Below are 54092 nucleotides of genomic sequence, written 5' to 3'. Positions count from 1 at the left end.
GAAATGGGGAAGGAAACCTGAAAGGCTGCTTATGCTATTTACACGATTGCGGGTTTGGTTGAAGCTTCATGGTTGCAAGGAGTGTTTTTTGCACAAGTGGCCGAGTTGGTAACCTTGACACAAGCCTGTAGCAACTCTGACAAAATGCAAGTCACCATCTTCACCGACAGTCAGTATGAATTTGACGCTGTACATGACTTTGGGCAATTATGGTTCATGACCTCGTCTGGTTCCCCTTTCCATAAAGGAGAGAGTGTGAGGAATCTTTTGCTGTCACTACAATTGCCTGCCCAAATTGCTGTTGTGAAGTGTGCTGCTCGTGGGCAGGGCAATGATTTTGTTACAGTCGGCAACCGCTATGCTACGGATGAGACTGCCCGCTATCGTGCTCAAACTTCTTACACCTTCAATGGAGATCCAATGGGAGAGAACACTGATGTCACAGATTGAGGACTGTTGTTATCCACTGTAGACACCTGGGAGGAAGTTAAAGCCCTACAGGATGAAGTGCCATAAGCCAAGAAATAAGGGTGGATTAGGGCAGGTTGTACTACGAGACAGGAAGACGAGGCTGTGGATATACACTGATGGAAGACCTGTGTTACCAGATAGTCTGCTGCCTCCTAAGGCGTGTTATTTTCATGTTCCTGCTCGTGTAGGGAGGGATGCCATGATGTGTCTCTTTCGTCAAACATGGTTTAACCTAAGGTTTAAGCCAGTTGCTGAAACTTTGTGTCATTGATGTATGGTCTGCAACAACGGAGAGCAGGAAAAAGGACTCCAGTCACAATGAGTCATGTAGGAAGATCGGGAGGTCCTTTTATTTGAATGCAGCCTAACTTCATCGAAATGCCTATGTGTTATGGATTGAGATGTGTTCTTGTGATTGTTTGCATCCTTTTACAATGGGTGGAAATCTATCCTACAAGACAAAATGATAGCCTAACTGTAGAAATCTATCCCAAAAGACGAAATGATAGCCTAACTGTAGAAAATTGTTGCAAAGGGAGCTGATACAGCGTTTTGGATTTCCAACTTATTTGTGGTCAAGCTGAGAAACTCATTTAAATATTGAGGACTTGAAGATATTATGTGCAGTGTTACAGATTGATCAGAAGCTCCATTGTGCTTATCGTCCTGAGGCTTCTGGAATTGCCACCCCGTGCACAAGCTCTTTAAGTAGTACCTTAGTGTAATCTACTGCCACATGTTGGTACATCGTTTTATAAAAAGTTTCATTGTGCTACATACAGCATTCTCTAATTCATAGGTTGAGATTATATTGTCTTCATTCATTTGACACCTAAACACTTCTTAAGAAACCATGTGCGTTTATTTTAACAGGACTGATTATTTGCAGAGCTCTTCTGATATTAAGTTGCATATGTCGGGCTAGAAGACTAAATGATTGGCTTTTTCTTTGTGGAATTTGAGTAAGCGTATAACAACATGAAAAGTCTATTTCTATGTATGGCACTACTTTAGCCCTGCCATACCTAGCTATAAAGTAATGGTGTTCTGTTCCATTGAGAAGGATACAGCATTGACAGGATGAGTGGAGGACGTACTGGGGGAGAACGAACGGAAGGAATACTCCTATGGGGATCAGAAGAAAGGGTGGGGTCAGGGGTTTGGCAGAGAGGGGTGAGAAAGAGATGGAGTTGTATGCTAGACATGGGTTGGTCTTTGGAAGAATCAGCGCAGGGAAGTTTATCTTGTAAGCACTGTTCCCAATAAGGTGCGTGTATGTGCATACGCATATCTCTATTACCTGTAGCGCGCAGTGCTGTGTGTGGAGCGCGCACACACACAGCACATCCAGCGAGAGCGATCGCGCCTCGATAAACGGGTGTTTCCTGGCAGAGCAGCGGAAAAGACTGATGTCAATAGAAGGCGAGGGAGCGGCAGGTAAGTCTTGGGCACTTGGCTTCTTCTTTTATATGTACAGCCCGGCTGCGGTGCCTACTGTGTGCTTTTGTTTAAGTATTCATGTTAATTGCAGCGCCATCAGGAGCTGCAATTAACATGAATACTTTAAAAAAAGCACACAATCTGCCCACAACTGCGCTTATGTATCAAAAGAAATTCAGCAAGTTTTCAAACACGGCTTGTAAAGCTCACGCCGTTTATGTAGACTTGCTGAATTTCTCTTCTTAATAGAGCTGGGCAACAGGGTGATTGTGTGACTTTGTTAAAGTTTTCAGGTTAATTGTAGCTCCAAACAGGTGCTGCGATTAACCTGAAATCTTTAAAAGAGGCTCACAATCACCCGCAGCCCAGCTCTGTTAAGAAAAAAAATGCAGCAACTCTACAAATACGGCGTGAAAAGCACACGTCGTGTTTGTAGACTTGCTGAATGTCTCTTCTTTATAGAGCGCATGGTGTGATTTACACTTTTCTGTGCTTGACATAGTGTGCCACCGACTTGTATTTTCCTGTTTCTGTCTTTGCATCCAGATATATGATACAACAAGTAACATCATACCCAGGACTTTAAGTGGGATGAAAAAACTGGGGGGGTCTCGCAAAAGGGGTGGCCAGTGTAATCAAGGGCTTGGCTTAAAGACACAGAAGCTAAAAATCTGTACTTAGCATAGTGTACCGACCGACTGTATTTTGCTGTTTCTGTCACTGCATCCAGATATATGATACAAGTAGTAAAATCATACCTACAAGTTAGGACTATAGGCTTTGTCAATTGTTGTTAGTTGCATAAGATAAATAAGCAGCAACTATGGCTCGCATAAAATATTGAAAAAACTTCCATTTAAAGCCCTGGTGACACCACGACAATGTTGCTGCTCCTGAGTTTCACAAAGATAAGGGAAATCCAGAGAGAAAATGACTCTCTTTAAAGGATTTCCCTTACCCTACAAGGCTCACCTGGCATGACGTCATGCCCTAACTTCTCTACTAGTGAGAAGTGAGCAGTTTGAGCACGCGCACATCGATGTGCCTACTGTCACTGCAGTCTGGGAAAAAATGGACTGCCTGTGCCAGGGCACAAAAGAGAGCCCAATAGAGAACCGCTTCGAGGCCCCCTTTAAAAAACTGCCGGTACTCAGCACTGGTAAGACCCGGCCCACTTAAGCCCTGATCATACCTACTATTGACTTTGTAAGTAGTTGCTAGTTGCATAAGATAAATACGCAGCAACAGTGGCTTGTATAAATTAAATCCATCTGAATTTGAAAACAGCGAAACTCTCCAGCCATCTTTCTCGTTGGGATGAGGCTGCCAATGACACACTTGCTTGAGTGTCTGTTATGGTCACGCTGCTAGTACAGTCTTAACAACCCCTTCAGACAAAATGTGCCATTTTAACAAGAAGCAGTTTGACTGTTAATGAGATTGCCTTTTTTTGTACTTGCATATATTATGGTGAAAGGGGGTGATCTACTGTACAAAACTCAGCTCTGAAGTTCATCTGGTTAAGCAGACTGTCTTGTGATAGGAGCTTGCCATACATCTAGTAGTGCAGCTTCTGTACTGTGGTTGGGACAGAAAAGTGAACAATGGGAATTCAAAAGTTGGCTTGCTTCTAAATATTGTTCAAATTGTAGGGTGATTGTTCTTTCCAGGTTTAATGGGGTCAGAGGAAGGAAGAAAGGGGAAATGTTTGTGGTATTTCTCTTTTTTTTTATGTAGGTGCTCATTATGGCAAGTCTGAAGAATAGACTAGATAAATCTTGACCCAGTGAGACACTGATGATGGTAACAGTAGTCTTGAGCAGTGGAGGAGCAGAGTCTTTTTTAGGGTCTTAATTATTGTTCTATTATTATTTTGAGAAACTGACATCTAGAAAGAGTGTGTTTTTTATGCATGATGAGCTGTGACCTGAGCATTCTACGGGACTAGGTGATGTACCAGTGCACTGATGGTGAAGGTTTTCACAGATCTCTTGTCAGCGTTGTAATGTTGGTCTAAGTGTGTATTTTTTTCAAGGATTTGAAAGTTGCATAGCAGTTCAGTGATCACTTTTCTCACCTATAAAAGCTTTGAAGCGTACTGCCCACTCTAAGTCATCCAGTTTCACTTCATCTGAAAGTTTTCTTGTTAATTGCAGCTCCAGGCGGGCGCTGTGATTAACCTGAAAACTTTAACAAAGGTACACAATCACCTTGCAGCTGCGCTGTATTAAGAAAAGAAATGCAGCAACTCTACAACAAACATGGCGTGTAGACTTGCTGTATTTCTCTTCTTAATAGAGCTGGGCTGTGGGGTGACTGTGTGACTTTTTAAACTTTTATGTGCTTGGCATAGTGTGCACCCGACTTGTATTTTCCTGTTTCTGTCATTGCGTTCAGATATATGATACATCAAGTAACATCGTACCTACAACAAGTCGGACTATTGGCATTGCCAGAGGTTGTTAGTTGCATAAGATAAATAAACAGCAACTATGGCTTGTATATAATATTGAAAAAGCTTCCACTTAAAGCCCTGGTGACACCACGACAATGTTGCTGCCCCTGAGTTCCAAAAAGAAAAGGGAAGCAAGTGTTAGTGAAGAGAATACTCCCGACAAATGGATCAGTCATTTACACACTTGCACCTGCCATTTGCTCAGACCTGCATCTTGGCAAGATTAAATATCTTGGCAAGGCCTAACCAGCCTTTCACCCTTCTTAGTTCGTTCAGGTGAGCACAGTTACATAGAGCAAGCGTTTAGAAATGACAAGATGGCGAAAAAGGCTCCTTATAGAACTCCCAACGTCAATATGCAGAGACGCTACTTCTGAAACATTGCCATACCACACTCGCTGTCTTCTCTGACATATCTTTTGTCCTTTTTTCTTCCACTCCCCAGTGGCTCTCGCCGTCTCCTTCTCTTCTTTTTCTTCTTCCTCATATCAGTCCCGTTCCACGTTTACCCACTTTCCCCTTCTCTCCCATCCCATTCTTATCTCCATTTCCCTCTCGCTGCCTGTTCTTTGCTTTCACTCTTGCCGGTTTTCCATTCTCCGTTCTCCCTCCCAGATCTCCAAAGCCTCTGGCTGCCTTTCTCTTTCTGTTCACTCTCTTACAAATTTCTCTATTACTCCATTATTGTCATGGCATGTGTATCCAAGTTGCAAATCTGCCTCAAGCCCCTTAACATGGGTTGTATGTGTGGAAATGCACCACCTTTTCAGTTTTTTAAGCAAAAGTTTGGAGTGATATTTGGGGCTGCGCACAAGCACGGTCTGGTTCCTGGCGCACATAGCAGAGGGAACATTGCTTGTAAGGAATAGTTGATTCAAGACAACAAGCTTTGGCAAAACGAACATGTCTCGCCTTTGGGACCTATTGACTTTGCCAATTCTTTTTAGTCATGGTGTACAGCATGGCTAGAAGACGAAAGTAGAAAAAGGCGCCATGATGCAGCTGTGGTGTCACTTTGTATGAGCACCCACTACACAAGCACAAGCCTTCAAAATGACGCAAGTGTTTTTTTCCATTTACCAATTTGGATCAGTAAATTGAAAAAAAAGAAGTATCACCAAAAAGCGGGTGAGGTGGCACCACAGAGGACTGGGGTGGTGAGAAGCAACATGGATGGCACAGGTGGTGGGAAGCAACAAAGAGCACGGGGATCGGGAGGAGAAGCAGGGCCGGCGCTAGGCATGGGCAGTGTGGGCAGCTGCCCAGGGCCCTGTAGTTAGCCCTTCAACGTGGGGCCCCGCACCAATGCGACAGAGCCAGACCATGGCATGAAAGGTGCCACCTTACAGGTGCGCCACCTTAGGAGGCCCCCTCCCTTGGCCTCACTGCTATGGAATAGCAAGGGGAACCCGAGGGAAGGGGAGCCTAGTTGAAAAATCAGGTTTGTCCGGCAATTAGGCCTCCAACCCCCACCCGCACAAAGGCACAGCGGGATGGCTATTGCGCTGCTGTTTAGCTCCCTGGCAGTTGGAGATAAGCAACCCTCACACCTTCAGCCCTTAATGAGCTGTTAAGAGGTGCTTGTATGTGGTGGAGAGGAAGGGGCTGCAGCTTCAGAAGCAAGGGCATCTATTCAGATGCAGACAGCCCTGAATGGGTCAAGTCTACTATGCAAATTAGAGGGGCCTTGCACATTCCCCTTCTGCTCAGGGCCCCAAAAATCCTAGAACCGGCCCTGAGTAGAAGCAATGGGTCAGAAGGAAGGCACAGTTAGTGGGAACCTAAACAGCGGGCAGGGAGGAGAAGCAATGGGTGAGAAAAATGGAGGAAGCAGGTGGAGGAAGCAACACGGAGGGTGGTGTAGGGAGGCAGGCCCGGTTCTAGCAGGTGGGCCGGGTGGGCCAGGCCCACCCAAACATGAGCCTGGCCCACCCAAACAGGAGCCTTGGCCCTCGCAGTGAGGGCTTGAAGTCAGGCGCGCAAAGCACACGTCGTGAGGGTCAGCCCGGGCCGAGACAGCTTCCCGGACACAGACAGTTTTAGAGATTATCGCAGCTGCACTGGAGTACTTCACAGGTCGTTAAAAGACCATTTACATGTTAACGAGGCTTTGTTTATTTTTTCACCCCTTCATCTCCACATTGCAAAGGCGACAATGTTCTGCTGCGTGGATATTTATTTTTCTATGCAGCGCAGGAGAAAATAAGTCTGTTTATTCCTATTCACCTTTCCTGACCCCTGCAGCTGCTTATCACATCAGGCTGTGACACAAAGTTTGACTAATGGAGTAGGTAAGAGAATGTGTTACTATTTGTTTTTCTTTTTAAAACATTGATGACCAGAATACCTTTTGTCTCTAAATTCAGTCCCTGTAGTAATATGGTCAACAAAATCATTAAACGCAATTGGCCAGTACTCAGACGATTGGATGACTTCAAGCAACTTCCCCTCTTTTCCTATCAACGTGGCAAGAACCTGGCTACACATCTAGTCCATGCCATTACATGGCCAACCAACATCAGAGAAAAGAACACCATTTCTGCTTCCTGGGGCCTACCCCTACCATTGGACATTATAATTGCTAGAATTGCTCAGTCTGTAACTTAACACAAAACACAAAGGAGTTTAAAACCGGCAATAAAATTTACACTCTAAAAACCCTTACCAACTGCAGATCACAAAACGTTATCTATGCCATCAGATGTCCCTGTGACCTTCTATACATCTGCCAAACCACCAAAATGATCAAACAGAGAATCATTCAGCACAAAAGCAAAATTCATTGCAAAGTCTTGACTGCTCCTTTGGTAACCCACGAAACTGACATCTCCTGGCAAGTTGTAGACCAGGGATACTCATAGTACGGCCCGCGGGCCACCAGCAGCCCGGCAAGCCTTCCATGGCGGCCCGCGGACCTTGCAGACATCGTAAGCACCGCCGGTTGCAGCAGCGTGGAGCTATGGGGGCCGGGCCGGGTGATTCTTTTAAAAGCCATTCACTTGTTAATAAGGCTTTGTTGTATTTCACCTCTTCTTAGCGCCCTTGCATCTCCCCTCTGAATGAGTGGAGATGCAGGGGCGCTAAGAAGAGATGAAATACAACAATGCCTCATTAACAAGTGAATGGTCTTTAAAAGACCTGTGAAGTACTTGGGTGCGGCGGCTGTGTGCGTTCCAGGGAAGCTGACTCAGCGCGGGGTGAGGTGACGGACAGGGGGCGGGGGGTGAATGGTAAAAGACTTTTGTCCTATTTCAGCTCGTCATGGATGGAAGTTGCTAATAATCGTAAACCTAAGACTTATTTGTTAAAATGGCAAAAGGCTCTGTAGCCTTATTTTAATCCCAGCCTTATTTTAAGCTTCTACACATCGAATTATGTTTTTCATGACATGTTTAATTTTCTTTTCAAAGGAAAAACAAGGTGTTCATTGAGAAAAGTGAATGCTAGAATTGCTACATGTTGCGCAGGTTGAAAAATTGAGTATAAATAGAGTGTTACCTATAGAGCAGGACAGACTGTTTCGTTAATTAGATAAAAGAGATATAAGGCTGATGTTGTGTACACATTAAATATATTGCACGTACAGTATCACAAGTCTCGTTACTGTTTAATTCAGGTAGTCCGTGATCTTTAGATATTTTCCATCTCTGTTGCCTCGATAACAAACCCATCATCGTAAGGTAGACACAAATGGCTCACCGCTGTCATCTCGCGGCGACTCCTCTTTTTCAAACAAGGTGTTGCAACTCCCTCCGTGATTTGTGGCTGCACTTTGAACCCTGAAGGTTACCTACTGAGGGCAAACAAGCCCTCGCTGAACAAATGGATAATGCTATGGGAGCTCCAAGGACTCCTTCATCTTTACAGGCCGATGTCCAAGGGGTTCCTTCATATTCTTTTGGAAATTCATAAGAAAACAAATAGAAAAGTAGAGACAGAGAGGGAGGTAGACAAACGCAGTGAGTGAGGCAGAGGGAGAGAGAGAGAGATAGAGGAAGAGAGAGAGGGAGAGGGAGGGAGACAGGGAGAGGGAGAGTGATAGAGGGAGGGAGGGAGGGAGACAGAGCTAGATAGATAGATAGATAGATAGATAGATAGATAGATAGATAGATAGATAGATAGATAGATAGATAGATAGATAGATAGATAGATAGATAGATAGATAGATAGATAGATAGATAGATAGATAGATAGATAGATAGATAGATAGATAGATAGATAGATAGATAGATAGATAGATAGATAGATAGATAGATAGAGATGTGTGAATGCCGGGTCTGGTGGCTCAGTGGACGAAGGCGTCTGCTGCAGGGGCCTGTGTTCAACCTCATGGTCACAGTTTTTTTTTTGCTCTAGCCCCGCCCCTCCCCCACTGACCTTGCCCCCACCGGTGCGGCCCTCGGCCACAAACCACACTGTAAATTTGGCCCCCGAGAGAAAGTTTGTGAGTACCCCTGTTGTAGACCAACCCTTACTCCCCATCAGAGGCGGAGATATCAAAACACTACTCAACAAAAGTTAATGTAAATGGATGACTATCTGTAACTCTGTCAACTCTGGTTTAAATACCATCGATGAATGGAATACTACCATCCTGCTGTAAAAGTTCCTCTGAGACCGCCATTCCCTATTACTGTGTGATATCGCAGGTCCCCCATCATGCTATTGAGATCTGTAGTTTCACAAACCCTTCGCATTTCAGTGGCCCCTCCCTTTACTATACCTTCCCGCCACTTTAATTTGTTACTTATTCTGCATATATGCACTTCGCATACATATCACATTCTGCAGACACTTGCTTTCTGTTGTACCCCTTCGCATGTCTAAAACTTGCATTTATGAATTCTTGATGCATGGATTGCATGCTCCCAGGATACATATCACTGAATGTACAATACTGTTCTTGCACCAATTCATGTGTTGTTTCTCTTGTTATTATCATTGTGCATATTCTTGCCTTCCAATTGGAATTAATGTATTCATGCTGTACGGCCTGTATTGTCACGCATACCAACTGCTGCTCCATTCCTTCTCCTATACAATTGTCAATTAATGTATTCATGTTGCACGGTTTGCATATGTGCCGATATTCTTACGCATACCAATTGTTGCTCTGTTTCTTCTCCTATATAAATGTCATTCATTACCATTGGTTATTTATATCACTATTTCAGCATTACCCTACCCTCCCTTCCCCTTTTCCTTGTCCCGCCTCCGGTCCCTGCCCCCTGAGACACTACTGCTGCCACTCCACGCTTCGTCCTAACGTCAGCTATTTCGTATATGCGCGCTCACATGATCACGTGACCGTCTTCGAGTTCTTTTATCTCACTTCCTGGTTGTTACTTACGGCACACCGCACTCGACCGCGGCAGAGACAGGCAGATTCAGACGCCTCTCGTCTAAGACTGATACTCTATTAACTAGGTAAGCCTACCCCTACGTGACCTTGACCCCCCTTCCACTCCCCCCCGTGGCTCAGTTGGACCCAGTACTCCTTTCCTCCCCCACCCCTTTTTTCCCCACAGACCCTTATCCGTTCACTCAGGTTTCCCTTCCGATGCTGTCCCGGACGCGGCTCCTGTTTTCGAATCATTGCCAATAGACTCAGGTACTTTACACACGTTGGCGCTTGTCCTCATTCTCGTTCTCCCTCACGGTTACTTACGCCATTGCCCTTTTCTACAGATGGATAAACAATTTGTCCATTGGATACGCCGATACACAGAACTAGACAGGCTTTCCCTCCTTCCCAGGGATATGCGAATTCTGTCCCTCGATACGCCGATACATACCCTCACACGGCCTTCCTGCATTCCCAGGTAATCGCGATTTCTGCCGCATACCGCGCCTGCTTCCACCCCCTATTCTGCCTCATAGATCACCCTGCCATTCTCCTTCTCCTTGATGCACCTCTTGCCACGTCCTAAACATGCCTTCTCACTTTACCATTGCTGTATCATAAGGCTCCTTCTTCCCAGCGCCCTACCCCACAGTTGCTTCCCATCCCTTACCCTTCCTTTCTCCTTCTTTTACAGCACCGCCTCTATCATGTCAACCCGGTCCTGATGATGATCCCAAGTAACTGGATCGAAACGCCGTCGACCTGTCAGCGCAATTGATGGCGCGTTCTTCATTTGGTTCTCTGAATAACTGTCTATTAATTACCAAAAATTGCGGACTTTTGACCAGAACCTTTGATTTCACTGTACATTTTTTCACTTCACTTCATTTTGCGCCGTTCCTAGCTGATTTCACATTGTCACTTGTGTCGCCACACCGTTGTGTCACGTACACACTTGAGCACCAAGTACAATTCGGGTTGTTTCACGCAAATTTGTTTTGCTTGCAGTGCTGTTACAACTGTAATTTGTCCCCCTTTTAATTTCCATTCCCTTTTTTTTACCTTACCCTTGTCGTTACTGTTTGTTAAATATATGATGCCTATGTACATATTTTTCAAAGAAAACCTACTGAGAGTCTCCCCTTCTTTCTTGTAATGTTTTGCACATGCATTCCTAACTGTCTTCTTTAAATGATACCAGTTGAGATATTGTTGCTGTTTTCATATACTTACCCTATTCTCAACGTGGTTTATGGGTTCTTGCTCCTGTTGTTTGATACAACACCAGTATGGATGACATGTCATTCATACACCTTGTAATCCTCAGTGGCTTATGTGACATTCCCTGCAGACTGATTTACATACTTGTATGATTCATTGTCTCTGTATAATGTGTATGCGGTGTAAAGTACTGACACACACTACACTGATATGAGTAGCGCTGTACAACATATGAAATGCATATGAGAGAGGGGCTACGTAAAGATGAGGGGCACTGTTGGAGGGTGGCAGTGAGGGAATCCGAGGAAGAGGTCATGGGGTGGAGGGGGGAGCTAGGGAGAGATGAGGGGCACTGCTGGAGGGTGGCAGTGAGGGAGTCTGAGGAGGAGGTCATGAGGGGGATGAGCTACAGAGAGATGAGGGGCACTTGTGGCGTGTGGCAGTGAGGGAATCCGAGGAGGAGGTCAATAGGGGGGGCCATGGAGGGATGAGGGGCACTGTGGAAGGTGGTAGTAAAGGTTAGTTACGGAGAGAGAGGTTATTGGTGCAGTGCTAAAAAAGACTTTCGCATCAGCGCTGAAGCCGGCCCTGTCATGGCCTTTTTGTTTTTGTTTATTTAATTAGCAGTCGGGTCATAAGGGCTACTATAGAACATACTTTAAAGTGAGTGCTAATTATATTTACCGCTATATTCAATGTTTTAAGTTTGAAGGTGAATTTACTAATGTTTTTACCGGGAAAAATGAAAGTGGAGCCCGATGGTGCCTGATATGGGACTTGTGGAGATGTGGGGTCTAGTGGTTGTATGGGCGGAGCAGGATGGGCGGAGATAGGGGAGGACGAGGAGCGACAGGAAGGGGCGGAGTAGGAGGTCAGGTCGGCAGTAGAGGGAATGACATGCTGGTGTAAGGAATGAAATAAAGAACGAGAGTATAGAACCCTCTGTGTCTGTCGTCATTGAGAGTGAAGACACGACAGCTGGCGACGAGAGTGGGATGGAGCTGGATGCTCTCCCGAAACACCAGCACGCCGAATAAGCTGATGAGAGGCTGGTAGCAAGGAACCAGCAAAAGCGCCGTCTCCCGCGACAGCGTGTGAAGAGCCTGAGCGAGCGAGAGGACCGCCGCCGTGGCAAGCCGCTGAGGGAGTGAGCGCCCTGTAGTGAGGAGGACCGCCGCCGTGACAGGCAAGAAGAAAAGTGAAAGCGCCGGCGCGCGTGTTCCCCAGATTGATCGGAGCAGCGAACGTGAGGGCTGCCCGCCTGCCTATGAAGCCGTGAGTGAAAGAAATAACAGTAAATGAAACTGACTGTGAGAGGATCCGTTCAAGCAGCGCGCTGCCTCTGGAATGAATGACTCGAGAGCCCGGCAACACGTGGGACGTCTGCACACGCTCCCCAACCGGCGGCCATCTTAAAGTCAGGCGGACTCTCAGACGCTCCATGTAAAAAGGCCCGGGCGGCCATTTTGAAGTCAGGCAACAGTGAAATATCATCAAGCACAGGCAAATACAATAGAAAAAAAAAAAAAAAAAAAAACGTGGGGATCTCCCTAAATACTGAGCAAGACTCCACGAGGGACCCCCTGGACCTACTCTGCGCTGCCGCTGCACGCATCACGCGCACACCGCGATGTCGAATCGTGGGTCCCCAGCCCAGTCTCCAGCGCGCCAAGATGTGAAACCAATCATCATGGGGATGACGCACCTGCGCCCCCCAGAACCCCTAGCGCTCGTGGTCGGGAGCAGCATGGGCCCTCGCTGGGAAGAGTGGATTGAAGACTTCGAGGACTACATTAAGGGCTCGAAGGTGACAGGGGACGAAGATCAACTGATCGCACTTCGGAACCTCGTGGGCAAGGATGTCAGCAAGATGATAAAGGAACTCCCCGCCGCGGACGCGGGAACGTACGCGAATGTGCGCGCCGCCCTGGATCGGAAGTTTGTGCACAAGAAGAATGTAGATTATGAACGCTACGTATTCCAAAGAGCGCGACAAGAAAAGGATGAAGTCATGGGCTCATACATAACAAGGTTGCGGCGCCTGGCGCGCCACTGTGAATTCGATGAGTTCTCAACGGATGACGCCATTCGCCTACGGGTGATCGACGGCTGCCAGTCGGAGACGCTACGCAGGAAGTTGTTAAAAAAGAGCCACACGCTGGATGAAATTGAAGAGATCACGAGACTCCATGATCAGACCGAAGAGCAAGCCAAGACAATGGAGGCAGGACGCGTGGACCGCAAGGAGGTAGTCTGTCAAGTACGCACCGACCGCCCTCGCCGGTGGTCGAGAGAGCGGGAACGACAAGCTCGGCCGCCATCAAGACACCACCGTCACCCCGGTCATCGACGACCTGACTCGGGGAAGAGAAGCAGGCGCCAGGATCAAGGAAAAAAGGCGCCATTGAGAAGATGCTACCGATGCGGGTACGACTTCCCTCATATCGGAGCGTGCCCGGCCCTGGGACAGAAGTGCCACAAGTGTGGTCGCAACAACCATTTTGAGACCATGTGCGGCGACTATCGCCGGGAGAAGGACAAAGCCTCCACGAGGTCACCAAGAGGTGAGACACGCCGCCACCACGCGCGGGCGGTACGCGACCGCCGGAAGTCCTCCTCCAAATCCTCCCAGTCGAGCAGGGAGTCACGGTCGTCAAGATGGTCTAGAAGATCACCGTCAAGAGACTCCGAATCACCTTCGAGTGAACACGAATACTCTGTAGAGTATGCAAACATGATTGCCGATCCCGATCAGCTCAAAAAATACCCTCGGCTGGACATTTGCGTTGGCACGCATCCCACAAAGTTCGTGATGGACAGCGGGGCATCCCTCAACTACATCCCAGTGACTGAGTATCAGAAAATGAACCCTCGGCCTCGGCTCGATCCCGCACATGTGCGTGTCTACACCTGGATGTCCAGGAAGCCGCTCCCATGCCTGGGGAAGTTTTCGACGACGCTAAGGCACCGGACAACATCCATTCCGGCCGTGATTCACGTCATCGAGGGACCGGAAGCCGACTGTCTCCTCAGTCTGCCAACCGCTGAACGGCTGAAACTGGTGGAAATCCTGTACCGCGTTACTGGTGAAAATGACACCGTGCACAAGTTCCCAAAACTGTTTTCTGGACTCGGGAAAATGAACAGAGGTCAGATCCGCCTCCACATAAATGACAAGGTCCGCCCGGTCGCCCAACACCCGCGGAAGGTCCCGTTCCACCTTCAGCAAGCGGTGGAGGATGAGCTACAAGACCTGCTGGACGCTGGCATCATCGAACGGACGGAGGGCGCCACACCATGGGTATCTCCCGTCGTGATCGTCCCAAAGAAAGGCTCACCCGGGAAAGTGCGACTCTGTGTGGACATGAGAATGCCCAACACCGCCATTGAGAGAGAACGCCATCCCGGACCTCACCTAAGTGACATGATTGCCGCCCTCAATGGGGCGAGGGTGTTTTCCAAACTGGACTTAAACAAAGGCTATCATCAACTGGAACTGCACGAGAGCTCCCGCTATATCACAACGTTTGCAACGCACCTCGGGTTGTTCAGGTACAAGAGACTGAATTTCGGCATTTCATCAGCCGCTGAAATATTCCAAGAAGCTATCCGGCAAACGATACATCACATCCCAAATACGCTGAACTACAGCGATGACATTCTAGTCTATGGGGCGACGCTCCAGGCCCACGACACGGCTCTAGACAGGGTTTGCCATGCTCTCCTGGAGGCTAACCTCACGCTCAACAAGGAGAAATGCGAGTTCCATCAGTCGCAACTGAAATTCTTTGGCCACATCTTTTCAGGAGCCGGAATGCAACCAGACCCTGCCAAAGTGAGTACTCTGAACAGCACCAAGAGTCCACTTGACGTCAGTGACGTGCGATCCTTCCTCGGCATGGCGAGTTACTGCTCGAGGTATATCAAGGACTATGCCACAATAAGTCACCCACTTCGCACGCTCACCAAGCAAGGACAGGCTTTTGAGTGGACTCCCGAATGCGAGCATGCCTTTCAGGCCATCAAGAGTGCGGTAGGCTCGGTGGAAAGCCTGGCCTATTTCAGCCCAGATCGCAAGACTGAAATCACAGTGGACGCAAGCCCCGTCGGGCTAGGAGCCATCCTGGCTCAATATGACCAGGACACAGACCACCGCCACATTGTGGCACACGCCAGCCGGAGCCTTTCCGACACGGAGAAAGCCTATTCCCAGCCGGAAAAGGAGAGCCTTGCGGTGGTGTGGGCGTGTGAGCACTTCCATGTGTTCATCTACGGGAAGCATTTCACCATGGTAACAGACCACCAAGCCCTCGTCACCATCTATGGCAACCCCCGGTCCAAGATGCCACCCCGCATCGAGAGGTGGGGACTCCGTCTGCAAGAATACACATTCACGATCGTGCACAAGCCAGGGAAAGCTGCTAACCCGGCTGACTATATGTCGCGCCACCCAGAAGACTCTCAGCGAGACACGCCGTCCATGGCAGACGAGTATGTCCATTTTGTGGTGGACCAAGCGCGGCCACCGGCGGTCCCCCTGGAGGCCATCCTGGAAGCCACCCAGCAGGACACCATGCTGCAGCAGGTAATCCAAAGGGTCCGAACGAACAGATGGCGGCACGAAGAGGGGGAGGACGGAAAAGGTGACACCACAAGGCGTCAGGAGTGGCAAGCATTCCGGAATGTGTGCGAAGAACTATCCGTCACACCTGATGGCCTACTGCTGCGAGACGTTCGAATTGTGATACCCCAACAACTGAGACAGGGAGTCGTCAACCTGGCACACGAAAGTCATCGAGGAGTAGTCACGACGAAAAGAGCGCTTCGTGAACGTGTCTGGTTCCCCTTCCTAGACAAGATGGTAGAGCACACCCTAAAAGACTGCCTGCAGTGCCAAGTGGTAAGGCAAGGAGACCCACCCGCTCCACTCCAGATGACACCCCTGCCACCAGGAGTATGGCAAGAGCTGGCCATGGACTTCTACGGCCCCATGTCATCGGGCAAGTACGTGCTAGTTATAATAGATGAGTACTCCAGGTTTCCCATCGCCCGGTTTGTCCCATCCACCAACGCAGCTGCCACGCTCACCATCCTGGATGAAGTATTTGCAGCCTGGGGTCTACCTGCGGAGGTGAAAACAGACAATGGGCCTCCGTTCAATGGCCGGGAGTTCAGTGATTTCCTGACGCTCATGAATGTGCGACACCGACGGATCACACCCCTATGGCCGCAGGCCAACGGCACAGCGGAGAGGTTCATGGCCACCTTAAAAAGGACATTCCAACAGGCTGCTCTGGACAAAAGAGACCCGCAGGCGGCCCTCAATGATGTGCTCCGAGCCTACCGGACGACGCCGCATGCCACCACGGGCAAATGCCCTGCTACACTCATGCTGGGGCGCCCGGTCAGGACCCGGATACCCACCTGGGAGGGAGCGCTGCGACCCATTTCTCCCAACCGTACTCATCGAGAGGTCGAAGCCACTGACAAAGCTCACAAGGACACCATGAAAGCATACGCCGATGGGAGACGGCGGGCTCGCTCTCTCTCGTTCCACGAAGGGGACTGCGTGATCGTCAAACAAGAACAGTCCAAGAAGACAGACAGCAAGTTCAGAGCGGAACCTCTGACGGTCATTCGTCAGAAAGGCACCATGCTGACAGCAGAGTCAGACACCAGGCGGGTAACCCGGAATGTGTCTCACTTTCAGAAGTGCAGCCCGGCTCTGCAAGAGCCTCTAGAGTCGCAACACACAACTTCGCAAACTCTGCAGCCTGCGACACAGAGCAAGGGTGACAGTCCAGTGGGGCAGCCACCCAGAACAGAATCTAACACAGTGCCTGAAGGCCGAACACTCCGTCCACGACACACGATCTGCCAGCCCAAGCGGCTGATTGAGGAGTTGTAACTTTAGTGACCCCGGTCATTGCTAACAAAGGGGGAGATGTGGAGATGTGGGGTCTAGTGGTTGTATGGGCGGAGCAGGATGGGCGGAGATAGGGGAGGACGAGGAGCGACAGGAAGGGGCGGAGTAGGAGGTCAGGTCGGCAGTAGAGGGAATGACATGCTGGTGTAAGGAATGAAATAAAGAACGAGAGTATAGAACCCTCTGTGTCTGTCGTCATTGAGAGTGAAGACACGACAGGACTGGGGCCCAAGGTCAGCTGTGAGATAAGGTGCACTGGAGAGGAGTAGTGGATAATCAAGCCTGTAAGGGAGTGTGTTGCAGAGTCCGGGGTCAGGTGGGGGTAGTAATGAAGAGGGATTCTCCCTGAAGACTCGCACAGAGGGAGCCCGAGTAGTGTCACTTGCCTGATACTCCCACCTCAGAAGCCTCCTCTTCCCATCAAAGGAACATTACATGGAAAAAACACTTTTTGAGAGTGATAATATTTAGAAAGAGATTTGGAAAAGAGTGCGTTTTACTGGGCCTTGTAAGACTAGAAGAGATAAAGGAGGGCCCTGAAGCAGGCCTGCCTAGACATATATGCGACAAATCGAGCCCGCAGTGGCCCACCCAAATGCACCCTTGGCCCACCCAAATAAAAATTCCTGGAGCCGGGCCTGTAGGGAGGAGAAGCAACAGAGGAGGAGGTAATGTGTGGGGGAAACAACATGTTGGGTGCGTTGGAGAAGCAATAGGGGGAGAAGAAGAGGGAGCAAGAAGGGCAGCAACACAGAGGGTGTGGAAGAGAAGCAACAGGCAGGAGAGCAACATGGAGCTGGTGGGGAAAAGCATACAGATGAGAAAACAATAGGGAGAAGTACATGAGGGCAAGTGCAAGACTGTTACTGAGAACTGCAGTCACGCACAGTCTGTTGTCTCCAGTTAGTGCCCTTCCATTTCTGGTATGTAGCAGCAGTTAGTTTCTCGTTGCCCAAATGTGTGTAATTTTTTATATCTATATCTTAGCTTAATCTTCTTTGCTTGATTTTGCTGGCGAGTAAGTGTAACTTGTAGTCTTTGAAATGACACTCATAATTACTCGCATATTAAGAAACTGTCACAAATAGCACTCTGAAACCTTGGCAGCTATGTGAATCATCCGTTACTTGAAATGTTTCATAATCAATGTATGGTCACCTACGATTCTTACAGCTTTTCAGCTGCATCACCTGCAATTTTTTTACTAACACCAATGGGCGCGTTCAGGCTCTCAGCCAATCAAAGCGTGCGCTGCTCGAGGACACATTTGTTATCCGTGAGTTCTCATTTTGTGGGCTCGTGACGTTTCGATCCTTTTTCTACGAATATTTGGGCTTCTATCTTTACTACACTTTTTGCTGCTGGCTCCACCCAGGAAATGACACCGGTGTTGTTGCTTAGTGTTTTGGGGCGGCTGGTCCGTCGTGCGGCACTATGGCTGCTGCCTGTGTTTCTACTGCCAAAAGGACATCTAAGAGTGGAAGCCCGCGGGTTCGGGCCGATTTCTCGTGCGAGCATTGGGAGATCGTGAAGCCGTCAGTTACCGACTTGACACGAGAGGGGCGAAGCAACATCCTCTGCACCGTGCAGGGTTGCGGGAAAGTGCTTTCTAACCCGCCGGCTCTCAATATGCATCTCGTTAAGAGTCACGGTGTTCAGGTTTGCTGTCTCCGTCTAATTACTAGTTTGTGTGTATCGTCTCAATGTTCTCCAGTTCTGCCTCCCTCTTACTACATCTTTCTAGTTCACCTTCTGTGTCATGACCCAGCCGGGCCGTGTTATCCACCGTGCTACACGCGTCCCCTCAACCCTTCATTATGACTCGGAAGTGCACACCTGCGCCAGTTCTGCATTAGCGAACTGCCGGCCCTCGTTTCTCTAGTGTCCCCGTGAGCGACCTTCTTCAACTGTTTTATAGCCCTTAACGATCTCTTCTCTCTTCATTACTGTGAATCTTCGTCTATTAACGGTTTAAAATTTTAAATGGCTGAAAATGTACATACCAGATTAAAACCGGATTGTCACATTCTTTAAACACGGTTAGATTAAGTGATTTGACCAAGGTCACAGGGTGCTAAACTAAGGTCTGGACACGAACGCGATGAACTCTAAAATCGTCACCTCTGGCTGTTTGGCCAGATCACTTCCCCTCTTCACTCCATGTCCACTTCGTTCTCTTTCACTGGCCCATGTCTAGATTCTCAACACTTATTCTTGTCCACGTTTCCTTTTCTTCTACCTTAACCATACTATCCCAATGATGCCTCCGTTTTGTTAACACTGTTTTTTCTGACCTCCCCACCATGCCCCCTTTTGCCTTCCTTCATAATAGCTTTACTACACCCATTTACCAATATACACACCCCTTACATCAGTCATTTCCTCTCATTTGTTTCACACGAAATACAAACTTTTTTGCCCCAGTGGATTTAATGATAAACGAGTTTGTAATATTGTATCGTGTTAAAGATGCAGTAGCATGGCGGTCATATTAATGCTTTGATATCGGCACGTTTTATTAAGTATCTATGGTGAGGCTTGTATGTAATTTGAAGATAGCAGGATGTTTACATCTTCTGAGGATATTGAATATGCATATTGAAGACAAAAGTCCTGTATTTTTAAAACTGCTTGGAAACGTGCGGTTCTCTTTGTCATAGCTACACTTTGTATAAGAGTTACCTAGTGGAAGTGCAGCTTAAATTTAAAATAGATCTGTAATATCGGTTCCGAGTAGCTTTTGATGCAAAATTAAAAATGTTAAGAAAATATCTAAAACATACACATTTTAAGAATAAAATAGTTAATCCGGTTAAGGCAGTTATACGTTTACACTCATCGCTTCACTCGTTCTAAATACAGAAAGCAAAATTGTTTATCGCAGCTACAGGCAATTTAAATTCTCTATATAATGCTTTTACTTTAAATCAATTAACTCTTTAGCCAAAATACGGAAAACCCGTGTTATCACTCAAATATATTTTCACTTAAATACAATTCCTGTGCTAATTGTGTTTTTGTGTGTGACCGGCTTAAGTGTTACAACCTTCAGGCACAAAATGTTAGTCCTGTCCCCTCCAAGCAATGTAATAAACCCTTCTCAATTCAGACCTTCTATTTGCAAGTATTACTTACAACGTAAGTTTTGTGTAAGAATATCGCAGGATTCGCCTCTTATTCCGCAAATCGTATTATGATTCACACATACTTTGATTTGCATTGAATTTGCAATTCGGTAATTGTAGCAGCATGAACTACGAGAGCCTTCTGAGATCCGAGTTTATGTAGGTAAACTCATATCTCTGCAGGTGCAGTTTCTTGTAAGAGCTAACCACACATAGGATTCGTAAATTAATTGTCCAGTTGGAACTTCTGTTTTCTAGTCCAGTAATTCATCTTATCTGTAGTTAAACCATAATATTATTGAGCTTTTTATTTTAAGATTGATTATGAATGTTATAGTGCCACACCGAGACCTACCCTTGTTAAACAACAAATTCACGGCCTTCCCTCCTGTAGAAAACCCCTGTGTATATCACAATGTACCATCCAATCCACCACCATACTACAGCTTTTAAGTTAAGAATCCGATAATTAGTCCCCTGCTAGAATGATGTGGATCCTTTCCCCTAAAGTATTGGACAAATAATAGGCATAGGCTCAAAAGCAGGTCCAGCGTTCAGACTGGGTGCCTGTGCAAAATGCCAAATATTCCAACAAGGTCTTACAGGTTGTCAGATTTCTTATGTACTTCCTGAATATTTGCTGTCAGCCTTTCCATGGGCAATATATTTCACAGTCTGATATGCCAGTAAGCAAGAGAACGTGCCTCTTTTCTTCCACTGAGCACGGTAGTCAGTTTTGCACACCCAGGGATCGTCAGATTATTTCTCTGTCTACCTGTTTGAGGCCAATAGTTGCAATCTCAGAAGCACCACTCATTGATCTTTGGACAGGGGGCGTACTGCCATCTGCCCTGTTGCCCTTAGTGCTTTCCTCCAGAACTTGCAGAGTCTGAGACAACCTTTATGAGATAAGCAATATATTGATTTCTGATTGCATTTTCTCCTGCAATTGTGGGCAGTGAGGGAAGTGAGCGGGTGATAGGACTTCGAATGATATAATGTAACATAGCAATGGTGTAATACCAGTCGCAGAGCATCTTATAATGAACCTCTTCATTCTTCACACAAAAGAGCTCTACTGTGTATCAAGCCATAGTGTCGAACAATGTTCTCTCAATAAGTGTCCTCTCTCTAATGACTGACTCACTTATTGCCAGATGCATCTTTCAATTTTGAAGTTGGACATAATGTAGATGTTCAGATTTGGCTAGTCTTTTTTGCAGAGACCAAAGGACTTGATTGTGCCATTTTTGAACATATCAGAAATCACCCTACCTCCACCTTATCGCCATTTGTCACAGTACATATTGAAATGTGTGGTAAAGTCCACCAACAACTGCTTTCTCCATATTAGGATATATTGGTTTCTTTTGGTGTTAGACCACTCAGTTGCCACCTTCGGACTCCATAATACAGGTAAAAGTGTGGTAAAGCTAAACATACACATGACTTTTTGAACTGCGGTAGGTATAGCGGCTCGCTGGGGTGCATATCTTTCCATAGAAAACAATACACATAATTATATAGCAGTGATAAACCCAGAGGCTTAATAAGTTTATCAATTTAACAGAGTCTATTCTACCCATACAAGAAGTAACGTTTGAAAACAATCTCTTATGGTCAGTATGAATCTGAGAGCAGGGGCGAGTAATTTGCCTTAAAAAGGTCTGATAAATTTGGTGTGATTTTTTTGCCCTGAGGTATTTAATTTAGTGCAGGGTCCACTAAAATGAGGAACACAACTCCAGTCATCTCACCTCCGCCTCTAGTGTGAGATTCAATACCTGGCTTCGTAATATTGATTTTATATCTGGCTACTTATTGAAAAAGCTGGAGCGCCTACTCGCTACAGGAAGGCAATTACCTGGTTCATCTAGTGTCAATAAGATTTATGCAAATAAGACCAGTTTATGCAGTTCATTCCAAAGGATGTACACTACATGCTTCTTGAGCATCTAATGCCATAGACAAATGGATTATTACAAAGGGCGAAAAACACTGAAGACAACAAGCAGTCCTGTCTTATCCCCCTCTTCACCAAAATCTGATCAAGTGACTGACTAGTAAGGACTGTTCTGACAGATGGCCTGCTGCATTTGGCCATTTTCAACCTAAACAAACTATAGGTCCCAGGTCAGTTGCCTCCTGAGCTTGCCTTAGGAATCCACCTAGTCGAAGGAGCTCTCAGCATTTTACAGTACCAAAACGTCTAGTACCCTTTTCCTTTTGATTACTGCAATCGTCTCCCTAAGCATAACCTAATTGGTCCTGGTGTACCAATCCCACAACCAAACGCTCAAACCTAGACGCCAAAATCTCAGTATACATTTTAACATCAACATAAAGGATTAGGGAGGGAGATACTTGCTGTGTTTCAGCTGCGCTATTACATTGTGCTACTAATTTAGCCATCGGACAGGAAGCTAAAGTTTTATAAAAATTGCTCATGTTGCCACCCGGACCTGGAGCCTTATGCACATTCATCATGTGTATAGGTGCAATACGTTATCCTATTTTATGGGTCCCTCAGAAGGTTTTGGCTGTACTAGAAATATCCTACAGAGCATTTCCTTAGAAAAATAGTCTGTGTGTGAAAGGTAGGCATGCAGAATACAAGCATGTACAAAATCTTAACTCTCAGTTTCTCCTCCTCTTGTCATTGTGTGTGTTATGTCCTAGTTAGGTATAATCTATGAAATAGATATCCAATTTTCCTTCAGCTGACTGGCTAATTGAGTCCTGCTTTATTCCCGTTGTCAGTGTCTTAAGGTGTTAGTTCTGCCCTATTGTACATATATCTCAACTGGTCTCTGATAGACACCATAGTCGGGTAAAGTCTACTAGAAGGCCTCTAACTACTATTTGGGACTCTTGAGCTCCAGTGCCATCTTCTGCTTTTTTTTTCTTTTTTTCTTTTAAAGCTTCACCCTTATAACTGACTAGAACGTATCATTAGGATTTCTTTTCTAATAATTGGGATGTAGGTTCTGTCTCCCATCTGATTTGTTCCAACCCTAGCTCCGTATTTATCATCACTGGAACATGATCTGATGCAGAGATTAGGCATAAAGCAGTAAACTGCATTGAGAGGGCCCTACCATTACTCACAAATATATAATACATTCTTGAAAATGTTTTATGCACTTGCTAAAAGCATATTTTCTCTGTCCTGATTGTGGAGTAGCTCTAAAATCTGCTTCATGTAATGAAGTCTTAAACTTCTTGGAGAAATCATTAACGCCTCCCAAACACGATCTATCCTTTTGACCCTCATACGCACAATTAAAAGTTAGCTACTGAAGGCATTCTGTCCCCTTCCTCAAAATCCAGGAGGTTTAGCATAAAATGTAATTGGAAATCTTGTTTCTTATTTGAGGAGTTCCATTGCCCCATCAGATAAACAGTAACCCTTTTACCATTACGCATCAGCATTGCAAGGTCTTGTATTACCTTAAATATTGAACTGGTGGTCTCTGAAGAGTAAAAAGGTACACCATTAAGCTTGTAATGTACATTAGAATTATAAATGTGCATGTAATGCCTGTGCTGATCACTATGAGATAAGTGCTTATCCTGGAGAAAAACAATGAACGAAGGATGGATTAGAAGTTACTTCTACACTGCCAGTCTCATAATAGATTTGATTCCCTTCACAATGGATGACCAAGACCATGGTACAATGAGTTAAAAGGAATAGCATTTACAAGTGCATCAATGTATCCGCCATCTCCTTTGAAAAAGCTTCAGTTAAGCTCCATAGCAAACAAATGTTCGCAGTACGTGGCAGAACATTACATAAATGCCCACCAAACTGAAGCCTCAGCATCCTCCCCTAAAAACTATTAAAACACCAAAAACACATAATCCACTTTGTAGGGAACACCTAAAGTGCAAGAAGACATACCTCCCAATGTGCTGGTAAGATTCTATATGCCAGCTGTCACCCATGTGGGCTAACAATAGAATATTTAATCCCAACTGCACTGGGGGGTGCCTGCCCACTATATATTTTATCTACATACTTACGTGATATAAATTAATAGCCCTTTCCTCCATTAATCACCCTTCTACTTCTTTAGATAAAACCTATTCTCTTGAGCCCTCTAATATACTTAAATAGACTATTTGAATTTCCTAAGCCTTTCCTGTTCAATCTATAGGAATATTCAGCCTAGTCCCTTGTCTCAGCCCTTACGTGTTTGTGTTCTCTTGGTCCCTTCAAGTAGAATTTTTCAGTTTGAGCGTGTTCTCTCAAATACCCATGCAACTCGGGCCTACCTGCCTCAATCCATTTCTTAATCATTCGGATCTCTTCCCTTATGTCAATCTTTCTGTTTTTTTTTTTAAATGTCATGACTGCCCCTGCCTCTCCTCTGTCTTGAAAGGGACACATTTTGTTATCCTATGCAAACACTATACCAAAAGGCTAAGCCTACTTTCAGCGAATTATACCCTTTCCGAGTCTGAACTATGTTTGAATGATAGCCGTCTCTTAATATAACCATAGACATAGGGGAGAGTTCGCGTAAAGTCTTGTAAGCTGTCGTACTTCAGACTTCTTGCCACCCTCAGTACTTCTCCCCCCCACCATGTTTCTTTATTACATTTTGCAGTTTTCAGTGTTTCTTTTTCATTTTGCAGTTTTACTATATCTGAGGTGGTTACCATAGCGATATGGTGTAATCATAATATCATAAATGCAAGAAGGAAAAACACATTACATATGTCACGTCATTTGACCATTAATACACATGTATAGGGAAACATTGTGGTAACCAAATATACACAAAAAGAAGTAGAAAAATAGGAGGCACAATGTAACAATCCTAAGCAACTGATGTTGTTTGAGGCTATCATAATGTGATGTTACAAGGCTTACAAAATAAAACTGTTAGTTTTGTAGACATGGTGGGTGCACAGTTTAGATAATAGGCTCAGCACCGTGCAGAGATATGTCTGCCACTTCTTTCTTCCTTCTTGAAGTAGTGGCATTTAGTGAGGTGCAGTTCTTGGACTTTGATCATGTATAGGTTGCTGTGGCCCTACCTGTGCTATGTGAAGCGGTTCCTCTGTATGGCCATCATCCAGCAGCAAAGTGAACATGCCTAATGCAGAATTTTATAGATCTGGCCCTCCTGCTCTTTCTTTCAGCACATTCATGCATATATATATCCTTCTCGGGCAGTTTTCCAATTCCTCGCATTTTGAGTCTCTGATTCTGTGTCGGAATGAGGAAATGTTTTTCAATGTTGTTGAACCCAGCCTTTCTTGGTGGTACAGCCTATTCTCCACCTCCAAATTGTGTGACCCACACCAAAACATCGTTTCTTACATCTTCCAGTGTAGGACATAGATTGGTTAGCAGTTCTTGTATCCCTCATCATCTAATAATTCTCTCGCTAATGCTGCCTGGCTACCCTGCAAATCTGACTTGACGAGAGCCTGGGTAGCACTTTATGATGGTACTGTCCTCCTTTCAGGAACATGTCTGCTCACATAGCTACCAACAGCAGGGTGCAGAAAGACTATCAACGCAGATCCTTTTGCGTGCACTTTAGTGGCATTTGAAGCCTGTTTCCCTGCACAAATTTTGTCATACGAGTGTAAGCTCATTGGGTTCTGAACTCCATGGAGGGGAGGTACACTTTCATTGCACAACGTGTGTCAAATTGAACCTCTGCTTCACTGACAGTTTAAGGATCAGCATCACAATGATTTCCAGACATCTTTTTCCTTCCTCCATTGTAAAATCATTTAATTCATTTCCCTGAGGTGGGAAGGGGAGGAGGTTCAGCAGTAGCATCAAGATTTCAAGTCGCATCTTTCTGCCTTATCTCTCCAGTGTACCATCCCTGCATCACTCCTACTGAGTGGAATCTCTCGACTCAGCAGTGCAGTTTGCTGAGGGGCTGTGCTGACAGGTGTTGGCGGGGGTTAGAGAGTCAAGTACTAGAGAGACTACACTGAACAGTCTTGAAAGAGTACTTCTGACTGTGCGGAGGAGATTCATAGTGCCGCGGCTCACGTTCACTTTTGCTGGAAAGCAGTCTCCTCCCCATCTGTTTGTCTACACGGTCAGTGAGTCTGGGCCATTCCCCAGGCAGAGCACATACAGAGATCACTTGTGCTGCCTCTCTTCATCTTGGTACGATGGCTAGCCACTTCCTTAATCTCCACCTAAGTGCCCCTAAGATTTGAAATCAGTTCAGTGCCTACACACTTTTACTATTGAGAGACATTTTCATGATTGAGACTCACTGAACATCACTAATTCGGAGGTGGGCATCCTTTTTGAAAAGACATCACTCGGCCTCCTTTCTCTTGGGTGCTTTGTTTATTTCAGTTGTCTTCTTTTGATTTTATGGCTTACTTCCCCTATTGTCATACTTAAAAGCATTTTGATCTCAGTGCTATGATTGGTTCACTTGTGTCCTTTAGTTACTTGCATTCAGCGAAAATATATTTTAAGATTTTAATTTATTCCGTTCAAGAGAGTGCTTCTGTTTTCTTGTTCTCTCCTCATGTTGCTTCCCCCTTTGCTTAACTCCCATAACCCCATATCCTGTCCTAGTTCTTGTGTTGCTTTTGCTGCTCCACCCTGTCCTTGCTCCCATAACCCTATACAACTGTTCTCAGTTTTTTCATTTTTTTGCCTGGTGTACTATATAGACAGGCATCCATCTTAAAATGGGGTTTAACCCATTTCAAGTTGGCTGCCCGTGAATGCGCAACTGGCACTAAGAAATGCATTTGTAATATCTGAACATACCCGTTCAAAGATGGCCACTGTCAATGCGCACACATCATCCTCTGCCATCTTTGAATGGGTTTGTTCAGACTTTACAAACTCATTCAAAGATTGCTGCCATGGATCCATACCCATCCATGGATCCTTGCCTATCCATGGCAACTACCTTTGAATTAATTTTTATTCTTTAAACACTTTTTTTTTCAGTGAATGTAACATAATTCAGCCACATAGTTGGATGGTGTGTTTAAGACCTGCAGATGCTTGAATATGATGAGATTTGTCACTATAACTAGAGCTGCCAACCTTGAAAAATGGGGAACCAGGTTAAAATTCTGGCTTTGGCTCAACATGCTGTGATACTGGGCAAATCACTTGGGGCCTGATTACGAATTTGGCAGTCCATTGGACCGGGAACCTGTGGTGGAAGTGCGGTGGCGGTTGGGGACCGCCACACCAGTGGTTCGACGGCTGTATTACAACTACAGCGGTCGGACCTCCAGGGGACTGAAGCAACCGCACACAGTTCCCTGGCGGTGGCACAGCGGTAAGAGGCACACAATACGCTGGTGGTGCTGCTGTGGCACTGCCAAGCATATTACGAGTTTTCCTCAACGCCAGGATTTCATGGCAGTGTTCATGCCATGATATTCTGGAGCTGAGGAAACAGAGGGGGCCCTACAGTGCCCCTTGTTGCCTCGGAGCCCTTGAGTGCATGCAGGGGGACACCTGGTGGGCCCCCTGTGTGCATGCACGCCCTTTCCTACACAGCATTGAATTAACAGTCCATGCCGTGCAGGAAAGGGCCTTGACGCTCCCATTGTGTGCCTTTATTCAAAGGCATCGCAGCGGAAACTCCTAAGGACCGTCCGCCAGACAACAAGAGAACTCGTAATCGGGTGTGTTAGCCGGTGGTCGAGTTTAGCGGTGCGGTCCCACTCCACACTGCCAAACGCGCAATCAGGCCCTTAGTCTATATCTTAAAACATGAGTAACATAGTTTGGTGCTGTTGTAAGACTCTCTAATGCCATTGAGCCAGGATAGGCGCTTACAAAAAAAAAAAAAAAATTAATAATTATTTGCAAAAAAATCTGTATCCATATGTACCTTTTTATGATGATGCAGAGTGGCATTAAGAATAAAAGCCATGAACCTTGTATTATTTTATTAACTTGTAGCTCTAAAAAGTGACCTAACAAAGTCTCATTAAGGAAAAAAATATAATTGAGCAGTACCTTTCCAGTGCTGCTCCTAGATATAACCAGTTAAATCCAAAGTAGACAACAATGATTACTCCCCCCGCCCCACCCCAGCTCCCAAATGGTGAGTTGAGAAGTATGCTGAAACAGTTCAAAGGGTGGCCACCAGCATACATACCATTTGCCTTTTTAGGCCAGCTTTAACTTGAAAGTTGGGACTGTCAGAAGATGATGATTATCATGAAAAACTGATGAGCTGTCTGCAACTAGTTAATTAGGTGTCCAAGTATAGACCTAACATATTGGTTTCAGGATATAAACATTTTATGGGGGATCAGGAAAACCAACCCATAGATAAAAATAAATAATTATGGTCACAATTCAAAAGCGGCTCATAAAGCATGGAACATAGGGGCCCGGATCCTTTGGCTATTTCGTTTATAACTCCAAAGTTGAGATACTCCAAACCTTTTAATGTAGCCTTTCCTCCAATGACTGAGACCGTCCTGGTATTGTGCTCGTTTGGTGCGTACTGTAGAAGCTTCATTTGTACGTTAAGATATGGGACAAAGTGTCCCCTGCGAAACATTATAAGGATACTGCAAGTCACAGAGGAGTTCCATTGCCATTTAGAGGAATAAGGCTAAAAGCTGAGTTCCTTTATTGGGTTATAGTACTCCAAGGTGATTCAAAATATCCTTGTCATTATAGCAGGGGTACTTTATCCCTTGTAATAAATGGTCACACCGCTTAAAATCTTGGTGCATTGCTCTTTAATATGAAAGAAAATGTTTGCAAACATGAAAATAAAATCACTAGTTCAAATTAACCACATCAAAAGAAGCTGTTAGCTAGTTGTTGAAAAAAAGATATTAGTAGAAGTAAAATAGAATTCAGTTAAAAAAATAAAGGCACAGGAGAAACATGGCGAAAGATTCTGACTCTTCCATAACTTCCGAAGGAGTGCAAAAAATAAACATGTTGCCATAAGTATCTACTTTCTGCTTGGTATTGTAGTTGCCTACCTTTTACCTTGGACACTGGCTTTGTCAGCAGGCATTGTGACATCTGAACTCAAGTGTAATGAGTTATTACAGTTGTCTTCCGACATATATTCTTTATAATCTGTGACTGAGTGCATGAAAAATCGTTGACTATACAGAAATTAGTGAGAGGCGTTTATGCAGGTATTGCAGAAAGCCATGTATTGTACAAGGGATAAAGTACCCTCTGAAGTACATTATAAGAATATTACAAGTCACAGAGGAGTTCCATAACCATATAAAGGAAAGAGGATGAAGGTTATGGAACTCTGAGATGACTTGCAATATCCTCATTGTGTACTCCAGGGGGTACTTTATCACATATAATACATGGTCGCGCATCACCTTTCCCACAGACCGCTTCAAACCCTTGTTTGTAGCTCTTTCATATGAAAGCGCAAGTATGTTTACAAGCATGAAGAATAAAAATAAAACCTCTAGTGCAAAATGACATGTCAAAAATCTGTTGGATAGGTCTCGCTAACAGATATTAGGAACAGTTCAATATAAGTCAATTTAAAAATCTCTTTGCTGGTCATTGTAAGCTAATAAACATCTCTAATTCTGTGCCAAGAGGCCCTTCTGGATGAACGTGTGCTTTGCAAATGCATAATATGTTAAGTAGAAATAAAGCCAAAGAAAGAAGAGCATTGTTCTGTTTTTGTTGCTTTAAACCGCTGCTTCAATTATGATCTGTGACGTAACCTGCCTTTCACCTTGTCTGCTGACTCTGACAGCAGACATAGTGACGAAAGAACTCAACTGTTTCTTTATAATCAGCTACTGGGTGTGTCACAATTCGCCGATTCATAATGAAATTCGAGACCGGCGAATGAATATACTAGGATTACATGAGTGAGCGATCCTCTTATACCTTCTTCCTATCTGGTCTCCAGAGGGGCTGCTAGTGAACTAGCTTGTTCCATTTTTTGAATGTACATTCACGAATAGCTGCAGCACGCATGCACTTTTGATCTATTGCCGCTCTTATAGTTGTCCCCCAAAGGGGTCATTTGTGAATTATCATTGTTGGCACTCTCACGACTACTAACAGCTGCTGCACGCTTGCACTTTGATTTATTGCCGTCTTTTTAAACACTGAGTGAGCGGTTTCACTATGTCCCTCTGTCATTTACACTTTACTATTTTTATGATCTTTTATGATTGATGTTTCCTTGTAAGAATTTATTTAAGCAAATACAAATAAATATTGAATTGGATACATGGTTTACAGAACACTGTGTATTATAATAAGGTTAACTCAACTATGATAACTCCTAGTCGAATTCTGATGCCTTATCTTTATTATCGGTGACTGGGTGCTGCTCAAGTCGCAGATTATAAAGAAATTAGAGACAGGCGAATATACAGGATTACAGAATACCATGTATTGTAATAAGGTTAACATGAGGGGTGAGAGTGCAGAGGAATGATGCAGTGAGCTTTTTTTAGCGAGACTGAACACGAGAGAGGCATAATGTCTGCATGATTAAGTGTTCTTTGCCTGATCTATATGGACACTATAACGTGATGTTAGTTTTTACAAGTCGGGGTGGAAACTCCCAAATGTATATTTTAGGTCTCCGAGGATTAACGTTATACCACAGGTGGATATTTACAGTTAGGAGCAGTGATACTTAAGCAAAGTTATCTGTAAATGTGAGAGAATATGGAGTGTTTTTCCTCTATTTGTATTATCTTTCACACTATTAAGACTTAATGAAAGCTTTAAAAAAAAAAAAGAATAAGTTTACAATGGCTCTTCAGAATAGCAGGTTCATAACTTTTAATTTTAGTATTGATCTATTTTTGTCTTGTGTTCTGTGTGTGTGTTTTTCTTTTTAATTAGCTGACTAAATCATTTCATGGCCACAAGAATTTGTATTGAACTGTTTGCATCTGCGCGAATTTTGCATGTTGGTAAAAATTGAGGTCTACTGATAAATCTAATTAAATCAATCACTTTTTTTCAGGAAGGCCTGATAAATCCAACCGTAAGAAAAGTTCTAAAACCTCATACCCAGCGTTTGTATTGTTGTCCCATCGAAGGATGCCCAAGAGGACCGAACAGACCCTTTTCCCAATTTTCTCTCGTTAAACAGGTATTTAGATGTGCTCTGTTGAAATTACACAGAATCGTTACTAGTGTGGCTCTTTAATTTTTGTAGGCTCAGTTTTTGTGCACCAAACATGACTGCAACTGTGTATTGTTACCCAGTAATGCTATTGAGTGTCACTGGTCACATGCTAATAAACCACAAAGCTAAAAGGTTACCAAAACTCAGCAATGGTTTTTTTGGCCCAGGATGCACATTGCCCACTACGATGATTGTATTGCATGTTTAATTCAGTTAATTTAGTATGAAAAAGATCTAATTTCAAACACAGCATATTTAACGGAAAACCATATTTTATCTATTAAAGTGAATAGAAAAAATATGTTAGTATATAGTGTGATCTTATGGAAGACATTGCTGCAGAAGAAGCTTGTCTTGTCTGTAGAAGTGAGAGCTTTTACAACGGCACTCTTCAGTGTTAAGCTAACAGTGAGCCAGTGACTTCAAAGAGAATGTTGAGGTTTGTTTACCTTTCCTGATGAGAATGGGGTTTAACAAACAAAGAGGAGTGATGAACTTAGTGTGTTTTGATAAAGAAAATTATTTAGAGAACCTGCTCTTATTAGCTAATTAGAAGGAAATCTGACTGCAGAGGTAATTCCCCAGGCCTACTGGATAAAGTTCATGGTTTCGGTAATTGTCATGCCTGCAAGTTATGAATATTAACTCAAGGGTTTTACTTAATTTCTATGTAATGTGACTTTGACCCCCTTCTGTTTTTGCTTTAACATTAAGCTAAACGTAATAGACCACAAAAACACACGTTTAAGTATATTTGGACTTGTGTTGTGCTTCTGTAGTATGTAAACACTTTTATGTAAAGTTTTCCATGTAAATAAGGTTTTAAAATGTACATCAGTGAATGGCAAGGTCAAATGGTATGCTTGAAAATAACCGCAGTTTCAGCAGGTAGAGTTACAGCCTATATATAGAGCGAGAACTATCAAAGTTTGTCCTTTGGCTTAACATTATTTGAGACTAAGATGTAGTGACTGGGCCGCATTACAACCGAAACGTAGAAAGTAATAATGCAGAGAAGCTTCCTCGAAATGACATAGCGTGGGTTCAGACTTCAATACCGAATAGTGAAACCAATTAATTCTTTGTGGCAATATACATACGAAGTTCTCTACAACTTTTTGCAGAATTCTTCTGCAGAACGGAGGCACAGGCAAACTGTGAATATGTATATTTTCACAGAGAAATGTGTCACTCGGTGAATTTAGCACCTTACAAGTAGCTCAAAGGAATGTGTGTAGGCTTGAAATGCCTGTCTTCAAGGGAAACGTTACTTTATAAATGTATTGTAAGGAAGAACTTGGAGTTTGGTTTAGAGTTTGAGGGATGGTTCAAACTTGATGGATATTATGTGTATGCCTTATTAAAACTGCGTCGTATCCTACGGCACTTGTTATAGGAGTTGTGATGAAGTAACCTGTCCAACAAACTCTAATTCAGGCCCTTAGTTAGTAGATCACATGCACCACTTCAAAAACGTTTGAAACCTAAAGCTTTCTTTGTAGTATAATTCTTTCCTGTCACTTGTAGCACTTTATGAAAATGCATGCTGAAAAGAAGCACAAGTGTGAGAAGTGTGATAACTCCTACAGCACGGAAGGCGATTTGAAGCGGCATGCTAGTTGCTGCGGGAAAACATTCCAGTGTACTTGCGGATGCCCGTACGCTAGCCGAACAGCACTATTGTCTCACATTTACAGAACTGGGCATGAGATCCCAGCTGAACACAGGTAAGAGGAGTGTTACAACTTTACTTTTCAGTAGAAGTAATTGAAAAGTGCCAGAATTGGGCTGCACAAGGCAAAAATATGATATGTCGCTCCATGCGCTGATCTTTTTCCTTTTTTTATCTGTCTAGTATGAATGTTGTTGTTAGTATTATTTTTATGTTCTGCTTTACGTTTACAAACATGTCTCCAGGACACATTTCCAATATAGTTAGATGTTCTAGAACCGCTATATAAATGCCTAGAGTACCTAAGAAAGGCTCTGATGAGGCAAACCATCGTCCTTTTAATCCAAACATAGGGTGTAGAATTGTGCCTGCGGCATGGTATATTGCCTTACAAAACTGTAAGAATACCCGACTTCTCAAGATCTGGTCTGCTACCTTATTTATGGAAAGCTTTATGGATCCAAAGATTTCCATCAACTCCTTCCTCCTCCATACCAAATTTGTTGCAACCTGAATATTCTATTGCAATTTGTCGTCTTAGATTTTGGAAGTGCCATGCTGGCTATCAAGCAATGGTTACCTCTTCTAAACAAGGCTTAATATGTAGTCATGTCTCCATCATGACTGTTTCCCATTTTGAGTGGCTTCTGCGGGAGTAATCTAAAATCAAGGTAGGGTGGTCTATGAATGAGTGACTGTCAGATATTGCCTCTTGGGCATTCAGTTTTTATGGCTGCTAGGATCTTTTAAACGTGAAACAGGAATGCAGGCGAGTAAGTAAGTCAGTGGTTTTTACTGATATTACTGTGGAGTGTACCATGAGTATGATTTGATGTGTATGGGAAGAAGCAAATTACTGAGTTATTCAAGTGTTATATCCTGCCTACATTGAAGCTTTTTTAGAGGATCCTTTAGGCTCCATTGGCTGTTCAAGTAACATCAAGCCTTCTCTGGCAGTTGTATGAAAGTTACATATATCGCTATAATATCAAAGATGTGGGTAAACTGAGGTATGTTTGTGTAATGGTCTTTTGACAATATGGTTGATAAATGGAAGTATCAGCTCTGGTCCTAGTGAGTAGACATTTGCTTGCTTAGATACACAGCAGGGTGAACCCAAGCTCACAACTCAAAAGGCTTTCTGCAGCAACAATACATGATTGTTCAGTCAAATACTTAATTTTATGAAAAAAAGTAGTATTTATATATCAACACTAAAATATGACATTTACAAGCAATACACACAGTTATCGGAGGTCAAGGCTCTAGTGTTTTAACAGGCAGGTCCCGGAGTCCTGCACCCCTTTTACTAGCGGTAGTGATGATTATTCCCCATTCACAATGACACATTCAGGTAAAGCCCCTCTAGTAGTCAGAGTCTCAGAAGCACTGCTCCAACTCTTATTAAAGTCAAAAGTATATTGCAGGCAAGATCCCCTAGGGCTGTCTGGCCTGTAAATAGGTCTTACCTACACCAGCAGGACCTGCACGACCAGAGTTCACCCCCCTCCCCTTTGTGGATGCTGAAGCGGTTCTCTCTGACGCAGCCCTGGAGGGGAAGCGATCCGGTGTCCTAAAGTGACTCACAAATGGTCTTGCAGAGACAGTGGCCCAGGAAAACTTAATGCCCTTTAGATTCTGGTAAGTTTTCTTGGGTCCTCTAGTAGGGGGGGGCAGGGTGATTTGGGGCTCCTAGTCCTCAGTCAGGGCTGAACAGATCACTACAGCAGCCTCCTTCTTGACAATGGTCTTGCCCAGACCATGCTCCTTGCCTTTTCTCAGTGCCCTTCTATGAGCGCCCCCCTCCCGAACACACTATGTGCGTAGTGCAATTTTTATGGCGGCCCCACCTGGCATACGGGGTCAACTTTTTCACTCTGCACTCTTGCTATGGCCCGATTGGCACAGCAGTATTCACGGTGGTCCCACCTCGCATACGGGGTCATCCACTACAAAACTTCACATGGGCAATGACCTGATCAGTGCAGCAATGTTCACTGCTCACTTAATAAGGTCTTCCATTGGCATAACAGGGTCGCTGACTTTAACCTTTGCACAGGCAACAACCCTATAGGGGCAGCAGCCGTCTCCTCATGCCTAGCTACAGGAATCCTATTGGCAGGATCCCCACTGTATTTTGCTTCCTCCAATGCTGTCCTCTTCCTCACAGGGCTCGCTGGTCTTGGCAAGCATGCAGGCACTGATTCTCCAGGGGCAAGTGATCTTGGTTTATGTCTCCTCGCCAAGCTGGGAGAATGGCAAGCCTTGGTCCCCTTAGTCTTGTTCACAGACCGAAGTCTTGCAGAGTTTATCTTCTTCCTTGACTGGCTGTTTCTCAGTTGACAATTTTGGGGGCGTCAAGCTCCCCTTCTTGTAGTCCATTTCCATACAGAAAATATGATTTTGAGTGTGAGTCTTTGAAGTTTTTCATGGGGGTCTGCCCTCTCCTCTACCCCGGTGCAACTACAAAAAATCAAATGAACTGATGTGCGGCGGAAAATTACACTCTGCAGAAATTGATGGCTTAAATGAAGAAGTTGGGCTGATTCTAAATTAAAAAAAGTGTGAGGGGAAAGCAGTCCCAAAGTTACTACAATTGTTTTTTTAAATGTCCCACTTCCTCAGCCTTGATAAGAGGACACAAGGTCAGTTCACTGCCACAATCCACTACTCAGACCGCAGTCTTCGAATCCCCCAAATATCACTCTGCATTATTATTATTGATGTGGAGCAGCATGCAGCAACCAATTTTCCCTTCTAATGGCCTTCTATCCACCTAGTCCTACTCTGACAGAATGCAACAGCACTCCATATACCATGAAGAAGACAGCGAAGAGCTCCTGCCCAACTGATCTTAGAGCACTTGCAATTATTAAAGTTACTTGCTAAAGAAATCACATATAAAGAAATTGAATTACTGGTGATTGAAGGGAAGCTCGAAGTCTTGACAATCCACTACTCAGACCGCAGTCTTCGAATCCCCCAAATATCACTCTGCATTATTATTGATGTGGAGCAGCATGCAGAAACCAATTTTCCCTTCTAATGACCTTCTATCCACCTAGTCCTACTCTGACAGAATGCAACAGCACTCCATATACCATGAAGAAGACAGCGAAGAGCTCCTGCCCAACTGATCTTAGAGCACTTGCAATTATTAAAGTTACTTGCTAAAGAAATCACATATAAAGAAATTGAATTACTGGTGATTGAAGGGAAGCTCGAAGTCTTGACTGGTGGCTATGTGTCAACAATTAATAGGCAAGACAGTAGTCTTTATCCCCAAACGGTACAGTAGAACATAATTCAGGAGCTAGAAGAGACAAAGTCTAAACCTCTTTCAGCCCTTAATAGGATGAACATGAGGGATAAGAGATGCAATGGTGATTGCAAAAACTACACCACATAGTGGGGTGATAGACTCCCAAGGTCTGATTGATTTGTAGCCAAATTGAACTCTGACAACATAAAAGTCCCCTTTTAGCGCTTCAATGTTAGCCATATTCACAAACCAGTCCACTGGGAGCAAACAAACATGTAGAGAACCATTGATAATCCACCCTTCACTCCGGAATAGGGCAGAGGGGCCAAAAAAAGAGAGATCGCATGTATACATGATCAGTTTCCCAAATCTCCCAGAAAGCAATAGGGAGGGCACTAACGCTAAAATAAAAATACATTGGATTAGACACACTAGACTATTCAATAATACACTCTGACATTGTTCCTGCACTTTGCTACTCTAGACCCAAGGAGCCATTTGTTTATATAGCTCTCTCCTTGGAAAATGAATACTTGGTTAATGGCCTGCTGGCACTAGACGTAAAACCCATTTCTATTAATTGCTCTCAAATACAATGTAAGCTACCCTCTGCCCCCATACATTATAAATCGAATGCCTCCATTGGCTCTGTATGGATCTCATTTGCCTAAGAGAATCAACACAGAGCATAAGATTTCGCTTAACACACAAATGGAATCTGGATTGACAAACATGGATTGACTGCATGCTCCGATTTCCTTTTTGCAAAATGAGCCATTGCAGGATTTAAATGCAACATAACGTCATACCTCTCTACGAATTTTCCTTTCGAGGGAGATGAAGGGGATCCCTCTGCATTGTCTGGGCACATTCGAGATAGGCCAGCGGATGCTGGTCTGGATATATTCAATCTCGTTGGTTCTATACAGTAGGACTCCTGTATATGCTCACATTTCTATACTTTCTGGGAATATTGCAGGCTTGAATTCTAAACTAGGTGAGCCAAAATGGAGAGAATGTATAGGTAAACATTACATTTGCATCTTCCAGGAGCCTTGGGCAGTGTGTTCTGTCCATAGGACAGGGTATGTGAACTATAGCATTGATTTATTTGAAAAACGCAAAACTCCGGGCAGTGTATAACTTAGAAAGGCATCTTACCTCTAGACTAAATTGGAATATCTAAACTGAAAACACCAATGCTAGTACACAATATAAGTTTTATATTGTTTTCTTTTTAATATTCTTATATCTTTTTTATAGAAAATGTTATTTTTTTATAAATGGAGAAAACACAAGAATAAATAAATGTACTTTCTAAATGATATTTTGCAAACCACACATTCTTTTCCTTAGACACAAAATACATAACAAATGATTCCATGATTTTATATTTCAGATAAGTTATCATGAGATCAATTCATTTGTACATGCAGAATTTTCTATTTTATCCATTTGCTAATTTGGTCAAAGGAAACCAATAATAAAAGCCCATAAATCACATATGTATTTTGTGTCTAAGGAAAAGAATGTGTGGTTTACAAAATATAATTTAGAAAGTAAATTTATTTTGCTTTGCTGTTTTGTTGTGGAAGACTGTCATCTTGCGCAAAGACCCTCCTCTGTATGTGACATTTGTTAATCTTAAAGCTGTATTTTACCTTGTTCCAAGAGAGGTTTTGGACCCCAATTGTGAACTCTCTTGGTTTCTCCAAATAAAATCTTGATTTTTGCAACTGAATTTAAAGGAGGTCTGGGAATCCCTGGAACCCATCACTATTAGAACAATGGCACTGATCAGAGCGAGTTATTGGTCTCCTGTCTATGATAAATGGCTGAGGAAGTCATTCAAGGGAACTTTACTGGGAAAGATTGTCTTGATGAAAAGTGAGTTGTTATTTGAATCTTACCGTGACAAATTTGAGCCTGTGGAAGCAAAAACATTGTTTAAAATTCAGGCTGGGGGCTCTTCCAATAAATAGCTTCCGAAACAGACAGACTACTGCTCTGAAACATCTGTCTATATGTAATTATCACACTGAAAATGAGGGGCACTTGCCTATCCTTTGTTATGCATACCACAACGTTGGTAGGAAATGGCTATTACCTATTTGTTGCAGTCTTGCCATAAGACAGCACAATAGTGCATTCAGGAATTTAAAAACTGATACAAATGAGCTGATTGTATTTGCTGTATCAAGATTTTTATATTTAGCCTGGAGATTAAGATTCAGTTTGTCTGCCCAAAAATGACTACACACTATTGCACAATCATTGTGATTTTATTCCTTGGCGTTTGAAGAATTAGGAACTATGTGTACTGTCAAGTGTTGTTTTTGAAGTCTGGTCGAGTGGAGGATTGTAGAACCATCTGACCAGATATGGGGAAATAAATGCACCCTTATAAAAAGATACGTTGGAACTACTGGTACAACTTTTTTTTTTTTCCTTTAAATTTAAAAGAGAACCCTGGAGCAAATTTCAGTCCAAAATGAAATACTTTGTGCTGATAGTAAGCTTTTTTTTAAATTTTTTTTTTTTTTTTTGTATTATTTTTTTTAGCCAATTTTAAACTGAGTTTAACCAGACTACAAATCCAGTCTCCTTGCTGCAAATGAGGAACAGTTTGATGAAGAGCCAGAGTTTTGAAGTTCTCTCTTTTCACCCACTTGTTTGCTGCTTTTAGATCTGAAAATGGGTGACCTGTGACTTTGCTTGTGGATGAGGAAATAACAGGAATAGACTGTTTCATAGATGTCTTGCCACTGGCTTTATCCAGCCTTTCTCTGAAAGCGTAACCTTTCTAGATCCAGCTGGTCCAGCTCTGCAGGATTTTAACCGTTCGGCATAATCTGAAGGAAGGCGCTAGTATTTCTTGCTAAGGATAGAAAGTGTTGGAAATTCTCCCTCCTGCTGTAGTGCTTGTTGTTGCAGGCTGGATTCATTGTTTTGCAAGTACCTTCGCTGTAGCTTAAAAATATTGGCATTTGCCTCTTTCTATGGAAAGCTTTTGCCTTGAAGATGATGCTGCATCTATTCCTGAATTTTACTTTTCCAGAATGGTATGTGCAGCTGTATTATTTTTTTTTGGGGGGGGGGGTCCATTCCTATCCCTGGTCACAGAAAAGAGATGTCCCATTTGAAGGGTTATTACAGCTTCTTTTGTTGCTCATCAGGGGTGAACATAAGTCTGAGCCAGGAAAAGTGTCTCGCTAGAAATCGATAATGTTTGCATTGGCTAGATCAGCAGAATCTATCTTAACACTAGTTGGGTAATCATTCTTATCTTCAATGTCTCAAGAAAATTCTTCCTTTAGTCATTAAAAAGGAACTCCAGGAACTGTCATTGAGTCCCAAAGAAATAGATCGCAATGACTCAAAAGAGCAGGGGAACTGGCAGGTTTTGAAATAGCCACTGCTAAGTGAACTGCATTAATGTTTTTGTTACCTCCACAGTTACAACTAAGGAATCTGCAGGAAACCTTTCCTTCAGGAACTTGGTTACAAATCGGCAGATTTATTTTTCTCCTTCCTCCTCGTTATATCTGATAGACCAAATCGAGAGGGTTTTTTGGGAAGTATCCATCATAGTCTCCATGAGTCCAGGACCAAAGTCCTATTAGGGCAAACTTGATGTTTGGCCTTCATTGTCTCTCACATGTGATTTATATGCTGCTTTCAGTGGTTATCTGCAAATTACATTTCTTTGCTGTTCTGTGTGAGATCTTGTGAAAGGCCACAGCATTGTCACTAGAAGAAACCTATACAGATTTGGCTCGGGAGAAGCTGGAGATACATCATGGTAGTCCTATTTTAAACTACATTTGAAACCTGATTCTTGAAGATCTGCTTCTTTTTTCTTTCTCTCTTAGACTAGAAGCTGTAAAGGCGTGAAGTCTGCATCACATCTGGAGGAGATGGCGACGGTGGTACAATGCTTTTCCAGGACTTTTTGGTTGTAGGCGACCCAGCTCGCTAAAGAGTGAAAGACTGACCGACAAATAACCCCTTTCCCCCCAACATCTCTTGATGTCACTGAACATTTGACGTCAGTCGGGACTGGTGGTGACTGAGTAGCTGCCTACTCTGTTCCAGAATTGTTCACAGTAGCATCATGGGGGGGAAAGAAGGTAGAAAGGTGACCCTCTGTTTACTCAAATGGCAGAAATTGGCTCTGCAGAGGACTACCCGCATCCAATTTCCTTTTTGTTAGCGCTAAGCCCAGCCCTTTCCTTCTCTGCCAGTCTCCTGTACAACATTTTCTCACAAATCCCACAGTCTTTGATGGGATGGGTGCAGGAAGACAAAACCACACAGATGTTGTGGTTCTTATTCCTTGACATTTACCCATCACAACCTGAGAATGAATTTAAAAAAATGCTGTCATAGTAGCCAAAAGGAACAGGGAAATAAAACAAAAACACTTTCTTTTCTCAGACAAAAAAACATTAAAAGGTCAAGTCCTAGGATATCTAATGAGAACCAAAAAATGGTGATAACCAAAAGCAATATTTAAATAAAGTGGGACTTTGTGTAGAATCTAAATGTATAGGGGACACCCTCCTGGTCATGATGGTATTGTCCACTGTGCAGGGTTCTTAAAGGCCGTAAAGAGTATCTCCTACTATGTAATATCACTTTGGTGCTGTTTGGAAGGGTTTGGGGTATCGGCAAGCCATATTAGATGCCCAAGATATTGTCTAGGTCCAGTAAGGAGACCGTCTCGACCACCCCTAAACCAATAGTTGATAACGATCAACTGTGAGCACCCGGTAGTACCATTGGAGGTCAACCATTCCCAATCCCTGTCATATGGGGACTGTCGGCCATTGATAGACTATTTGTGAGAGACCACCGGACCGTAAGACCATTCAGAAGATGGAGTTGATAGCGTGGAACCACCATTTGGGGATTGGGAGCAGGAAATGCTGAAAGGCATACAGGAAGCGAAGTAGGATCAGTATTTTCAACGAGCTATGTGGCTCATAACGTGGAGTGGGAGCTACATCCGTTTCTGGATGCCCGCCTAATTTTTACCACTAAATGTCGGGTTGAGGTGTCTCGTATGTTCCGGCAGCAAGTCGATGTTAACCCTTCGCTATTTAAGGGAAAAACGTTGCACCAGGATGTCTGTTTGCCAGGAATGAGCAATCACGTCTCATTGTAACGGAACCAATAGGGCCTTTGACCTATTTACAAGGAGACCAGAGGCTTCCTCATATAGGCCAAAGGGGTGGTGACATCGGGGCCCTGAGGCGTGCGGATCAGGCAGAAATGCAGAACATTGTCTGCATCGAGTGCAATTCTCTTCTCCGGGCTGTTGTCCCAAGACCATCTGCGGAATTGGACCTCACAGTGTAGGAGCTGGGTGGGGTGTGTGTCAGGTGGGGTGGGGTGTGGTGTAGTGTGGTGTAGTGTGTACAGGAGGGGAAGTGGTGTTTTATCGTGGGAGTGGACAATGGAGTTCAGCCCTGGCAAGTGCCTCTACGGACAGAGAACGGTACAGAAAGCGCTCTATTGACCCAGACCTGTGCGAAGGGTTGGCAGTAAAAGGCCCCAATGAGCCTGCGTAGGTAGGTCTCCAACCTGTCGCGCTGTAGGACAACTTGGAGGAAGGACCAATCCACTGTGTCAAAGATGGAATACTATCGGAAGTTCTGCACTGAATTGACACAGTTATCCAGTATTAGGGGTGTCTTTCATAGATTCACATGCCTGAATCATTCCCCGTCGTCGAGACGGGAGCCTCCGGTACATAAAAAAGTAATGTCCTATAGACATACATAGAGAAAAATAGGCCTAAGGGCCTCCCCTTAGCAGCCTATCCTAGTCCTTATGTAAAAAGGACCAAACTCTTAGAGTCAGCCAATCGGCTATCACCTACCTCTAGAACCTTCCTGGCAGGAGCCTCAGTCCCTCAGATTTTCTACCGCACGTTGTGCTAGGGAGTCTCCAACCTGAGTTCTCCTCAGGATTTCTTCAAGCCAGATTGTTCACTTTTTTGGTGACTTTCTTCTTCAAGGATTTCAACGTTGACTACTTCAGGCCTCTTTTTGCTGCAGTGAGTGTTTATTTCATCTACAACTCCTGGCATGTCTGACTCCCAGAAGAAAGCCCTTTTCAGAGCTTGCTCTTCATGTGGGAAGAAGAGGCTTCATGTGGACGACAAGCATGACTTGTGCTTGTTTTGCCTTTATCCGGACCACGTCCCTAAGGACTGTAAAATATGTAGGTCTTTCCCTCATAAGACCTTGAGAGACAGAGAGGGTCGCCTGCTTATCTGGCTGGACAGGCTCAAGGACAGAGAGAGTGTGGTGTCCTCAGAGGCGAGCTTTTCCGGAACCTCTGAAGTCTCCCTGAAGAGGCCGAGAGTGACATCTCCTGGCCCCTCAGACGCTCCTCCTATGAAGACACACAAGAAGTCTTCAGAGGCAAGATCTTCAAAATCTTCAGTGTCTGACAAGGACTCTCTCACTTTCAAGAAGCCTACTCTGTCGGCCACAAAAATTGCGACACCTTCCTCGGCGCAGAAAAGGCCATCAGGACATGTCTCCACACCAACGACGACCGTGTCCACATCGACAGCGTCGTCTGTTTTCTCGTCGACGACGACTACCCCTTCTTCATTGTCAGCAGGTACTCCTATCTCGTCTATTATACTGTTAAAACCGTCGTCGACGTCCAAGTCATCGTCGACGACGAAGATTGTCCCGTCGACGACGTCCTCGTCGATGAGGAGCCCACCGTCGACGACGAGTGCGTCGAAGGCGTCGACGACGAAGATGTCGTCGACTAGGATGTCGTCGACGAAGGCGTCGACGACTAGCGAATCGTCGACGAAGACATCGTCAACGAGGAAAATATCGTCGACGGGGACACCGTTGCTGACAGCCATACCGTCGACGACCCCGTCGTCGTCGTCCATGGGACAGAAGACAGCAGGGATTTCTGTACAAGGATCTGCTTCTGGCAAACTAGCCAAACCACAGATTACACCGGAAACGACATCTCCAAGCAAGGTACAAACCAGTTTGCCTATGGAGATTCTTCAGAGTGAAGAGTCTGAAGAGGAGCTCCTTGAACAGGCTACTTCCCCTTCTGAACTTTATGTCAAAGCACGGACGAGGAGCAGGAAGACATGAGCGCGCAGGAGTGCCCCGTCCAGGAACAGGTTCGCACGGAGGACACTCCGATGGTTTGCCTTCCTCTGTCAATAGTTCAGGACCTCAAATTCCTTATCCGGGACTACAAGCAACGTTTCCCGGAATCTACTACGTTGGACGCAGGGGTCCCAGTGCCAACTACAAACCCACCAACGACAGCCCCAAGGCAATCACGGCCGGTTACACAGGTCTGCCACGAGAAACCGCCTCCTCAGGTGATAGTCATCGGATGAGGAGGCTGAGGAGATGGAAGAAGGAGAGGTCCAGGGAGACCAGTCGGACCAGGATGAGGAGGAGTAGTATGTGGCATCCTCACCACCTTCCCCACAACCGCGCCAATCTGATTCACCGGCAGTGGATATTGGTGGTTTTCATAAGGTAATTGAACGGGCCGCGACGCGGTTCCATATGGTCATGGAGTCGACGGAGACGGAGTGCTTCCTGCATGACTTTAAGGAGCAGACGAAGAAGACGACGAAATCGATCCCGATCATCGACTTTCTCTGGGACCAGGGAAAGAAGCTAATGCTGACGCCGGCTTCCGTTCCTGCGGTGGTTCCACGCCTGGATAAGAAGTATAAGGCTCCGTCCACGGCACCAGCTTGCCTGACTGGCCACCCGAAACCGGATTCGGTTGTGACCCAAGCGGCCCAGAAAAACTCTCGTAATCCCTCCTCTGCTCTGTCAGCACCACCGGACAAGGAGGGCAGAAAGTTGGACACGATTGGCAAAAGGTTTTCGACCACTTCGGCAATGACCATCAAGGTGGCCAATTCCATAGCCCTCTTAGGGCGTTATAACCGCCAACTTTGGGAGGATATCGCCCCATATTTAGCAGAACTTCCGAGCGCAGTTCAGGAAGAGGTAAAGGCACTACTTTCTGAGGGCCAGACCTCTGCAGCCGAGATCATCGATTGCGCCATAGACGTGGCCACGACAGGCTTCCGTCAACTGGCTGGCTGAAGGCAACATCGTTCAGGCAGGAAGTGCAGACGAAGGTGCTGGATATGCCCTTCGACGGACAACATTTATTTGGAGATAAAATTGATGAGGCGCTCCAAGCTATTAAGAAGGACACTGACACAGCTAGAGCGCTTGGAACCTTGCAGGCAAGGAACCAGTCCTTTCGGGGCAACAAATCTAGAGGCCAGTCCTCCTACAGAGGATCCTTCCAGAATAGGTCCTCGTTTTCCTTCCAGAATAAGACCCAGTACCAGCAGAAACAGCAACAAGGTCGGCAGTCGTCTTATGGAAGATCTACCTTCAGGGGTAAGAACCAGAAGAGGGGCACCGGCGGACGCCAGTGACCAGTTACTCCAGCCAGTCCTGTTACCATCTCCCTCTTCACAAATTGGAGGAAAATTGACCCATTTCCTGGAAAATTGGCGCATCATCACCTCAGATCGTTGGGTGCTCCAACTCCTCAGATTCGGCCATTCCCTAGAATTTACCACCAATCCCGCCTGCAACCCCACCACGCAGGTTCCCACAAAAGCACCTACGGCTGCTGCTCTGGGAAATATCGGAGATGTTGAGGAAAGGAGCGATCGAGCGGGTTCCATTGGCTCAGAGGGAGAAAGGATTCTACTCCCGTTTCTTTCTGATACGCAAGAAAGAAAAGAAGTGGAGGCCCATTCTAGATCTCAGGGCACTCAACTCTTTCCTGAAGAGTCAGTCGTTCAGGATGGTGACGCTCCAAGAAATCCTAGGCATTCTAGAGGAAGGAGATTTCATGACATCCTTGGATCTTCAGGATGCCTACTATCACATCCCGATACTCGGGGGGCACAGGAAGTTTTTACGTTTCGAGGTGGCAGGACAGCACTACCAATTCAAGGTCCTACCGTTTGGCCTCAAATCCGCTCCGCGGATTTTCACCAAGTGCCTTTCTCCTGTGGCAGCTTTCCTACGTCAAATGGGTCACCAAGTTTTCCCCTACCTCGACGACTGGCTGGTCAAGGCGCCCACGGCTGTAGGCGCAACCAAATCCTCCAACGCCTGTACCAATCTTTTCCAACACCTAGGATTGACTCTCAATCTTCAGAAATCACATATGTCCCCAACAAGAAGCATCACCTTCCTAGGGGCGACCTTGAATACGGAATGCGCGAGGGCATTTCCTTCAGACGAAAGAAAAAACAAGATCATATCGCTGGCCAAGGCGGTGGCATCAAGGAAATCCCTAAGAGTTCACACTTTCAAATCACTCCTGGGAATGATGTCTTCTTGTATACTACTCATCCCTCACTGCAGGCTTCGGATGCGTCTATTGCAGGAAGCTCTCACGAACCAGTGGACTCAGAGTACAGGTTCGTTCGAGGACATTGTGAGGATAACACCGCAAATATCCAAGAGCCTCGAGTGGTGGAAGGATTACAGGAATCTGTCGAGGGGACTGCCGTTCCTGCTTCCAGCGGCGCCACTTGTGATCACCACCGATGCATCTCTAGCGGGCTGGGGAGCTGTCCTTCAGGACCGCAGAGTAAGTGGCAAATGGACAGATCAGGAGCAACGCCTCCATATCAATCTGCTGGAGTTGAGGGCTGTGTACCTAGCGCTGCAAGCCTTTTTCCCACGCATCCAGAACTCCCAGGTGCTTGTCAGAACGGACAACACCACGACGATGCACTATCTAAACAAACAGGGAGGAACGCGTTCGCTCACTCTATCGCGCGAGTCGCAAAAGATCTGGAACTGGCTTGTTCTCCATGGGATCACCCTCAGGGCGGACTATGTCCCGGGAAAGGACAACACCATCGCGGACGCCCTAAGCAGGCAGAAATCCCTCTCCCACGACTGGGAGCTCGACGAGAGTGCACTGACACACGTATTCTCAGAATGGGGAGTCCCAGGAATCGACCTGTTCGCCACCAGGGAGAACGCCAAATGCCCAAGCTACGCAAGCTGGCATCCCCAGCCAGAGTCGCTCGGGAATGCCTTTTCCATAGGCTGGTTCAGCGTATTTGCGTACGCTTTTCCACCGTTCCCGATGATTCCCAGGGTCCTCAGGAAGATGAAGGCGGAGCCCTGTACCCTGATCCTGATCGCCCCGTACTGGCCGAGGCAGCACTGGTTCTCGGACCTTCATCGCCTCTCCATCAGGACACCGATTCGTCTACCACAGCACCCCAACCTGCTGACAATGTCCAATGGGCAGGTGCAATTCCCGAACCTGCAATCGCTCAGGTTATCGGCCTGGCTCCTGAGCACAGAGAGTTCTGTCATTTGAACATCCCGCAGGAATGCAGGGACGTGCTAGCAAAAGCAAGGGCGGACAGTACCAACAAGACCTACTCTCTCAAATGGAAACGCTTCTGCGTATGGTGCTCGGAGAAGGGCCTGAGACCACTTCATATCACGCCTGAACAGATATTGCCATATCTCCTGCTCTTGGCGCAGTCCGGATTAGCGCATGCATCCATAAAGGTGCATCTGGCGGCAATTTCACGTTTTACCAGGACTTCCAAAGGCCCGTCTCTCTGGTCCAGTAGACTTATCAAACAGTTCCTTAAGGGTCTATATAGGTCCTTTCCAAGACCTCGACGGGTCCCACCGACATGGCACCTCAACTTGGTCCTTAACCAACTCATGAAGCACCCTTTCGAGCCCATTCATCGAGCTTCCATCAAGTACATCTCATGGAAAACGGCTCTGTTGCTCGCTCTAACGTCTGCCAGGAGAGTCAGCGAGTTGCAAGCTCTCTCCATTCAGTAGCCCTTCATGCAGTTCAAACAGGACAGGGTGGTGCTGAGGACAAATCCCAAGTTCATACCGAAAGTGCCTTCAGACTTTCACCTCAACGAGCCGGTGGTCCTGCGTTCCTTCTTCGCAAACCCTACCACGGCAGCAGAAAGGACGCTCCACTCTCTGGATCTCAAACGGTGTCTTAAGTTTTATATAGACAAGACGAAAACCTTCAGAAAGTCATCGCAGCTGTTTGTGGCCTACAGCAGGCCAAGGTTGGGTATGCCTCTAACAAAACAGAGCATTTCAAGGTGGATCTCTTCAGCAATAGCATTCTGCCATGAAGGGGCCGGACGGCCTTTGCGAGACAGGGTGGAAGCACACTCCACCAGAGCGATGTCCACATCAGCAGCGCTGTTCGCTGGAGTGCCGATTTTGAACATCTGTAGAGCGGCGACGTGGAAGTCACCGCACACCTTCTCCAGACACTACTGCCTGGATGCCGAACTTACGAAGGATGCGGCAGTGGGCCAGGCGGTGCTTCGCCATCTATTCCAGTGAGGTGAGCCTTCCAACATCCCGCCATCCTGGTATGCACATTCTTTACTGATTTACTGTTTTGATGTATGCCAATGTTTCAAACTGTTATGATAATAGTGTATTATCTCAAATATCTTTATGGCATGTTACATCAGAAATGTGCATAATGTATTGCTAACTACTCTGATTCAGGCATGTGAATCTATGAAAGACACCCCTAATACTGGATAAGAAACGCGTTACTTACCTGTAACAGCAGTTATCCAGTATTGGTGTCTTTCATAGATTCACATGCAACCCTCCCACCTCCCCTGGAAGGACTCGCGTCTCTCTCTAACTGTATTACGCCTACCTAGCTTGGTGCGTACGAAAATCTGAGGGACTGAGGCTCCTGCCAGGAAGGTTTAGAGGGAGGTGATAGCTGATTGGCTGACTCTAAGAGTTTGGTCCTTTTTACATAAGGACTAGGATAGGCTGCTAAGGGGAGGCCCTTAGGCCTATTTTTCTCTATGTATGTCTATAGGACATTACTTTTTTATGTACCGGAGGCTCCCGTCTCGACGACGGGGAATGATTCAGGCATGTGAATCTATGAAAGACACCAATACTGGATAACTGCTGTTACAGGTATGTAACCCGTTTCTTTCTGCACAAGTAATATACTGAAGATGCAGAGAAAAGGGGCTTTCCGCTCCTCGGGTGGGACTTGGCCTCTATAGTGATCATCCCTAAACCAGGCCACTCCCTGACCACTGCTCCTCATACAGGCCCGTTTCTTTGATCAACATGGAGGCCAAACTCTTGGCTAAGGTCCTGGCCAACCGTCTACAGACTTACCTTCCATAACTGATCCACCACAACCAATGAGGATTCATGCCGGGGCGAATTAGTTCCAGTTGCTGTCCTTTAGAAATGCTGGCTTTTCATTGGTGAATACACTTAGTAGTTACTCCTTCTGGAATTGTGTGTCCTCCCATGAAGACTGCCCCTCTTACGTGTGTTCTTGCTGTTCAGGTTATTTACACGGAGAGAGTACTTTTTAAAATTTTTTAGGTGGCCTGCCTCTTTGCTCGTTGACTGTTCTGTGAAAGTTCTGTTGCATCATTTGCTTACCGTTGCTTTGTCTCTCTGCCTCCCCCTCCCACAAAACTGCTTTGGTTGTTTCATATCTCATAATGCCTCCCCTTCACCCTTCCCACATGACTGCTCGTAGGCCCCCACCACAACTCCGAGGCCACTGCAGCTTTGCTATTTTTACAAAAGCTTTTATTTATATATCCTACCTATCCATGGGCTTTGGGAAATTAAACGATCGGCCCATTATCACAGGATGATGAGCCTGACAGCAGACTTCAACCGGAATCCCCAGCTCACAAGTCCGCTGCTCTCACCACTCTGTCTTATCATTTGCCTGGTCATATTGCAGGGTGCAGTTCCATATGTGGCCAAAAGAGGTCCCAAGGGGCCCCCCTAGGGCCAGCTTGTGGTACTGCACCCTCACAGCACTGCTTGTTTTAGTGTGGAGTTGGAACTGCCATTTTCAGCACCATTGCGGGTGTACTACATAAAAAAACACAATAGGGTTTCTTATTTTATTATGGTGGGATGGGCATATCTATTGCATAGGTAAAAAAAATTGGCATTTATAATGCCAAATAGCTCCAGCTCTAACAAATGTGCAACCTATTGCATTTCTAATGCTTGTTGGGACTGCCTGTGGCCCGGCATACCAAATAATGACAAGGTGTCCCCTCTCCACCCTGCCATGATGTATTTACCCAAATGTATCTTAAGAAAGATTCTCTGCTATATATTTTTCCAACAACTGTTGGTATGTAATACTTTCACATGTAAGTGGGAAGCAAGTTAAGGATCCCGTTTGGCACTTGTGAGGTAGCGGAGACCTGAACAAGCTTTCAGAATAAAGCCTTGCCAGGTAGGGTAGTGGATGATGTATTCTGAGTGGAAGCTTTGTTACCATAATGTAAAATATAGAATTAAAATACAATGAAGAGTTGCTCTGATCTTCTCAATAGATTAAGTGCATAGTAATGTGATGAATTCATATGAGAAGAATAAGAACAGCAGGCGCCACAGTCCTGAAGCATTATTTATTTTTGTGTTAAACAGATATTTTTTATGATTGTGACAGGCATTAATACAGTTACCCTCCAATCAAATGTAACAGTATTTGTCCAAAGCTCTGCATCCAAGTGGTAATTCCAGCTTTTGTTGCAGTGGAAAATGTATCAAAAGATAAATACCGAAAAGACAGTTAAGCGGGGGGGGGGGGGCGAGAACGGTGCTGTGGGTGATGCAGATCAGAACATTAGCAGTACTAGCCATCTGTCTACTTCACAACCACAGTACAATAACTATTTATATCTTTCTCCAGGAAATGTAATCTGAAAAGTAAATGTTTCATTCTGAGATTTCCCATAATAAAGTAGGAGGAGGAGCATTGTAATAGTCGCTAACTCTCTGTCAAAGATCAGTTTCTGAAGAAAAAAAAAACTTAGCTAAGAATAATTCCAAAGGAAGTAGAGCTCATAGAAAGGACTATAAATGCAAACCACTGCATCTTCATTTTAAAGTCCATTAATGTATTGCTTGGTCAGATGGAGTGCAAAAATAGTTGTCTAATTGAATTATGAAGGTCAATTGTATGCATGGTAGTGAACTTGTTAGAGGAAACACTTTTAGAACTTAGTGTGGGGAGGTCACAATTTTGAGTGCAGACCAGATTGATAATGGTAACTACTAATGTGAAACATTTAAATCCGCAACAATGTCTTACCAGATTGACTTTTTCAGTGCAAGTCATTGCTTTACAACATAAATGTACTAAATGTGTCTCTTTGATTCGTACAGGGATCCACCGGTTAAGAAGAAGAAGATGGAAGAATTGGCGCAAAATTATAAAACTTCAGACAAACAATCTGAATTCTTCAACCAAAAAGTGTTGCATAGTGATGTGGCTCAGAAATTTGATTCTTCTATGTTCCAGCCCCTGGTAACCTTTTCAGACTTGGGTAGCCCTTGTATCATTGAGCAAGCCCTCGGACAGTCAAAACGTACTCAAAAATTTCTTCTGCCAAAGCCAAATATTGGGCTGGTTCAGCTTCCAGTCATGCAGTTTGCTCTCTTGTCTACTGTACCATCAGCAGATTGCTCTCTTGCAAGTCCTGTTCGTATGGTACCTCACTCAGTGTATTCTTCTCCAAATGCAAAAACATTTGTGTTAAAGGGAGCATTGCCTTTCTCAAAAATAGCCCCTTCTAGTTCAGAAACAGTCATCGGAACCGTACAAACAAACATTGGAAGCACTCTGTCTAGAAGTGTGGTTCAGGGGTTAGGACATACCCGATCGAAAGTTAGATGTGCATCATCAAATGCTCAAACCGATTTATCTTGCATCTCACAGGTGCTTGTGCCAACTGGATCTTGGAATTTCAGTGAATCCTCCTGTTCACAGACTGACTTATCATTTGGTGCTCCAGTGCTTTTACCAGTTAGTGTTGAGATTCAGACTTTGGGCTCTGATTCCAAAGGGAGTTCTTCGATGGCCACTCAGACTGGTCACTTTGGTTGTGATTCCTTTTCACCAAGTAGCATTACAAGGGAGACTCAGACCAGCGGACCTGTAACTTCAGCTGAGAACAGAGAGCAAATGGACCAAGCTGTGATGTGCAATGATCTTTTCAATATTGTCAGTTCATCATATACTGTGTCAACTCAAACAAGCCTTTCAGAAGAGACCTTAAGTGCTGAAACTGTCGACCAACGCTTTCTACAGTCCAATATGTTCAGGGATGTGAGCTCTGGCACGGTAAAATCTGAAACCAGCCTCTCAGAAAACCGTTTAATTGGTGTAAATATGGACCAAACTTTCCTAGAAACAGGTGAAATTAGGGAATTGGGTTCACATAATGTAAAATCGGAACCTTTTATTAACTTCACTGAACAGAGAGATGTCCTGCCACAGCAAAACATGACAGACAGTCAAACACAGACTATGGACCTGTTAAGTGATCTGGAAAATATTTTATCTGGTAATATGTCTAATCAAACATTGGATAACCGGAGTCTTCTATCAGACTCACATGCTGGGGGTGAAATGCATCTGTCTTCTGGCTCTGCACCTCATGCAGGAATTGACTTTGACATTGAAGAGTTTTTTTCAGCTTCCAACATACAGACTCAAACTGATGAAAGTGATCTTGGAAATATCAATGCAGAATCTCTGGACATCGAAACCCAGACAGATTTTTTTTCCTCTGGCTCTACACTAAAGGGAAATGCCAACTTCTTGGCAATGTTTGATACGCAGACCCAGACTGATTTAAAATTCTTTTTGGATCATAGTACTCCTCTCCCAATCGGAAATATCCTGAAAGAGGCCAGCTTTTCTGTGAGCACAGACTCTTCTGATAATGAAACACAGACTGATATGACCTCCGCTGGAAAACTTGCTCCCACTCTTAGCTTAGAAAATCAAGTGCAGCTTAATAGTGCGGAGACACAGACGATTGACAGCTGCTTAGATACTCTTGGTAGCCTTTTCCTGACCAGCAATGAGACTCAGACTGCAATGGATGACTTTCTTCTTGCTGATTTGGCTTGGAACACCATGGAATCTCAGTTTAGTTCTGTAGAAACACAAACCTGTAAGGAGCTGTTGTCATTGTTTCAAACTTCAGATAATTTGGGAGACTGATGTAATCTGAGGGAATAATGCAGTTGTTGACCATATCTTGTGCATGACACCATCCTGCTCTTGCAAAGTGGCTTATCCCCCCCCTTAGCAAAGTGAACCGATAAGTGATGAGCATCTGATTTATTTATATTTTCTACTGTTAAACACCAAAAATAGTTTCTTTGCCTTTTTACTGTGAAGTTTCAAATTCAAATGTATGTTGCAAGTGTTCATAATCTGCTTACGGTTGTAAAATCGAGTCGATCATTTGAACCACAAAACTATGCCAAACTGAGTTCAAGTATTTTCTCAACCCATTCAATGCATGAAATTCATTATTTGGACACAGCTAATAGTGTCTTCTGTATTGGCAAAACTGCCCAAATCTTCAAATCGAATGTGGCATATGATGCTTTGTAGAAACAAATTGGCATATGCTCCATGATCCGGTGCATTAATCGAGTTCATATGTGAAGGTTTATTTTGGTTTTGCAGTTGTTCTAGATCGACACTAATACCAGTAGAGAAGTATGCACACGTTTACAATTGGGTGACATATTTATTCTGCCTTACAGTTCATTATTGACATGCCTATTGCACTTTGGTTGTATTACATAAATATTGTTAAAGTATTTTGTTTTTTTGTTGAATAACCTATTTTGAACATGGAGTGTTTTGACTACTGCTCATTTGCAGATCTGTGAAGAAAATGGATGAACTTACTGGTCATTTATCTGCTTCTTCAATGTATGTTTAATTCCAGTATGTTGAATAAAACTGCAAACGTCTTCTGTTTCTCGGTATGATGAAGTGCACAGAAAGCTCTTTAGCCTTGGTTTAGATTTTTCAATACATAAAACAAATTTGGCTGCTGTCTGTTTTTTAAAGTGCAGTTCTTGCCAGCCATTGCTTTTTAAGCAGTTCTATGGAAAAATTATTGAATTTATAAATAATGGTTTCTGACTCAAATCTGTTACCTTAACGTCTTTCATTTAGAATAAATTGGTGTACTTCCACATGACATGTTTAAGCCGCCAAGGAAGACATACTGGTAGAAAGGAGTTAGTGACTTATTTTGTATGAAAGAACTCTTGGTATGTTGTGATAAGATACAGAGGTAGCTGTATTGCACAACTGTAGCACTTATTGAAAAGAAAAAAAAATGGTGCCAACCAGATCCTTAGTCTTGGTTACTGTAGGAAATCTGCAGTTTCTGTGTGGTCACCCTGGTTGTTTTGGCTTTTGCTGGACCCTACATTTGTACTTTATTTAGAAGTGCACATTACCCCTGCTAACCAGTAGTATAGGTCCTGTGCTCCCCCCATTATGCATGGTTGAATTGGCATATCCCTAACTGGAATATTTAACTTGCGTATAAGTCCCTAGTATTTGCTACGAACTGTACCTAGTGCCTGAAAGTTAAAGCTTACCAGTTGACTGTAGCTCCTTTTGTGCCATTCCCGAACGTGGCAGTGCAAACCTGGCTTCGGGTATGCCGTATGTAGTCTGACTGTATTGGTGTTAAAACTGCAGTTCAGCCTGTCCAAATAAACCGTTTTGACAGGTCAAACCCTCCCTTTTAAATATTAACAAGCCACCCCTATGTAGGCCTTGCAGCCCATAAGGCAGGGTGCATGGTATTTAAAAGTAGGACATGTAGAAATAAAATGATAACATATCTTTACAGTGACTTGCACCCAAAAGCTATTTTTCACTGTGCCAGGCCTAGCTGTCCCATGTAGAAAACGAGAGTACAGATTACAATCCTAATACAGTATCACGGCACTGGGACTAGCCAGACACATTATTAAACAACCATTTTTAGTAGTTATTAAAAATTCAATGAAATTGGAGTTCTAATAAATATCATGTAAAAGTAACTCTTAGAAAGTTGCTTTTCCATGCCTGAAGTTTTTGGAGGCTAATTTGCATTTGTGCTCCAGCTGCTCCCAGCCAGTGGTTAG

At 44.6% G+C, this 54092-nt stretch overlaps 1 protein-coding gene across 2 annotated transcripts; it reads left to right on the top strand.

Moving 5' to 3' along the window:
* The first annotated feature begins 18235 nt into the window (after positions 1–18235).
* ATMIN (ATM interactor) lies at positions 18236–52916 on the top strand. Of its 2 annotated transcripts, none has more exons than XM_085637538.1 (4): positions 18236–18516; positions 30947–31075; positions 32639–32838; positions 50304–52916. In XM_085637538.1, the coding sequence occupies exons 1-4, from the start codon at positions 18292–18294 to the stop codon at positions 52147–52149; spliced, it is 2400 nt and encodes a 799-aa protein (XP_085493664.1). In that variant the 5' UTR covers positions 18236–18291; the 3' UTR covers positions 52150–52916. The 2 variants fall into 2 exon arrangements, with proteins under 2 accessions (XP_085493664.1, XP_085493665.1); XM_085637539.1 differs by having other exon boundaries at positions 18380–18516; positions 30951–31075.
* The last annotated feature ends 1176 nt before the right edge of the window (positions 52917–54092 follow it).

The sequence above is a fragment of the Triturus cristatus genome, chromosome 12 (genome assembly GCF_964204655.1).
Source record: "Triturus cristatus chromosome 12, aTriCri1.1, whole genome shotgun sequence".
Lineage (NCBI taxonomy): Eukaryota > Metazoa > Chordata > Amphibia > Caudata > Salamandridae > Triturus > Triturus cristatus.
The sequence above is the reverse complement of the archived record's forward strand: the minus strand, read 5'-3'. Positions and strand labels throughout refer to the sequence as shown.

Coding starts and splice junctions, on each gene's coding strand:
- ATMIN (XM_085637538.1), top strand. CDS start 18,292: ATGGCTGCTGCCTGTGTTTCTACTGCCAAAAGGACATCTAAGAGTGGA. Junction 31,076..32,638: donor AATTTTCTCTCGTTAAACAG/GTATTTAGATGT, acceptor TGTCACTTGTAG/CACTTTATGAAAATGCATGC. Junction 32,839..50,303: donor GAGATCCCAGCTGAACACAG/GTAAGAGGAGTG, acceptor TGATTCGTACAG/GGATCCACCGGTTAAGAAGA.